The following is a 72089-nucleotide window of genomic DNA, read 5'->3' on the forward strand; positions in this document are numbered from 1 at the left end:
AAAAAAAACTTTCTTGTAGTCTCAGCAGAGCTCACCACCAAAAAAACTGCATTTGCTTCTCCTTTTCAGAACTAGCATACAGTAGTCATACATTCCACTGTAATAAAACACATCCACACCAATACAAATCAGAAGAAACATAGCACAACTTATTTTTTGACATCCACTCAATGCTGTTTTGTATTTAAAACAGTAATATAGTTTGCATTAGGATATCAGTTGGCAGTTGCTTAGCACATTGTCTAGTTACCAAAATATCTATAGAATATCGGCCTCTGAGGCCCAAATAAAGCATCTTCATTTTGATACTCTTCCTTCAAAAATGCTTTAAAATGGCTGGAAGCAGGCTGGCTGCTACTTTATATATAAAAATCCAAATATTCACATATTGCTAACATTTAATTGTAATGTATCTTGCACAATATCCATACAGAAAATTCCAGTAACCCAAAAACTCCATGTTAATCAGTTTTCAATAAGGGTCAAGTTAACTCAAATGAGGTTTTATTTGTTATTGCTAACGTTTAATAAGATCAAGGTCAACACAGCAAAATTCTCAACTTAACATCAAATGAATGACGAATATTTCTATGGCGCCCATGAGAGAATTAATCTCTGCGAAAACAATAAATTTTTTTCAGGATTCGCATTATTCTAAACTCTTTTAACTTGCTGTTGCCTTTTTACTGGTATATAAATCCATATATACCAGGATCACAGGATAAAGAACATGTAACCAGATTTAAATGAATGCAATTATTCATTAAGTAGGAAATCCTAGACCACAACGCCTTAAAATGTGAGCAATTTACTAACAATAAATTGAGTTTACCTTAATCTCCACATCCAAAGCTGCACCACAAATGTCAAATTTAATTGCTGAGGGTTCTTGTCCCTTTATATATATAAAACTTCATTTCAAATGCTGTAACTTCAGAAACATCAGGGAAATTAAATCTTAAAAATCCCTTGTAGGCATTCTTTATGCCTTCTTCTCCTTTTAATTGTGTGTCTGTTCATGACTCCAAAGACTAAATGCAGTTTTGAATGTCCTATGGCAGAGTTTGCACATATACTGTCTTTTGAAAGTGATCGCTGAAAGTGGTGGAGCGTGGTAAAAGAGTGTGTCCGATTCCTGAGGGACAAATAATTTCTCAGCTGAAGGAGTTTCTGACAACCCCGTAGGGCTATCGGGTTCCAAAGGTTGTATTTTGGGAAGGGGTGGGGGAGGAGGCAAGGGTGGGGGTGACGGAGAATTAGCTGGTGCGTAAATCTCAGGTTCCTTTCGCACAGGCTCCTCCGTGGCTTGTGCCATGTGGGACTGGAAGTGACTCCAGAGGCGGAAATTGGTGCGGAAGGCCTTGTTGCATACATGGCAAATGAAGGGCTTCACAGAACACAAAAGCTCCTGGTGGCGCTCTAGCTGCTTGTGTACTGTAAAGATTTTCCCACATTTTTCACAAGGCCACAAGCCAGTGTCTTTATTGGAGATGGTTTCCTTGTGTTCCTGGTTGCCTTCAGAGACCTCCTCTTCTAAATCATCTGCAGGCTCTTCTTTGATTTGGATTTTAAACTGCTTGGAGACACTCAGATCTTCGGGGAGGCATGAGGAATCTTCCGAGTCAAAATTAATCTGCTCGGAGGAGTCGCTGAACACGCTGTCGTCTTTGGCTGCAACGAAGCTGTTCGTCTTGTTCGGCTCCAGCTGAGAATGCAGCCTGGAAGTGCCACTCACTTCGCCGTTGTGTTCCAGGACCGGCAGAGACAGATTCTCTGTCGGAGCCATGGTATTTTGATTGTGAACCTCAACCTGGTGACGCCAAATACTGAAAGAGGATTTGAAAGTGCGCATGCATTCTAGGCAGGTGAGCTTCTTGTATTCGCATGCCATTTCGTGGTCATGCTTCAGGTTTAGAGAAGAAAAACGGAGGCTGCAGTATGGGCAGACGGTTGCATTCCGGCAGAGCCGCTCATGATTCCCCTGTTCAATAAGAGAGGGAAAATTAGCATGACAAAGGCGGCACTGGTAAACTTTTTTGTTTTCTACTGGGCTTTCGACGCGAGGTTCCTCTTTGGGCTTAAGTGGCTTATTTCCTCCAACTGGTTTTTCCCCTGGATGCATTTTTATATGCTGCTTGAACTGTGAGAGGAAGCGATATGCCTTCCCACAGTAGGTACATACATAGGCTCCTCTGGTTCTCGACCTCAGGTTTCTTTTGATGACTTGCTGTGCTTGTGAACCAGCCTGTCCCTGAAAACCTTGCTTGCCACGCCTTAGCTTGACAATCAGGGCCTTTTTAATCTCTCGCTCCCTCACTATATCAATTAATTTCCTTTGGAACTTTTCATCCAAGATAGCGTGGGAACTGGAAGCAGGTGAAGGGTTCTTCACGATTCCATGCTGTGTCTGGCAATGCGTCCAAACTTTGAAGTTTGTATGAAATCTCTTATCACAAATATCACAAGAATAGGGTTTTTCAGGGTTGTGGTACATATTGACATGACGATGAAGGCCTGCTGTTGACCTGAATATCTTAAGGCAATGTTTGCACTTAAACTTTTTGTTAGGCTTTGTTTCTTCCAGCTCACTATATTCATCTTTGCTAATGTCAGAATCTGGGAAATCAGCATCACGGGGTGTAGGATTTGAGTTTTCCTCAAAATTGTCCTCGGACCCAGGGGAAGCATGTTCATCCACTTTAATTTTTTTGAGTGGTAGCCTTCTGTCTGCTTGAAACCTCCTTTTAGCTGGGAGTCTACTGAGATCCTTATGATCATCTTCTGTTTTAAAAGCATTAATCTTATTGGGAGATGATGAAGCATCCCCAACAGTAATTCTTATTATTTCAGAAGGCTCTGAAAGTGGACTGCTAGGTTCTGTTTTAATCCGTATTTCTCTAAGAGGTGAAGCGACCTCCCTGTCTCCAGACTGGGAGGCACTAAAGGACCTAAGGCGATGGGGGTACATTACATGTGTCTTGTCACCAGGAGCTGCTTCTCCTGAAGAGTCTTTCACAGGTGGCTTTTGTGACATTACATTTAACATTCTCCCTTGTGCGTTGTTCACCACTGAAGGTCCTTGAGAAAACTTGAAGTCAACAGAAGGCGAATAAACAGGAACTTGACTATCCATGGACAATGACCTTCGAAGGAGACTTTTTACAAGTGGCCCACTCCTGTCAATACTTTGGTTCGCAGGACCAGATACCTTAGATGGGATCACTAATCCTAACTTTGAATAGTACAGCAAATTCCTGTCTTCCCCTGGACCAGCTCCTTTTCCTGTCTCTCTCAACAAAAATGTGGATTCAGAGCAGCTACGTAATGATAAGACTGGTGGACAAGGTCTTTTCAAAGGTACTTCTGCTGCCTTTCCTCTTAGGAACTGATCACTTCCTCCTGCTTCGTCTGCTCCCACTTCTTTCTCTACTGATGTTTTCTGTGACAATACTGCATTCCTTTTAGTTCTGCTTTGATCATCTGCTGTAGCCGAAGAATGTTCATGGGACTTGGAGTATCTTAAAGAACTGTCTTTCAGCCATCTCCTTTCATTTTGCGATAGGCTATGTAGAAACTCAGTTGGCTGTGTAGATTGTGGCCGCTTAGGTTTGACAGCAACTGGGGACAAGGACTTAGAATTATGGCTTACATCATGTGAGGTTTGACCAACATTTTTTCCCTGTGCTTCATTTTTGCTCTGACAAACTATGACACTTCTTTTCTGGGAACTGCTTTCATCATCCTCTTGGAAAAATATTTTTTTAATAGGACATGCAGGCAATGGAATTTGAGGACTTTTGGAAACAATGTTAGTAAGAAAGGAAATTCCAAGACTGTAGCCCACTTCTTGCACACCAGCAAGGCTACTTTTCTCAACAAACAAGGATGATGAGTAAATGTAGTTTAATACATTGTCGAAAGTATCCGGTTCACAAAAGTCAAGCTGAAACACTGACTGAGACTCATTTTCTTTTTTAGTGAACAGAGACTGAAAATATTCACTGCTGGCAGCCAGAACATTTTTATGAGCTCGAAATTTTTGGTCTCCCACTATCAGAACAACATCACAAAGTTGCCCTTTTAGTCGTTCCTCATTTAAAGCACTTAGGAGAGAAATAGCATGTGCTGGATTTATATAATGCAAGAGTCCCTCCATGATTTAGGTATACCTGAAAGACAAGAAAAAATAAAACCAATAGTGTTTAGGTACATTTACAAGAAAGAAAGAAAGAAAGAAAGAAAGAAAGAAAGAAAGAAAGAGAAAGAAAGAAAGCTGTAAAAGTAAGGGTTTCTTCTCCAGTAACAGACTGAAAAGTCAATATATAAATAGTAATCTGTTTTCCTTTGGAGACAGAGGGAAGATGATATGCCTAATACACCATGGGAGTTAAAACAACAATATATCGACCCTGATTCAACTAACCTGGTGTGTTAACAAAAGCCATCAGAAGGGCTCCTTTTAGTGCCGTGTGGGCATTTCTCTTCCCAAATCCACTCTGGAAAGCCAGGTAAACCCCCAGAACAACATGAGGAAGGAGGAGAGGGGGGATTTTCCATCTGGCAGCAATGCTTGCAAACACAGAATGAACAGAAGAGTGCAAGTTGAGTTCCTCCCACAGTAAGCCACTACAACAGGCCTAGCCTAGTGCACAGTAATTGATTTCATGTATTTGCTGCCATTTTAAACTGTTTTATATATAGCTATTTTTATATATGCAATTGTTTTAACTGTTTTATATTTGTTTTATTGTATTGCAAATCACTCCAGGATGCCTTATCAGTAGCAATTCATAAATGCAAACAACAACAACAACCAGATACGATTCTAGGCATGTGAAAGCTAACTTATCTTTATAAAAAGGCACCCCAATGTAGTGATTACTACATACAGTAGCTAGCAGAGTTCAAAAAATGTGTTTAGGTATTCCCTCCTGTTCTGTAACAAAAAAGAATCCAAAATATGAAAGCAAACTGCATGCAAATACTTAAAAGTCAGATTCTGGGGGGAAACCCCCCATGAATTTCTAACCAAATATTAAGGGCACAGTTCTAAATATACTTACTAAGGAGAAAGATATAGTCAACACAGCAGGACGTATTACTAAGTAAGCATGGACTGTGCTGTATAGTTTCAATCCCACTGTAGACATGTGAAGGCTGGCTTGGATTGATACTAAATTAGTCTGTTCAAATTGTAATCAATATGGCTTAAATCCCATTGCTTTCAATGGTAATCAAGCGCAACTAACCTAGTCTGGCTCCAGCCCAATGTTTGGGAAATTGAGCCTTTTGTATCTTACATGTATAGCTTAAGGCAAGTATTGTTCCAGTTCCATCCTTTTTTTTTTTACTGACAGTCTCATGAAACAACTGTCATAAGGATTACATGAACAAAATTATATAGGCAATCATATTATAATTTTGTTCCAGCCCAAGCAATAAAACCCAAGATGATTCATCTTAAAAAGAGAGAGAGAGAGAGAGTAAGAAGGTTACTGTTCAGTAAGATAGTGGACTTATAAGTCTCACTGAATTCAGAGGGAACTTTCCTCCAGATAAACAAGTATAGGATTGTGTGTTAGAGCAAGGCTGACTCAAGTGTACAAGGCTGTGTCAAGAGCAGGAGGGTTGAACACCTATATGTATCATGAGCTATGCAGCAGAAAAGAAGTGAAGAAAACTTTAGGAACAGTTCTTATTAATATAATTCAGCAGTGGAAACCTGTGTGGGACTACAACATCCATCAGCCCCAACCAGAATGGCCAATGGCTGTAAATGAAGAGATGTAGCCTAGCAACATAAACTGCAGGTTCCCTCTGCTCATTCATGTAAGGCTTAGCTATAGCCTTGCATCCAAAATGGGCTAGCTTTTCTCCAGCTAATTTTACTATTATCCTCCAATGCTATGTCCTTTGGGAAAGCATCTCAGGGGCGTTAAAGTGTTTCAGACCTCCCACTTCAAGGGTGGAGAGAGAGAGATTTGCCCCCAGAGGGGAAGGTCCAATCTTGGGTAGCACCTGCAGAGCCGTCTTTCCTATTGGGCTTACTGGCGCGTTGTCTCTCAGGGGCGCCCCAGAGAGTGGGGGAGCTGTGCGGCTTTGCCGGCGGCCTCCCCTTTCCCTGCACGCCTGCCAGCTGTGCCCCGTCAACCATATGTCTGGTGGGCATGCAGCTTCCTTCCCAAGCCTCCGCGGGAGGAGAGTAATCCCCGCAGAGGCTTGGGAAAAGGTTGACAACTCTGGGAAATGGGGGAGGGGTGCCGGAGGGATCTTTGCACCACAGCGCCGGATATGCTTAAGACGGCCCTGAGCACTCGCTTGACATGAAAACCTCCATGGTTCTTGCCTCATTGACAATGGACTTCCAACACGAGAAGAGTCACAAAAGGGGCGTGCTGGTGGCAGATCTGGTGAAGGCATGGATCTGAAAGACCCATAGTATCTCCAGCCCCCGGACACACTGCTCCCCAAACCAGGGAAAACATATGTTAGCCCTGGAGCTCACCTACGTGATTTTCCTTGGAAACAGTGGGAAGGAAACAGTTCCAAAATGGAGAGTGAAGGAAGGAGGGAATGCCCAGAAAAGACAGAACAGAAACTGTTCCTTCACCCTCATTTCTGCCTTGCAAGGTGTGTCTAGCAGGGCTCCCATTCCAGCAGTGTCCCACCAACAGGCATGCTCTCTAAACAAAATGAAATTTCTCAAAAAAGTATAATCTTAAAACAATTGTAATTTAAAAATAAAACATACCGTAAGACCTTCCTTCTCTCTTCTTGAATTTAGAACATGCTCAAAAACGGCAGAAAGATTCAGGATTGCATTTCTTCCTTAATTTGCAGTTACTTTCAGGTCTGCATCTCAGATGATCTGGGGGAGATAAAACAGCTTGCTTGAAAAAAAATTTTTATCAGTGTGTGAAAATTTCACATTTTCAGGTGCTTTGCTCCTCCTCCATTACTGCACTGCACAGGGGAAGAAACAATCCACCAACCAAAGCCTGACATGTCACAATGTGTCAACACATGGGCCTGTGGTTTGTTTCCTTCAAATGTCCACAAGTGGCCAGTCATAAACAAACTTTTGCTCCCACTCATTCTGCCCATGTTCTTATATTACAAGTCAGGTTTTGGCTTTGTTTTCTTTCCCGCTGCTTAGCAGTGTCAGGAGCGAGAAAGGAGGCCCCTGAGCAAGTTGTGCCCCTTAGTTTTATCTCAGACTTATCAAGCACTTGCCCAGGTGTACAGAGGTACTGGAAAAAAGATGATCACTGCAACACTGGCTGTATATTTTCACCACCACTTCTGTACAGCACAGGGCCATCCATTTGTTTAGTTTAGTTTAGGTCTCCTGGAGCTGGTGAGGCCCAGAATTTAGTTGACCATGCTGGGTACTGAAGCAAGACCTGTTTACCAATGTTGCTGTTCATCCTACAGTATGCGACATCCTGCATAAACACCTGCACTGGTTTCTTGTCCATTTGCGTAAAAACACCTCACCCTCACCTGTGAAGTGCAGTCCTCCATGGCTTTGAACCATGCTATCTGCACTACTGTATCTTGATATATCACTACCCATGGCCTTCATTCCACCCTGCCAGCTATTTAAAAGTTTCCTGCTCACTTAAACAACTGTGCTCTTTCTCCCTTCCACTCCTTATGTCAAGAATGCTCACTAAGAACACCTTCATGATGCAACTTCTCTCTTCCTTCAAAGGTTCTTAAAAACCCTCTTCTGTCAATATTTTTGGATTACCACTTTAGTTCTCATCTCCTACTAGCCCTAAAGCACATGTAATTAAGCCCAAAGCATACAACTGAACACTTTGTGAGGAAAAACCCACCCCACCCGCACTTCACATCTCTCAACTGCTTTCCCCAGCTCAAAACAAAATAAAAAATAGGAAATTCCTTCCAGTAGCACCTTAGAGACCAACTAAGTTTGTTCTTGGTATGAGCTTTCGTGTGCATGCACAATCCCCAGCTTAGTTCACTTCAAGTATTAGAGCAGAGCATGGAGAAAGCAGCCTGCATTACTCAAGCACAAGAGAGGCAAAGTGGGAGGGGGGGGATAATAGTCTTGTCATCAATCTTCATTTTAGCTTTTCACAACCCTGTCTTTGACACAAGCAGGACTTCAGAGGGAAACACTTGGTGGCCCTCACTTGAAGGTCTATTATAGCCACATTAGGTGATGTCTGACTTTGATGCCCAAGGATGCCTTCTACCTTCCTCACCTTGGGAGCACAGGATAGTCACTCTGAGTTGGGGATTCTCTTTCCTGTGGTGTGGCCAAGAAATTCACACCAAGGGCTTCTTCTCCATGACTGCCTTCCCAGTGAAATGGCAAAGCATGCTGGGAAAGGAACAACTGTACTCCACCAGCACTTTTGTTTCCCTAGAATTTTGGATTGTTTTAACTTTGTGCCCTTGTGTGACTAAAGTGAGAAGGGGGCAGAGCAGAAGTGGTCCATTTTTATTAACACATGCTTCTTCCCCTGTACTTGGCCCATTGTGAGCAAAAACTTCAGTGAATGCCCTCATTGCCTTGAAGTGTGGTGGCTGAGCATAAGTGGTAGGGCCTTTTCAGTTGTGGCACCTACATATAAAGCAACTTTATCCAGGAAAACCTTCCCATCTCATTTACTTGAATTTCATCATCTTGTTCAGACGATTTAAGGCAGGATATTGGCTGAAACTGATGGCATTGTTATTTTGTCACCTGCTCCTGCAATGAGCAGTAACCCTGTATTCCTCAGACTCTTTTGTGTTACTTTGTGTGTTAAGGGTTGTTTTATTTGTATACGCAATCAGTTTTCACTTAGATGACTAGATACCATTGTATCATATTGGGACATACATTTGCTAGAAGTATCACAAAACTCATGTTCTGCATGAAGCTGTTCTGGCACATCTGCTTGGGCCCACTGAAATTAAATCTAAACAGAATGCTTTATTTGTATGGGCTGGTTGCAGTTATTCAAAAGACGGCTGGGCAGCACAAAGGACATGGCCAGATACACTTTATTTTTGTGTATCCCAGGGCTGGCACCTTGTAATGAAAACAGTTCTGGGATTGAAGTTGCAGATTCTATAGCTGACCTAGCTGGATCTCAAGTTAGTTCTTGTTGGTCTGTGTGGCTGGATTTGGCATCAGTATGGTCAAGTTGATTTCAGCAGGCAATGGTATTGGATAGCACCACACTGTATTTCTTTATCACATTTATATCCTAACTTTAAACTACAAAAGTCCCCACCCCCTGCCCCAAGATACACACACACACACACACACACACCATAAAATCTTCTCCTCTTTGGTACCTGAAATCTGAAGTGAGACTAATTGATTTTGAAGCAACTGTAACTCTCCTAGCTCTTGCCAGAATTACATTGCAAAATACAGGAAGATCAAAGCATGTGTTCAGTTAAATGTCTGGTTAGAAAATAAATGACAAGTAATAACATGCATTAAAATGCACATCTAAGAAGAGAAGACATAGATCAACATGAGAATAAGTCCACAGAGCACTGGACTTTTTTCATAAGTCAATGGAATGAGAAAACTGAAGATAATATTTACCCATTATAACTCAATCACAGTGATTTGATAATTAAACAGCTCTTTCATTTGGAGACTCTCCATTTTAGATTTTCTGCTTTATTTTCGATTCTACGCACCATTTTTAAAGAATTTATTTCCATATATTCTTCCACTCTCTGTCAGCTATCCATTAATAACTTATCAATAATCTTAATAGATTATTTATCTGTACACATGCATTTGTGCTATGATTTCTCATTTCTCTCTCCTTTTATTTTTGACTATAAAGCAATGATGAGATAATGCTATTTTATCTGAATCAATCACATGACAATAAAGCAAATTTCTGATTTAAAAAATAATAATAATAAACCATCACAATATTACAGTAAGGCTTCAATTTCATACCAACTTACCTGGGAGTAAGCCCATTTGAGGTCTACAGGGCATACTTTAGAGCTGACATGCATAAAATACTTTAGAGCTGACATGCGTAAAATACAAAAATTGGGGAGTTAACAAAGCAGCAATAACCTAGACCAACAAGGACAAACCTAAATCACAGTTTTTCAGGTACCAGTGTAAGTTCAAGCCCATAACTATTTTCATTAAGGGGGGTCAGCCAAATGATAAAACGAAAGCAAAATCACATCTGGATATTATGACCAAAGCGCTCCCCAGAATCCTCCTGCATAACTAGAACCAACCCACGTGTATGTTGGTTTGGGGGAAAGTATGTCACAGGGTGCAGATTCTATTTGTGCTTGAACCTCCATCTCCAAATGCTAGCATCTCAAGAAGTGTAAAGCACTTATGAGAGGGCACATTAGCACCCTTTTCCTTCTGCAGAGAGCAATTCCCCCCTACTCCTTACCCAGAATGACATCATAAGGCTCAACAGCCCACCACACCCATTTTCCTGCGCACGCTCACAGAGCCCTCTTTCACCCCACCCACAGGGACTACCCCGAGCATAGCGGGTGTGCGGTCAACTGTGTCCGTATGGGCAACGCACAGGCGCAGTGACAAGAAGTAACTATGCACAGAGAGCGGGCAACAGACATGCGTATTAGACACCCAGCGGCATACAAGGGCATGCGTATTCCGTACCATGAACGAGGCTGCTAGGATCGACGCATGCGCCGCAAAGGGGTGGGAACCCGTTTTGTAACCGGCGCAGGCGCAAATGAGAGCTCAGAGCTCAAGGACCGCAGCCCTTACACGGTGGAGGGGGGGGGAACATACCTCAGAGTTACGTCAGGAAAAGACGCCTTTGTGCATGGGGAAACCCACGCCTTTGTGCAGGGTGGGGGGAGACCCGCCTTGAGCAGGCAGGAACTGGGGACCGCTACTCACCTTCTCCGCCGCTGGACAGGCTCCCCCCTTCCTTCCCCCCCACTCTCCGGCCGCCTCCTTTTACGATTCACCCGCGCGCGCTGCCGCCACCGCCGTGATTCCATCCATCTTGAATTTGACGTCATCCCACACCAGGGATGAGGTCATCGCAGTGAACGCTCGTCACGTGCGCAACATTCCGATTGGTCAACACCAGGCGGGGGGGGGGGGAGAGCGGCGGCGGCAGGGGAGTGTAAATTGCCCGAAATGGCGGTGGAGCGTGTTCGTGTTTAATGGGGTGTCATAGCAATCGCGGGCGGTGTTTCTCCTCCCCACAGTCAGTGAACGCTCCCTGCGTTGGCCGCCTAAGCCAAGTGGAGGAGCGGGCGGCGCTGGTCGTTGCTAAGGGCGGCGGGAACTCAGCAGGTCGCTGAGGAAGAGGAGGCCTGAGGGACACGAAGCCGACGCAAGTCCCCCCCCCCCTTTTAAAGAATGAGGAAGGGAGTCTTTCCTCTGTGGATTCCCCTTAGTAAGCACTTCCCGCTGCAGGATACGCGACACACACGCGCTCGCCTCTGTCAAATAAAAACTCCCGGGTGGAAACTTGCTGCCTGTGTGAGTTCTGAAGAAAGAAGGAAGGAAGGGGGGGGGGAATAAATATCTTTCCAGCAGTCTTCGTTCTCTTAATAAAATGCCGCTTGTGCCTTGGGAAAAGCCAATAATAAGTGGCATCTCTTTTCGTCCTCCTGGAGTCAAAGACTTCATGGTGCGAGCTGGTTCTTAAAAGTAGCCGGCGCCCCTGCTGAACGAACGCGTTTCAGTCTTGCAGCCCTGCTGCTGATCAAGGCGAGGTTCCCCTTCCCACCCGCAAATGCAGAGGGAAACGAGGCTGTCACTCAGCACCAAGTTAATTTTCAGGGAGTTTACACAGGCGAGGCCTTTCCGTGCCTCGTATCTAGTGCGAATCACAAGCCTGCTGAGCAGCTGGATTGCGCCTTTGAATTTTATTTGTTTATTGAAAAAAGCACACACAAGAAGTGAAAATAACCGGCACGGGACAAGCGCAAACATGCTTTAGCATGTGTGAGGAAGAATTCATGCTGCTCTCCCATTATTTGTGAGAACTGCAAAATGACTGAATACAACTTCGTTGAGTTGTGGTTTTCAGTTTCTGTAGCTGTCCTTGTTACCAGGGAATCTTGATTCGGTGCATTCTCTATAAGTTTTTTTATTCATTAAGTTTGTGTAAGTTATATTCATTAAGTTTGTCATCCAAAGCAACTTGCAACCAAACAAATAGACAATAAACCCCACATTGATACAGTAAGCCTACAACCTTACTGTAGAGCATTAGGCTCTTAATATGAAGGTTGGGCAAAAGATTCCTGCCTTGCAGGGGATTGACTAGATGACCCTCATGGTCCCTTCCAACTCTACAATTTTATGATACAATGATAACTTATGTGGGGGTTATGTTCTGGGGTGGGGTTGCCAAAGTCATTTTCTCCAGAATCCATAATCTGGGGAACCAGGTTTGTGTCTCCGCTCCTCCACATGTAGCTGCTGGGTGACCTTGGGCTAGTCACACTTCTCTGAAGTCTCTCAGCCTCACTCACCTCACAGAGTGTTTGTTGTGGGGGAGGAAGGGAAAGGAGAATGTTGGCCGCTTTGAGACTCCTTCGGGTAGTGATAAAGCAGGATATTAAATCCAAACTCTTCTTCTTTCCACGACCTATTTATTTATTTATTTATTTCCATTCTTTTAAAGGTAGATGTGCACAAATTAAATGTGCATAAATTGTGGGCTTGCTATATATTAAAACCAAGAGGAAAGAGAAATACATTAAAAGCATCCCACCCACTTCCAAAGGCTACACATTGTTAAACACCAATGTATAAAGTTTTTGTCTGGCGCCTGAAGACAAATGATGGCACCAGGCAGTCCTCGCTGGGGAGAGCATTCTGCAAACATGGCGTCACTGCAAAAAAAGGGCCATTCTTGTATTGGTGCCCTCTGGATCTTTTGTAGAGGAGGCACATGAAGAAGGGCCTCAGATGATGACCACCGAATCCAGGTCGGTTCATAGAGAGAAGTGGTCCTCGTGGTATTGCTGTCCTGAGCCATTTAAGACTTTATAGGTCAAAACCAGCACTTTGAACTGGCTCTGGAAACTACAGTAATTGGGAATCAGTGTGGTTGGGCCATGATTGACGTCATTTGCTCAAACTGTCTTGCCCCCCCCATGAGCAATTCTGCACCAGCTGAATTCTGAATTCTGTACCAGCCACTGAATTCTGCACCAGCTGAAGTTTCTGGACTATCTTTGGACATTCTCATATATGCATTGTGGTGATCTAACCTAGAGGTTAGATTTTCTGGTTCTCTCTCTCCCCACTTCTCTCACCACCCCGCCCTGTCAACAGACTATAACCAGGGCTTTTTTCAGCTGGAACTCGCTGAAACAGTTCCTGTACCTCTCCTGTGGGTGCCATTGCCAGTATAAGAGAAAAGGGGAGCATTCATGGGGAGTTCCAGCCCTTCTTTTTCTGTATGTTCTTTTGTTACCATGAAAATCTTTTCATAAAAACATTTTTTAAAAACCTTAACCACTTTTTCTCACTAGCCTAGCTACTGTACTGGAAGGCAGTTAACACACCACCTGGGAGGACACACTCTCTCTTTCTCTCTCTCTCTCACACACACACACACAAACACCACAAGCCAAAAGCACAATAATGTACTTACAGTTGTTTTCATATTGCATTTATTTTTTATTGTTTAGCTATTACAAAATACTATAAACAAATTGAGACTTAGAGACTGCCTTCCATCTGTAACACATTAACTAAGTGGACATCGGGGTAGATGTGCATAGAATTATGGCAAAGTATTTCAGAGATGGATGAAATCCAAAGAAAATTAGCTATGTTGCAATTTTATTGAAGTAAAATTGATCTGGACATATACAATCCTGTTGATTCAAATGGGATTTGCTGTACAATCTGAAAATGCTTAATACTGAATTCAGTGGAACTGCTTCTGAGTAAGGTCTACCAAACTTCCTTTGGTTTATGTCTATTTTTTTGTAATATACTGAACTATCTAAACCCTCCTGAGGTACAAATTCTAAAATTTCAAAGCAAAAATTCCATTAAAAAACAAACAAACCAATGTTCATACCATAAGTGTAGAGATGTCAAACACACACCCTGAAAAAAGTCAATGAAAATGGTAATTGTAAACATTTTTTCTTCATTAGTATAGTAGTTATGTGCAGCTGTTATTTTCCTGTTAACAAGGCTTTAGGGATTAGGTTTCTTGGCAGGACTTGCAGTAATGGAACACCATTTCTCTTGATTGTAGTGTTCAAAAGGTTTGTGCATATAACATTCACAAGGTTTTAAAGAGAAAACCTTGGGCTTATTTTGTGTGTGTCCTCAAAATGTAAAAAAAACCCGAAACCACTCCCTGCAAATAGAAAGATAGCATATCATGGATAAAGATTTTATTCTGGCATTCTCTCTGTTCATAGAAAGTTAAAACATTAGGAAGAAGGCTGAGCTAACAACCAAACTAGACGTGATGTGGGATATCTGTAGAAAGGTTTTCTCATGGTTGGTTGGTTGATTGTTAAATCAAAGTGGCAGGGGTGCAGGGGCGGGAATTGGGGCCTCAGCACAGGGGAGGAGTTTAACCTTTTCTTCTGTCATTTTTCTGATCTAAATTATCTCACCAAAATGCTATTTCTCTCATGGGGATTTAGCAGACTTTCTTTTTTCTTTTTTTTTGGGGGGGGGGAGAGGAGGGATATAATCAGGGCTGGCCTGAAACGTTTGGCTGTCTGAGGTGTCCTCCCTGTTCCACAAATGGATTGGTAGGTGATGATGAGACAGCATCTTCCACTGTGCCTGAGGGCAGCAGGCTAGTTTAGGGAGTGAAGAATAGCTTTTGTGTCACACACAACTCTGTCCTTCAACAACTCACCAAAATTTGCTGCCCGCTCCACCTGCCCCCTGCCACCTCAAATAATGCAGTGCAGTAGCTGCAATGCCAGCATGTGTTTCATGAGCACAGCAATGCATGCACGCGGGCAATACTTTCTGGAGTGCATGGCTTGGGTTGTTTGCCTCTCTGCTGACCTGGTTAAGTGCCTTTCCCAAAGGCACTGTTGGCAATACATTGCAGAAAAACAGCCCAGGTCAACGAGAAACAAGCACTTTTGCCTCTAGGGCACCCCAGCTCAGGAGGATGGGAATAGTGCAACTGGGGAACCCTCAGCGGAGGCTGCCACCTCTGCCTATTGGTAGGGCTGGTGCTGGGTTGCATAGTTTCAGTCAGGAAAATGGCAGCGGCAGCAAAGGACTGGATTAAACCTCCCCTTGCATTGCAGTCTCATTCTGATTCTCCTTAGCATGCATGTCTGTTTTGACCTTAAGAGCAAAAATATAAGATATTGATAAAGAGGACCTCCTGCATCAAACTTAGATTGACCCTAAAAACCCTTCCTCTGGCAGGTTTTCATGCACAATTTTTTTTTCTATACTGGGGAGATGTTAAATATATTATTTCCCTACTCCCCATGAACTACATTTTTGAAAGGTATATAGCACATAATATATTGACTCAGTCCTTAAAGTCTGTTTTGAAGTGGTTGTAGGCTTCCTCTAAGGACGTCCTTGGAGCTGTTCACAAACAGTTGAATCTTTTTTTCACTTTGTAGTTTCAGTTATGATGTGATGGCCTAAACATCTTTCAAGACCTGGTGGCTTTCATTGTAAAAAGCTTCTTTTAGCATGTTATTTAAGCCTGAAAGGGTGAGATGTCTGGCGAATAACAGTTATATAAATGAGCTGTCATCCAATTTGACAGAATCTGCTCTGTATCTGATGTGTTGCAGAGGTGAAAGAAATTTATTTATGTAGGTTTTTATCTTTATCATTCTTGACCACAGGTTGGGTTACAAACATATGCAAACATTGCATTTCACCAGAGGAGAAGATAAAACTAATGCTCCAATTAGTTAGATTTCTTAAAACCAATAGCTGCTATTAAATCACAGTATTAAAAGCACCGGGGGGCGGGGGAGAGACTTGGAGCCGATGGCAAAAAGATTAAACCATTACTGCAAACCCCACAAGTGCCCCTATTTTCCATGGACAGTCCCAGATTTACAGAAGCCATCCCGGTTTCTGATTTGATCAGGGAATGTCCTGCTTTTCCTAATTTCATCGGATAAATGTTGGAGGGTATGGAGTTATGTGACTCCCAAGCAAAGGAGATAAGTAACTAGATAACCTTTAGAAGGCATCTGAAGGCAGCCCTGTAGGTATAGGTAAGTTTTTAAATGTTTCATGTTTTATTATGTATGAAATGTATTTAAAAGGTATTTATTATGTATTTATTATTTATATATAAATAAATACATAAATAAATACATAAATAAATAAATACATAAATAAATAAATACATGGCTGGGGCAACATAGTCAGATGGGCAGGGTATAAATATTAACATTTATTATTATTATGATGGAGTAGGATGTCCCAATTTTCATCAGATAAACGTTGGTGGGTATGTTAGTGCCAGATAGACTTCTGAAAGGAGGACATACCACTTTCAAGCTGTCACCACTAAGAAAATCCATTCTCCTATCTATATATCTTAGCACTACAAAATTATGAATAGATTGGAAGGAAGCACATACTGTTAGATGCACCCTGGGGTGGATAAAGGCAACAACTTTCTTCTCCCTAAAGTTTGAGTGAATTTAAGTAAAAAAATCCAGGTATATTTAGATAATGGACGCTTTCCCCTTTCTTGTGTGGGTGTATAAAGCCTGTGTAGACCTCTGAAACAAAGGCTGTCAGTAGCTGAAAAAAAATGTTGAATTTTCTTAATCCCTTTTAGCAACTACAAAATCCTGTATTTCCTTATAGGGTAAATTTCCTTGAAGTAGCTGCTATTGGTGTTGACAGGAGAGCTTATCAGATTCAAGCTTAGCTTCTGGTGAATGCAAATTCACTGTCTTATACTTAACTATATTTGTAAACCTGTCAGTTTTGTGGCTTCTACTTTGCTTTATTCAGCAGTATTAGCAACTGAGCCAAAATAAATCATAATTTTAATAAAAGGACATGTAATGAACACAGGATATGAATTGCCTGCGGTATCTGCCCCTGATAGTTCACAAACTCTAATTTATCATTTAGCTCTTTGCAAGTGAATCAACCACTTGAGGGAAAAAAAACTATTCCAAATTCAGTTGTTGGTGTCACACTGCCTTTGGATATTTGCACATATAAAACAAAAACAAAAAATACTGGGTTGTGTTTTTTTACAGATATAAAAAAACCCCATAGTAAATGGACACTTTATAAATATACTAATTTGAAAGCACATATATGTTTGATTTTGTTTTTATAATCATTATGTAACATGTTTTACTTGAATGCAAAAGTATGGAAAGGATAAACAAGTTAATAAGGTGCTATGGGAGCTGTGCAGGTTATGGCTTGTTAAAGTCAGAACCTTCAGTTACATGCACAGAAGAATCTGCAAAGTCATTTAGAGAAGGTCATATCTTCTCAGTGTACTAATGGAGTGTCCAACATTACAGATGCTTCCATTAATTTACATTTCCCCTGCTTCTCACTATCTCTAGTTATCCATATCTCCCGCCCTTCCTGTCAAACACATGTACATCATAGGCCAGCAATTACCCGTATACTACAAACAAACTTTGGATATTGATCGTACTAGGAACTAGCAAATAAGAGAGTTTTGTTTAAAACAAGGCTTATAACTTATTAGGATGGGTGTAATAATTTTTTAGAAGTGAGGAGATATGCAGATAAATATCCTTAAGATGATAGCTGTGCTGTCTTTACACATACGCAAAATTATTTTCAGATCAGCTTAATGAACTTATGCAGTTATGGGCCATGTGTTAAGCATGCAGGCTAGATAACAAGCAGCTAGAGAGTGCAGGAACAGGCATTTGCTCTTCCAAAACAGACGGACTCATCCCTCTCCATCTAGGGATGTCCCATCTTCTTAAGACTGCTGGACAGTGGGCAGTGGTGGGGATATGCCTTAGAACCCAGCTACTGGCTTCCAGGAGGGAGGTTCTGTGATGGAGTGAGATGAGACAAGCAGGATACATGAAATGAGAATGAGTTTGCTGTATTGTTTTTGATCTGAGTGCAGATTCTGAATGGGTTGTCTATTAAGACTGCTCATTTCAGAGCATTCTTTTCTTTTACATTCTGTAGTCTCCTACAGCACAATAGAACAGGATGACGTACAGCAATTCAGTTCTTCAGCAGCTGATACCATTCAATTCAATTCAATTCAACACCTTTATTGGCATATATAAGACAATAGAATCATAAAAAGGCCATCCATATGCATTATATTTATATTAAATACAGTAAAAAGGGAACTTCCTGTTATTTTAGTATCGACATTTCAATTTTAGTACAACAAATCCACCTTACACCACCTTTCACTTCAAGAAGAAATAGTATTATTCCCTGCTACTCTGGGTACTTCCAAATGGCTTTTAATTTTTCCTTTTGTGGTGGGGGTAGGTGGGTATGTGTGCAGCCAGGGATCTGACACCTGCCAACCACATTGGGTCTGTCTTAATCCTCAGTAATTCCAATCAGGATGGTCTAGAGGAGATCAGAGTGGTGGGTTTGTCCAGAGAGTGCTGCAAATATAAAACAAAGCAACCAACGCTTACAACTTTGTATCTTCAAGTTTTGTTTTGTTTTTTTACAGTTAGTGTTACCAGCAAATAGAGGTCAGTAACAAACCACACAACCAATAAGCAGGAAGCTACTTTATGGATGAATTTCATTTTACTTTGTATTCAAATAAATGTACAAAAAGAAATGAGGCAGAGGGAAGAAAATAGAAATGGTTGGGACAATTGAATTTACGGAATGGAAGGAAAGGTTCAAATATTTTGGGTATCATGATAAGGAATCTGAGGTGTGAATTGAGCAGAATGTAACAGATTTTTAGAAAATTAAGACAAAAGTAAAAGACTACCAACCATATCCAAGAAGTAAAAAAATGCCCCAAAGGGTAGGAAAATCCCCCATCTGACAAATTATGCAAAAGGGTGTTGAAAATATTTTCTGTTGTCCAAAATGGCTGGCAAATCTATTTTGAGTCCTTCACTGAAAACCTCTTTTGACTTGTTTCCACGGCACTGAAAGATTCACTATAGTAACCGTAGCCAGGGGAGAATTGCATCCTCAGGGGATATGAAAGCTCCTCTTAAAGGTAAATGGAAACATTGCTTAATCAAATTCATTTAATCTTTTGAGTGATACCATTTGCAGCACAGAATTTGAACATGCATATAATGTTGCAAATAGGGCTAATCCTACAAGGAAAAGCAAAATACTTTGTTCCCAAGAAAACTCATGTGCACACTGTAGAAGTTGAAATGAAAGTTAGATAAGGCTAAGAAAACCAAACAGGGATTGGTGTTGCATCTGTGTCCAAAACAGGAGTTTTCATCTTATTGCCACACAACCTTCATGTCTTACCAGGTCTAACTTAAAACAGCTCTGCTAAAAGTCCTCTTTTCCATTTAATCACACACAGTGTGCTATTTTTGAACTGTAATTCAGTTGATACTGTTGAAATGATCTTTATTTTTGTGCTTTTATCCAGAGCAGATTAGAACAAAGGAAGTGGCACACAGAGAGACTAGGAGATTGAGAGACAGACAGAGAGAGAAGGGATTGGCTCTGACAACATGCACCCCCCAGAGATTACCTCCCTCCTAAAGGAGTGGGGCCCTCAACAGCACACAGGTTCCCCATGATGAAACATGATGGTGGTTTCACCCTCTGACTCTTAACTACTCCTGTTCTCCCCCAAGGAAGTCTCTTCCCTCTGCCCAGTTCAATCTAGACTACACCCCAGTTTCCATTGCTTCTTTCACAAGGGGTTGAAGCTACCCTCTAATCCTGCTGACTCCTGCCCCCCAAGCTATACTCATGCACTTGTTTTTAAGACCAGTCGACCCATGGAAGCTGGCTACAAATAAGTGTGGTTTAATCAGGGTGTTATTCTGCAAGCGACTACATCAGGTTGCTGAGGACCAGGATTAGTAATTGAGATGCAGGCATTCCATGGGGAAAGCGTTAATGAACCTCCACAGGCAAGGTACTGCCTAGATTCTCTCTTTGTTCTGAGGCCAATCACTTTACCTGTACACTAAGGAGAAAAACGAGGGCAATTCTGCTTTATTCCCTAAAATCTGGATGTAAAACCTACTGCTATTTTGTTCCCTGGGAACAATGATATTGCAAAAAATGATGAGGACCTTTAATTCAGTGGCTAGGATCCTTGCTGTGTCCATCTTCATTCTGTGTACCGCTACAGGGCAGAGAACAGTCAACACCTTTACAGGCAAGTAGCAAAACACTTTACTGATACCTACGTAGTTTCACATTTAATTTTAATTTGGACGTGGCACTGAACATTGCTCTTCAAAACTACTTTTACCTCGTGGACCATTTATTTTCAGGACAACTCTTGCGATTCATCCTAGCTCATTGGCGATTATGGATTTAAAATTCTCGGGAGTGCTTGGTGTCTTTTGGATATAGGATTCTGGGTGGCAAGTGAAGCAGCTTTTTATCATGATGTGCCTTTAAAAAGATGCGAACCAGGGTCATTATGCTATGTAAACTATAGACCAGAGAAACTGCCTCTGCAGAATTATCTTAGAAATTGTGGATGTGGAGGTTTTTCAGTTCTGTTTCTAGCTCTGGAATCCTGTGACCCCGTTCTCGATTGGGGCGGTGGTGAGTTTAGCTTAGTAAGCAAGACTGGCTAGATCAGTCGTGGAGAGGCTTTCAACAAGAGGTGATGAATGGGAGTGAAGGATGTTGTGCCTGCAAATGTGTGTGCTGACCTTTGTTTTTAAAACAGTTGGTTGATGGGTCAGAACCATGAAAGGACCCAGAATACGGTCCTCATGGGATCACCATGCTGTTTAGCCAAATCATGGACAGGAACAATAAGACTGTGTAGCTCTTCTATTACCACTTCATTCAGATCAATATTTCAACATTGGTTTAATTTCTTATTGACCCTTATCATCTAGGCTGGGATATGATTTCTGAATAATTAGAAATATTTGCTGTTCTAAAAGTGTATCCTTAAAAGTTGAAAGCATTTGCAGACAGCTGCATTCTGAATGAATTAAAACCAGTGAAAAAAAATAAAAAATTGGCCAGTAGCAGCTTAGAGACCAACTATGTTTGTTCTGGGTGTAAGCTTTCGTGTGCATGCACACTTCTTCAGATACCTTAAAAACTTAGTTGGTCTCTAAGGCGCTACTGGAGAATTTTTAATTTTTATTTATTTCGACTGCGTCAGACCAACATGGCTACCTACCTGAATCTAAAACCAGTATCTCATTATTCTTAATTTGTCCCAACATTAGAATGTGGAGGGGACCTTGAATCCTCAGCTAGAGTGCATAACTTTATTCCCAGACATTCTGCAGTAGTCTTCTAAATATTGAATTTTGCAGAAACATATTCACAACAGAATGACAAAGAAGAAAAGAAAAACAGGCGGATAGGTAAAAAAAAGGGTAAAAATGTGTTGGCATCACCCCAAAGGGGTGGACTTCTTTCACATGCCACATTTCCACTGGTTACCTGCCACAGTATATTTATCATGTGTTATTTAACCAATTATGTATACCGTACCATGTGTAATTTACTTTACCTGCTGTGTTCACACATTGTTAGCAGTTTTAGTCTACTGAACATATTTTTTTTACCCAAGAACAATATTGCAAGACTGTAAGACATTTGATTCACATAACCTTTGTCACAGTCTCCAATGGATGTAGTAAATCAATATTTCCAAGAATCATGATATATTCCTGTTACAAATAATCTGTGTTACAAACTTGCAAGTTTTCTGCTATTGCTAGTTGACAGGATAGCACATTAATTTTCAGAAATATGTTTGCTTGCACGGGTGAAAAAGTACCGCCGAGGTGATAATCAGTCTATAATAATAAACCTAGTAAACACCATCTTACAGTCATACTGGAAATTTCAGCTTGTTGCTGGTTAAAAGAATCCATCCAACAAAACACATTTTAATTAGTTTAGTGGCAGTCTAATCCTTGTAGTTTGGAAGCTATGGAGCAGTAAATGCTAATTTGTAAACCTTTTCTGAATTGTCCCTAGCAACCCTACACAGGGGAATTGTCCTTCTCTGAGTACTGAACTCTATGCTCTGAACTCTAGGCTGTAGGACGGGTGGGATAGATTTTGAATAAACATAACAACAACAACAACAACAACAACAACAACAACAACAACAACACTACAACATAACAATACATAATAATATAGGATTTTAGCAAATGTATAGGATTACTTATCAGACTTGGATTTCCTCCCAATCTTCCTGATTGATGTATACATAGTTGCAAAGAGAACCCGTTTTGCTATAGACTTGGCAATATAATAAAATAATAATAATAATAATGCAACAAAACATCAAACAATAAAAACTTCCCTAAGTTTCCCAGCTTAGAATTAGACATAGAATACCACTTCATTCAAGGAAAGCAAGTTGAAAGAAAATTTACTCTTCTTTCAAAAACATGTAAATAAAGCTTTTAAAATGTTTAAAGTTACTTTTATCTTTTCATTAATTCCTGCTCTTGTTGTTTATCGGCCTGGCTATCTTTCTTCTGGATCTCCAGATTACTAAAATCTTTTGAATTTTTTATTAGAGGACACGAAAAAATAGATTAGACTTAGACATACTCATTCTTACAGAAAATCAACTGAAATTCATTGGCTCTACTTTAAGCATGATGGGGAATCTGGATCTAACCTAATCTGTTTGAACACACACACACACACACACACACACACACACACACACACACACACACACAGAGTGAGTGGCTGGTCACCTGCAGTTGTTCCCAAGTACATTGATAGGTGAGTGCTTTTGAAAAATCACCTACTGTGTCACTAATTCCTATATCACTCTGTTTTTCTTTCTCTCTAGAGAAAGGTCTCTCCTTGCTCAGCTACCATTTATGCAATTATACTATAGACAAAAATGTGAACAAAATGGTTGCCTATCGAAAGTCGTATGAAAAGGAAACACTATGCGGAGGGTGGATTCCGTGGAGGACTTGCACCAAAACCTATTACAATGAAGAATATCACCCTGTCACAGTCCCAGAGAGTATGAATCTGACAGATTGCTGCAATGGGTATGAGCAAGTTGGTCTCTACTGTGCCTTATGTAAGTATTCAATGAAAAATCAAAATTAGAAGAACTGCAAAAGTACAACACTAGAATACCTGCAGATGCAGCTTTGAGTCAACCCACTCCAACCTGGGTATGTGGGCTTTCAACACAGTGGGACATAAGACAAGTTAGCTTTGTACACACCTGACCTATACCAGAACTGTGACTTTCGCATATAGGCTCTCTTTATGCCACTGTGTGTCAGCCACAGTAATCATTACAGTTTATATGTGTCCTTAGGGAGGCTGTTGGAGCCCAAAGCTTGCTCTTGGGTGAACTATCAGCGCATAGGTAATCTTCATGCTTGGACTGCGTATGAACAAGTCTCAACGAAACCTGTGAGTTTCAGCTGTTTTAAGGGGGAAGTGTTCACAGGTCAAATCAATTATTAAATTATTACTGCTCTGGCAGCTGAGGTTCAAATAGATCTGTATAAAACAGCACCCCATTTGTATCTAAACTCTGTTTTGAGTTGAAAAGGCTTAGTAAAGATAACCTGCTTTCAGATTAGGCTGCGGACATTTTGTTGTTACCTACTTGATGATCATATCCAAAATATGTGTTGCATTTTGTATGTCTTGCATTACACTCACTTCTGTTATCACTGAGTTTATATTAACTCGAAGATCTTTTTAAAAAGTATCATCATCATCATCATTAATGGTTTTTATTTAGTTTTAAATGGGGTGGCTTTTTTTTGGTACTTAACAAAAATGCACACCTAAGCAGCAACACAAACCAGAACATATTCTGTAGGAACAAAATTTCCATTAGCCTGAACAAGGAAGTGCTGTCTCTCAATCTGCCCTCCCATCAAAATAATCTATCAAGGAAAAGGAAATAGAATATTTTATATGAAAGATTAGCACATCCCTGCCTTAGCATCTATGAAGGCAAAATAAATTAAAAGAACCATTCTGAGGCCTGCCTTTAAAATAGTAACGGGTAAACTCCCATGCTCAGTTTAGACTGGTCTTGGTGATTCCAAGTTTTCTTGAAAAGTGATCTTGGGGGGGGGGGAGAAGAAGAAGGGGGAAGGAGAGAAGCGATATGGGAAAAATTCCTTTATTTTGCAGGAGTCTCATCTCCATTTGTAACACTGGTGCAGGCACTCTTGTGTTTCTGCAAACATATATGTGTATTGTCATATCGCTCCCTGGGAACGGAAGTTTCCAGCACTTGTGATGGTGGACAGCTGCTTGGAAATTGAACTGCTTCCCCCTCAAACAATTGCACTTGGGAACATGAGAATGTTGTGGACAATAAAACATTATCTTGTTTGATAGAAACAGATTGATCCAAATAAAGAAAATGCTTATCAAACAAATGGAAGCTTAGTAAGGTGGTCTAGTCACATAATTTACAGCAGTTGGCCAGTGAGGGGGATGCGGGTGGCGCTGTGGTGTAAACCACTGAGCCTAGGGCTTGCCGATCGGAAGGTCAGCGGTTCGAATCCCCGCGATGGGGTGAGCTCCCATTGTTCAGTCGCAGCTCCTGCCCACCTAGCAGTTTGAAAGCACGTCAAAGTGCAAGTAGATAAATAGGTACTGCTCCGGCAGGAAGGTAAACAGCGTTTCCGTGCGCTGCTTTGGTTCACCAGAAGCGGCTTAGTCATGCTGGCCACATGACCTGGAAACTGTCTGCTGACAAACACCGGCTCCCTCGGCCTATAGAGCGAGATGAGCACCGCAACCCCAGAGTTGTCCGCGACTGGACCTAACAGTCAGGGGTACCTTTACCTTTACCTTTAAGGTGGTCTGGTCACATAATTTGCAGCAGTTGGCCAGTGATATTAGGGGCTTGACAATAAAAATAAAATGTGTTTTGTGAATCTGCCTACAAAGAATATGTCGTTATTGTTAATGTCATTTCATAGTAGGCAAAAGAGCTGCAGTCATACGCAGCAATAACTATTGCAAAGGTACCTACAAAGCAGCTGGGCTTGTGTGGTCCATTGAATGCAGACTCTTTTCTAGCTGGAGAAGAGCATCTGAGAGAAATGCTGGGTGAGTCATAATATAGCTCAGCATTACAAGCTTATCAAAATTATATTCTGAGTCACAGAATTGTAGCGTTGGAAAGGACCCCAAGGGTCATCTAGTCCAACCCCCCAATCAGACAATTAAGAACTTCAGTGACATGAGTTTCTACTCTAAATGTGGGCAGGCACCTAGACAGAAGTTGCCCTAGGGTCCTGGTGGAGCAGAAGCTCTTCTTGAAGTTAGGTTAAAGAAGCTTTCTAAATTCTGAATTTCTTACTCATTGGGGCTGTCCCATTAAGCTTCAGCAGCGTGTGTTTCATTTGTCTCCTTCAGAACATTCTTTCTAGACCTCAGAGCCTCAGTCACAGCTTCTGTGAATGGTAATGCACTGTCTAGACATGGTCTTAAATAAATGATGAGAAGAGGAAGTTGACAACTAGTGAGATGAATTAACAGCATGTCACTAAACTACGGTTAATGTTTTCTCTTATGTTAGAACCCAGACAAAGCTAGTTTGACTAAGTGATTGGAGCTCAGAGTTCTGTGGGGCTCTTCGTTGAGAATTTTCCCTTGATACATTTTCTCCAATCCCACTGGAAACCATAATTTACTTCTGCTTGGATGGCAGACCAAGGACCAATTCACACTTTATGTAGCAGATAAGTTTCCTGTTTGTCCGCTCTGCGCTTCCACACACACACATTCTAATGTCAGAATAGGGAATAATTATTATTATTATTATTATTATTATTATTATTATTATTATTATTATTATTATTATTATTTGTATACCGCCTTTCTATCTTACGATACTCAAGGCGGTTTACAAGCAGAAGAAACAATTTTTTTTACATCTTATAACAATCTAATGCGATATAAAAATGTGATAATAAAACAAAACTTTAAAATAAGCAACCTACATCAAAAAGTAACATTCAACAATTATTAGAGTAATATAAAATAATATCAACATATAAAAGTTAAACAGAAATCCACTCAACATTTACAATAAACAATTTCTAAACTAATCAATAAAACAACGGCAAGCCACAGTACATAAAATAATACAATACAAATTGAGAAGCAAAGACTAGAGGGTGGAGCAAGGCAGGTGGAAGAAGGCCTTGCCTGATGGAGTCTCTCCCCACATATGCTTTGCTTAAACTGTAAACTTGTAGGCAAGGCTGTGTTATCTTTTATCTGTGTACAGTGTCTCATTCTCATGGGCTATTGGTACATAAATACTATACTAGTGCTACAAGTCCTGCTAAATTAATTAACACATAGGGAGAGTGAATGCTTAACAAGGAAGCTGTGGATTTCTGGTGCATATCCACTGCATAGACAGGGTTCTCCTTGACATGGTTCACCTATAACAATATTATAGGTGATTTTCAGTGGACATGTAACAAATATATCAGCCTCAAAAAATATGGACCAGCAAGTGGCGACTCTCTCTCTCTCTCTCTCTCTCTCTCTCTCTCTCTCTCTCTCTCTCTCTCTCTCGTATATATAGGGAATCTGATCAGATATTTATGAATATTCACTCCGTCTTTCTTCATCAAAAACAATAACATTAACCCTGATAGTCTAAAGTTTTTCAAGGCAGTTTACAGATTTAAGATAGTTCTAAAAATAAATAATAAAGAACAATAAATATTACAAACGCTTTGTCATTCCATTCTACTTATATTAGTTATGATGGAGCTTTCATGCATGTATAACGTATACATTTTTGCCACCCTTGTGAGTAAATCAGGAAGGCTTCTACTCACTGAAGGAACATGTCAACTGATTTCCACCTTTTAAGCAGTTGCTTGACAGATGGCTCGCTCTGGGAGTTGCTCGTATAACAATTATAGCTTGATAGACTTTGACAGGGACATGTTGGATGTCTGTCTTTGTGTTTGGCTCATGTAAAAATGAAGACCTTGACATTTCAGGTTAATGCTTTCTATGGCTCTGAGCCAGAATTGGTACACAACCCGGTTCCTTGCACTGATTCTTCAGGGTACTTTTGTGGCTGTGACTTGTTAAATGTTTGTGCCATCATTTGCAGATTACGTAGGCCAGATCTGCAGGCATGTTTATTTAGCTTGGACACCTGCTGTTTCCTCTTAGCCATACCATACATTTACAGCACATGACTTTGCTCAGAGGTGGTTTTAGGGTGGCATGACTGGTGTGGTCGCACTGGGCACCCCGCTGCAGTGGGCACCAAAACAATGCTTTAGAGCGGTGTGAGGAGGCAGGGTGCCAAATTTTAGTGTTTCACAGGGCGCCGCTGAAATTTGAGAGCCCGAAGTCCACCACTGCTTCCCCCAAAGAATCATGGAAAGTGTAGTTTGTTAAGGGTGCCAAGAATTGTACATCCACAAGGTGTGAACTACCGGAACATTTCCTAGGATTCTTTGGGAGAAAGCTATGTGTGTGAAATGTGCTGTAAATGTATAATGTTGTTCCCAAAGGAGCAGCTGTCCAAGCTGTATCCAGTGTTGTTATGAGGAAGATGTGTGCTGAATAGAATAGCTTTAATGAAAACAAATGCTGGCTAAGATCCAAAGCACTCAGTGAGTTTCTTGATTAATAGTCCTCCTCCCCAGTCTTCAAAGAAAGACATTCAATAGCATCTTGAGGTATGGCATGGTGGGATTAGCAGTACATGTGTACGTGTGGTGGGAAGAGAGGAATAAAAAAATCCTGCTAAGCCATAATCAAGCTCTTGGTCATGCCTAAAGTAGAACTTTGAATCCTTGACAATAGATGCAATTTTTTGTTGTTAAATGTCTTGTTCTGTAGCCCTAAACAGTTCCAGTGCATTTGCCTCAAGACCTGGTGCCTGTCCAACAAAGGAAGCGGAAGTGTTAAATATTTCGTGCACATTGGATTTGGATTGTCCAGAACATAAAAAATGCTGCGAGACATCAAAAGGCACTGGCTGTTCCGAACCTGTATCAGAAGGTACAGTACTGACAAACATTTGCCACCTTCTAACAGGTCTGTGATCAGAAATGTTGTGGTGAGGCGTGCCTTAGAGTGCACACAGTGGAGGATGCTACTAACTAGAACATCAATTCAGGGCAGTCAGAGCCTAGATGTAGGTAGACTAATATCCTTAACATTATTCATTTGTATTTGTATTAATAATAGGCATTGTAATTTTATGCAAGGCTAGTGCTTGTCTGTCATCCCAATGCCTTTGCATACATTGGTCAGAACACTGGAAAGGGAAGACAGGCTTTCTTCTTAGTAAACAGTTAGGTAGGTTGTCAACCCTTATACTTTCACAAGGAAATTTCTAGAAGTGACCTGAAATATTCATGTGTCTGTGGCCTTTCCCTCCAGCAAAAGCAGCCCTTTATCTACTGAAAGTTGCAGTTTTATGTAAACACTTACCTGGGTCTTCTGAGTACTCATGCATGGGATAGTTTTGTATGGTGGTGGAAGGAAAAGACCAGATCATATTGTCTGTAGAAACACAAAGTCTAATTCCTAATTTATTTAACAGGGAAACAAATTTGCCTTAACTGGGTGAGTAAAAGATTATGCTTCTCAGATAGCCTTCCTTCTAGCTTTTTACCTTTTAAAAGAGTGTCACTGATCTGAACACTTGAAAGGCTGAAAGGCTGATAGATCAATTGTATGCATATCTACTTAGAAATAAGTCCCATTCAAGTCAATGGGACATTTCCACAGGACATAGAATTCCAGGCTGAATGTATGTTTAGGTGGAACTTTGAAAAGCCAATAAAAAAATTAAAAAATTAAAAATTAAAAAAATGATGTATTTGCTAAGCAGATTAAATATGGCTGTTGTAAATGAAAAGTCCACTGTGATAACTGAAAACCTTTCCATTAATATAATGTTCAAGCTCCATATAAATGGTTTCCTCTCTTCAATTCCAGAGCAAACAGTGCCAAGATACTGGTATGATGTGTCAGTCCTGGTGAAAATGGATTTTGATGAGTTAAAAAGAGTGGATCCAAAACTTCTGAATCATTCACGGCTTCTGCACTCTATGGTATGATACAGTAGTCTTCATTCTACTACATACCGGTACACTTCTGTTGATTCTGTTGTAATGGTGCAACAGAACCTAAATAGGTTCTATGACTACCACCTACTGGAGAAGGCACAAATCATCAGAAAAGTCATCTGTACTTCCTCCTTAACACACATGCACTCACCACATTAAAAGGCCTAGGCTCCTATAAGCATATGCATGCAATCTTCTTTTCATTCTACTCAAGATACACCTGAAGAGGCACATAAGGCTTCCCCTTAAATATATAAGCTTGCAAATACCCTTATTCTCTCTCCGACCTCTTGCTCTCACTGCACAGAGCCAGACTTTTAACCTGCATGAATCTTGATCAAAAGCAGGGTTTGCTTGTGAGTATTTTCACAACCAACTATGCAGCAAACGCTTGGTGTGCAGAATGTAATTAGCAAAAACTTGGCGGTGTTACGTTATAAATCTGGCTTCTAAGATCCCAGAGCTTCAGTAGCAGGTTCAAATTAACCCCTTACATGTTTAAAGCATGAATAAGAAAGTTGCAGGACCATGCCAGCTAGCCCACCCCTTGCTGCCATGCTACCACTGGCCACGTTCATTGAGCAAAGTGGCTCTAGGCGCACACTTTGATGCCCATGCAAGGGTGATTTGGGGGTCAAGCTCGTGGGTTTATTTATTGACTAATTTTGATTGTACTATTTCCTCCATGTGTGTTTAACACGAAAGGATTAATTGCATGACTTAAGTTTCACACAATTATGTAATATATAAAAAGAGTTTCTTCCTTTTACAGATTACTGGCGCACTATGGCCCTTGGATGCCTCAGTGTATCATATTCATACCGCACAGGCAGAACCCTATACAGAGACATTGGTTTCTCGGGTTCTGATTGGACTGCAAGAACTGGTTCCACTGGCAAACGTTTCTTCTTTGTTGAAGGACATTGTGATGCGAGTGTATGAAGTTATCGACATAGTTGTCCAAGGTTGTAACATTTTAAATATATCTGTCATTTGCATAGTTTTGATGAAAGAGTTACATAAAGCTTTATGAACTTAACTTACAAATGAGAAATAGGACCCTCTGTAAGGTACTTTGTAAACATGAGAAACTGGGATCCTTAGGCCGAAGAGGAAATTGTGTGGATCCCATGTATAATTTGCAATGTGTGAGTGACAACGACAAACCTCTCTTTCGCACTGTGAGACTTTCCAGAAGCCCTTTTTGTTTTGGCTTCCAGCTGTACAAAATCCTCTCGAGATTCTGCTCAAGGATTTATATCAACTGCTAAGTAGTCTCAAAGTTAGCTCAGATTTATATAGCAATTTTGGGATTTGGCCTAGCATGTTATTTTACAGTATCTGTGGGGTTGTTGTTGTTTTTTGTGTGTGTGTCAAAACCAAGAAGTTTGTAAAGCCTCTCTTTTAAATTTAATTTCAGCAAAAGGAAATAAATGTTCTTAAGCAGAATTCAATGCAGACAAGAAATTTGTATTAACCCAGGAGTTCTCATAAGCATACTTCTGAGAATGAATACAAATGGATACACATTTTAAGCAGTCTACCAAAGTATACAGTAATGTGGTAGGAAATTTTGGTCTATAAAATTAAAATGAGTGGCATAGAATAAAAAGAAAATTAAACAAGCAGACCATTCTATTGCACCAAAAGCCGGAGGCGGGGTGGGGGAATGCTTTTTTTTTTTTTAATGGTTGTGAAAGAATAGCCTCACTCAGAACCACGGAAGATGGTACTGAGGCTGGCTAACCCTGATATAACGGCCCACACTTTCCCAGCTATCAATCACCTGAAATTAGGAGGAGGCCAGGTGACACATTTTCCTTTGCTCACAGTGGTTTGAATTTAAGCTATGTAGACAAAGGAAGAGGGGTTTGCAGGCACCACTGATCAGTTTGCCTCTGTAAACCCCTCTTCCTTTGCCCAGTCACTTTGAAATCAGATTGTGTGGCAAGCACATGGGGTTGTAGCTATGACTTCACCAACCCAACACAAAATATCGCACATAAGAGGGTGGGGAAAGCAGCCTTGTAGGCCCCGTGGGTATAAGTTGTACAGCATCTGAAATGAAGGCATATAGAAGAATGCAGGGGCTGATTCCATTATTATTAAAAATGCAAGATACTGTGTTTTCTAAACACAAAAACTGCTGCTACAGTCTTCTTTGTGCTTCCCCTTCTCACAACATAGTTGTTGTGGTGGTGGTGGTAGATGGGTTTTTTTTAATAAAAAAATCTAAAGTCTGCATCAGCTTTAAGAAACAAATATAACAAGGCAGAGCTACCACTGAAAAGACCCTGCTCTTCATCTTCATCAGCCTTCCTTTCAAAGATTGGGGCATTTAATCAGGGACTGTCCTGAGTACATGAGCTTATGGAAGGGTACATAAAGACAAGATTAAACCAAGTCAAGCTAAATACATATGTTACATAGCTGCCCCCTGCATCTGAACATTCTTTGAAGTAAAATGAACAGCATTACAACTTCCCATCTATAGGCTAAATGTTAAACTGAAAATAGCTAAATGTTAAACAAAGACAGGTGTAAATGGACAAATGCAAAAGCACACATTATAGCTAGCAGAGACAGTGATCAGGGATGATGGGTGCCTTAGTTCAACAACACCACATTGGCTACTCCTGATACATGCAGATACCGATTTGAGCCTTCCCTTGCTCACACTTACATAGCCAAAACTACCAACAACACACAGGAGTGGGCATGGATGAAAAGAAAAACGCCACAGTTTTTGTTGCAGGTTCCATTTGTTCAATGAATAGTTAAATCGAGCACTTCTGAGGAGGGGAGTTCTGGGAATTGCTTTGTAAGTCTGTCTGCTTTATTATTATTTTAGATGCCACAGACTCTGGTCCAGATTCACTCAATATTCTATTTAAAATAAGAAATTATTCTATTTCAGCTACAAATTCAACATCTGCATCACAAGAACTCAGCAGACCAGTGGATTCGAAATGCTGTAAGTTACATTTTCTTTTTTAAAATATTAAATTTTGCACCCACTTTGTCTAAGGGAAATAGTGCATGGCCACCTTTTGGCTCGTTTTTTTTAGAAGGGTATTTTACTGTATTTCTCTCCTGAAGACTGCCTGAGTTCTGATATCTACAGTGACATCTGGTGGCCTGTATGAAGAAATCGGCCATCCATTCCATTACAGATTTCTTTTTTTCACAGACTCGTTTAATCCCCTTTTCACTGTGAAGGAAACTAATTTAATGTGTATGTGCATTACTTGTTTTCTCATCACATGACTGCTCAATACAGCTGAATGTGCAAACTGTAGAATGTGTTTCAATAGGTAGGAGAGGTTATATTTATTGCAATTTATCCCACCAGGTGCCCACGCATGTGGGTTGAACAGAGTTTAAAGTCCCATACTTAACAGCAGGATGGAAGTATACAGAAATAGGCTGTGAGCAGAGCCGAATTTAGATGAAGAGAAGCCCTAGGCTACTCCACTTGTGAGGCCCATCCCCATCCCCCACCCTCACAACTAGAAGAAAATGGAAAAGTGTTATAAACAAAATTGAGAGAAGCCAAGGATGATGACGGGTCTCTTCTAATCTCTGGGGTCCTAGATCCAGCAATGGTTCAAATGTAATGGAGGTCAGGCAAGTGTGTGTGTGTGTGTGTGAATGGTCCTAAGGACCATTGTTGATATAACGAAAGAAGTTGCTCAGTGCCCAGGGGCAATTGGATAGGCCCCCTCCCTCACCTGTCTGGTAGTGAGAAAGACAAAAGCCAGCGTGTGTGAGAGCTGGAGGCTGGTTGCAGGCAGAAGCTGGGGTCAGAGCCATGCTTGACTTCTGCTGGAATCTAGCTCTAACTATGGGAAGTTAGAGTTAGAAGTTATGTGAGCTAGAAGCTAGATGCAAAAATGCTGCAGGCTGGAAAGACACAGAGAGAGAGATGGCTGATGCCTACTTGAACTCAAGGCTGCACCTATGGGAGAAACAAGACCTTCTTGGGATGTTAATAATGTGATCCCCTCCATCATAGGCTGAGGCTGTATAGGCCCTACATGTGTAAATAAACCATATATCATAAAGACACCACAGTCTCTGCTATGGCTTATTCCAAGGAAACCAGAGCCTGGGTATAACCACCTTGAACCCCTCACTACTCAGAGTCCCGGGAAGCGTGCAGCAATACTTTTGGTCCGTAAATATACTTGGCCATTTTGAGGCCTCAGACTGGTACACAGAGGCTTCCTTGATAAAGTTTTCTGTATTGAAAACTTGGTTTCTTGCAGCAAAATAGCATTTTTTCTTTCCTACATACGGTAGTTGGTTTCTGCCTGGAGAATTTTAATGGCTTGCATAATTGCTTATTTTGCTGTAGATTTAGCCACTTCTTTAAGCTAATTGAATCAAGAAACTTACATTTGCATGAATGAATAAACATGACGCTGTTGAATATTTAACTCCTGTCAAGACATGGCATGTGGTTTCCACAGTCCTGCATACCACTACTATTTATGTAACAGAACTCCTGTGAATTTGCCTTTTAGTACAGCGCTGAATAATGTTTCAATTGCAGAATTCAGAATGCATTTATTAAAGAAGTCCCCCTCAAAATAATATAATATAAATCTTCAACATCTGAAGCAAATCAGTTTACCCTGCTGCATGGCAGGACTGTCATTGGTAGCCAAATACTTTGGATGTGAGAAATAGAATGGTGTTCAGCTTAAGGACTTTTTTTTTTACTACTTTTGTATGACACAGGAATGCTGCCACAAGTCAACCCCGTATTAATTTTTGTAAAAAATAAATAAAATTGACATGCAGTTTCTCGATCTCATTATAGTGATATCCTTTCCAGATGTTGTAATGCATTTCTTCACATTCTCTTATTCCCTGAGTAGTTCAGAGATTAAGATCAGCTTTATAAGACCTCTTTCCTTTGGAGGAAAGAGCCCTGGACACCTCTTGTAGTTTGCAGCATCTGTCTATTATATATATATATATATATATATATATATATATATATATATATATATATATATATATATATATATATATATATATATATAAAAAAGTTGGGCAGGTAACAAGCTCCTAGAATATTTTAGACAGAAACCAAAATAATTAATTCTGAGCCCCCTATTTCCCATTTCATCACTGTGCCCCTAACAATCTGGAGGGTCAGCTATTACTCTGACCATCCAACCCTTGGGGCCAAAAGTAAACAGTCCCACAAGTCCTCCATATACATGGAAGCAATCCTGGATCATTAGGGGCATGGGATACATTTTATATTGACTATGTATTTTGCTGACTTCAGCTGAGTTTGAACATTTCTATTGAAGTGGATGAAGCATTTTTATCTCCAAATCTCAAAGAAATGAATGTAAGGCTCTATACTTAGGCAATAAGGTAAGAATTCACGTATAGCAGTGATAATGGTATAGCTCAGATTTTTGCTGGTAACTGTATTTTCCTCACTTACAGAACTATAGACAAGTGGACAATGAAGGAGGAAAAAAGAAAATAATAGATGTGTAGCAGATATTTTCTTTTTGTTTAATTCTGTAGTGCAGAGGTTTTCAACCTTTTTGGGTCCACGGCTCCCTTGAACAACTACATTCTTTCTGGGGCACCCCTGTGAGGCTCAGGAGACCAGTTATGTCACCCCTTGTCTGCAGAGCTGGCAGCCCCTCAACCTTTTTCAAACACCCTCCCTTGTGGAGCGTTCCCTCAGCCTCCTCTCCCCTCTCCTTGGGAGTCCTTTGGGCAGTCGCAGCTGCTGCCCTAGTCTCTGAGCTGCTCCCCCCCTGCCCCAAAGAGAGGTGCCTCCTCACACTGCCCCACAGGGGCCTGGGACTTGTCTGTCCATTCCCAACAGCAAGGCTGGCTGGACTCCCTCCATTGCTCCCTCCCTCGCTTGCTTACTTCAAGGCCACCAGCTCCTGGCAACCAGCACCCCATGGCCAGCCCCAGAGGCACCATTCGCCTGGGGAGCTTGTAGCCAGGGCTGCTGCAACAAACAGCTGTGCAAGCTTTGGGAGGCAAAGATGCTAGAGGGCATCAGAGGGAAGGAAAGAGAGATAGAGGCCAGTATTGCCCATGGCACCCATGACCATCATTCAAGGCACCCCAAGGTGCCATGGCACACTGGTCGAAAAACACTACTGTAGTGTATAACATTTTAGTTTTTATTTTGTGTGTTTATCTTACAGTAAACTAATCAGAGTCTTTGAGATTGTGCATGCCACAAATCAACTGAATGATTAAAGTAGGATTAGGATTATAAATGGTCAATCTAGCATTTTAATTTAATGTCAGGAGGCAATTTTATATAAATGCACAGTGAATTTGTATTCCTATTATTACTTAAGGGCTGCAAGTGTATGCATATTTACCTTTGAATAAAGCTCATGGATTATAACGGGAATTACTTCTTTGAGTAAGATTACATAGTAAACATGCAACTGTGGTAACTCTCTCATAATTGCTATTGCAGATGCTCCAGCTATTAGAAACCACAGGATCTTCAGTGTTACTAGCAGCAGTTTTGAAGTGGCTTGGAGTGTGAATTCGACACGGAACCATTCGTTCAATATAGAAATATACAAAGGCAAAGAACTTGTGCAACAAATGGAAACCAATGATACCAAACTAGATGTGTTCAATCTGGAAGCAGGCATAATGTACACAGTGAACGTCAGTGCTGAAGATTGTGGCAAAAAGACTGTCTCAAGTAGAAAAGTAAAGACAGGTAACAACCATTTTAGAATTTGGTTTTCCTAGTATAAATCTGGACTGTGCAAGATACTGTGTTTATATTTCAGGTCAGACCTTCAGCTGCATTTCATCATCTCTACTCAGCCCACTTGAACGAGTCAATGCAGATTTATAGCTAATCTTCATTGCCTAGATGAATTGCTGTCACATCACAATTAGTAGTTCGGTCATACAGTTTTGAAATGTGTTTTGATAGATCTGTCTGTTCTCAAATGAATATCACACCCCACCACCCATATTACTCACTTAATATTTTGTCTTTTAGATGCCTTAGTATTTGGTTTAACAATAAGGATCTTGAATTATAACTTCACGGATCAGCTCCTCAACACTAGCAGTATCGAATATCAGGCATTTTCTAGCATTTTGATGACTGAGGTAATACTAAAAATATATACTCCTTTTTAAAAAAAACAAAAAACGGGATATTTTATTCACAATAAGTACTATATTTTATAGCAGAGTGTCCTAGCAAAAGATATAGGATTATAACTGCACCAAGAACAACTTCTATTTTAAGTGTTAAGCTGATAATGCTACCATATCCCTTTACCAATGCAACAAATCTGCCTTCATAACATGCATAAATTCCAACATTGTTTCTCAAGGGGTTAGCTGTTTCCCCACCAACACCATTCCTGTAGAGTAGTGACAAATAATCATAAGGAAAGAGGCACATTATGAGTTGGAACACTTTAATTGGATACTATAGGTACAGGGCCTTAATTTATATGCTATCCCAACAAAACTGCTACATCTTTTTTTTACCATTGTGGAGCAAGTGAATGACAACTGTGTAGAACCATCTGAATTAATGGAAATTTCAGGTAGCCTACTAAATTACCACTTTTTTTGTGGGCGCACCATGGAGCATAGGTTTTTCTACAAATTCTGAATACAGACATGATAGTGTTATGGAAAACAAAATTCAGTGTATATAGTTTTATATTAAAATAGCAATAGTTCTCTTATCTGTTTTCAGATCAGAAAGTCACTTCCTTCAAATATGTCTGCATTATACCAGATGGGAAAGCTGAAAGTGCAAATAGACTCTCTTAGAGCTGGTAGCATTGTCGTGAAACTTAAAATCATAGTCGAAGACTCATTATTTCCAAAAGACTTGTCTGCATTTGAGCCAATGATTTCATCACTGTTCAACAGTCCTGCATTCCTTGTTGACCAAAATAGCTCTCGAGTAGAAGGTAGGCTATCTAATTTAATGTCAAACTTGCATAGCTGCTCAGTTATAGTACAGAGGAAACTAGTATTAGGTCTGTAGATCTCCTAGGCCTTGGAGAAATTACTGCATTATTTCTCATTCTAGTCCCAGTTAACCTAACCAAAGTTGCTTTGCTAATTGAATTTTGGTTTTTGAATTACAGACTGGAATGAATGTGCATCCCGGGCAGAGAATGATTGTTGCATGTATGCAGAATGTATCAATATATTGGGCTCATATATGTGCAGATGCAAGACAACCACAGATGCCAATCCATCCCGACCTGGGAGAAACTGTGAGGGTAAGATTCAGACTTATTCTTCTGTGGAGGCTTTTTCTTTCTTTCCATGGATTGAAAAGGATTCTACTATGCCCCCCCCCTGCATTAGTTTACATGAAGGGGTTTGGACCAATTAAAGGAATGGCATGGCCATGCAGGTGGAGCCACCCTCAGCATTTCAACTGCTCACCCAAATCTACCTTCACACATGGAGGGAAGACCTGCAGGAGGAGCCACTCATACTTGTTTAGGCTACTCCATGCAAGGAGGTGCCTCGTGTGAATGGGGAAGGGCTGTAGTTCAATTGTCGAGCAACTGCTTTGCATGCAGAGGGTCTCAGGTTCAATCCCTGGAGAGAGAACCTTGTCTAGACTCTGGGAAGCCACTGCCAGTCAGTGTAGCAAGTACTGAGCCATATAGATAACTGTTCTGACTCAGTGTTAGTCAGCAGCTGCCTTTATTCCTCTGTACCGTCAGGACATCAGGAGATGGGCAAGTGCAATGTCAGAGGTGAGTCTAGTAAAATGGAGGTCTTTCTCATGGAATAAGACATAAGGGATACTAGTGTTTCATATTTATTATTAATTGATTTATACTAGTACAGTCGTTTCATGTATAGTTGTTTACCAAGGAAATGCCACTCATAGTGTACACTATGGTTTGTGTCAAATGCGTAAATGTTGCATTCCAGGTGATATTGTAGATCCGGTTACAGAAATGGTGCCTGCATTTGAAGCAAATGCTACAGAAGGACTGCCTGGGACAGGTTCCACTCCTCTGGCAATGTCTGAAGTAAGGGCAGTGACTTCATTCACGTCTAAGTCCACTGAGACAATAATATTGCCCTCAAATGGGACCCAAGAGTCAAGCACTCTTCCGCCAGACAAAACCCTGTCAGCATCTCAGAGAATGACCACTTCAGGGTATGTGAGGAACAATTACAGCCAGAGTACTTCAGAAACTCCTGCTCCAGTAACAAAAAAGTGGAATAATGTAACGACCACCGGGTATGTCAAGAATAATAACACCCTGAATACTTCAGAAACTCCTGCTCCAGTAACAAAAATGTGGAACAATGTAACTACCACAGGGTATGTCAGGAATAATAATACCCTGAGTACTTCAGAAACTCCTGCTCCAGTAACAAAAAAGTGGAACAATGTAACTACCACAGGGTATGTCAAGAATAATAACACCCTGAGTACTTCAGAAACTCCTGCTCCAGTAACAAAAAAGTGGAACAATATAACTACCACCGGGTATGTCAAGAATAATAACACCCTGAGTACTTCAGAAGCTCCTGCTCTGGTGACAAAAAAGTGGGACAATGTAACTTCACCAAATGAAAACTTAGTTGAAGAGAGATCAACAACACAAGAAAGGCATAACTCTTCAATGTCCATGTTTCCTGGCGTTTCAAATATTACAGTTTATCCATTTGTGAGAAATGGCTCTGAAGTAGAGACAAGTACACCTAGCCTCATAACTGAGAGAAGTTCTCAGCAAAATGCAACTTCAGCTCTGAATGTAACACAACACCCCACATTTTATGTTCTAAATCATACCCTTGACAAAGAGATGGGGAAAGATAACAGATCTTGGGCTGAGAAAAATCCACCCACAACATTACCATCTTTGTCTGGGGGCTACACAGTTGTCACCCCTGCCCCAGATTGTGGTGGTGAGTCTGCCTTTATACAAAAACTTTCCTTAAAATCAATTTGTTAGTATGTAGAAAAAGACATTGAGGGTTAGTGTGTGTAGAAAATGCAAGAGAATGGCTAAAGGCCAGTCAAACACTTAAATTCCTTTGAGATTTAAGCACACACCTTTCTCTTAATTTCACTCAATTACATCTCCTGTTTGCAGAGTGGATGTCCAAAGTACAGAAGAACTGTCTAAATTTGGTGCTGAATGCAAGCTGCACTGTTAGTAATGGGTCCATTTGGGTGCTCTGATTAGGAGTTCCCAACTGGGTCTGATGCCAGTCAAAAGCAGTGCAACTTGTATTTAGAGTCAAATTTAAATGGTGCTGAATACAAGCTGTGCTTGCCAAGGGACAGTTCAGAGAGCACTTGAGATTACCTAGTCAGAGCTCCCAAATTCATCCGATCCTGGTGGTTTAAATTTTGTGCTGCATGCCAGTAGGTGGCCCCACTGGTCATATGAGTCCTGCAAAGCGTTGGCTACAATGTCATCTGGCCTTTCTACGCCTGGTGTAAAAGAACCTTTGCATCAGAGGAGGCATGCTTTCTCCAAACCTGATTTCCACCTCTCCCTAGTAGGATTCTTCTGGTGAGCATTGAGGGCAATTCCTCACTGACAGGGGGTACTTCCCCTCTTTCAAAGAGGTATCCTTTAAACATAACAGAAGGGTAAGAGAAGCCTTGTCAAATTCTATTTTGACTGGTAACATGTATGTTCCAGTATTATTCTAAGAGAGTGCACTTTCATTATCATTGATTATTTGTAAAAGCACCTAAAATACAGTATGTGTTTAATATCCATAAAAGTCAACTAGCTCATAGTCTTGCTTTTTTGAAATTAAAAGTTTCATGTAGCTTTCTCTTACTGAAATTAGATATATTAATTTTGCCTTAGGTGCCAAATATCCAAACACTGTTGTTGTTGTTTTTTGAACATAGTTTAAAGTTACCTCAACTTTCCTGCCACCTTTAATTGCCACTAGTCTATAGTTTATTTGGAGATCAAATTTGTTCCAAAATGTGGCTGGTGTGGGAAGGGGATTCTTTCTACTGTAAAATCTGTAAAACTTTTCATTAAACTTTACATTTAAAATGTGGCAAATGGAATAGATGTTTCTTAGATAATTCTTCCCCCCTTCCTTCAAAGATTTAATTGCCATCTCTTTTCTTCTTAGTGCGCTTTCCAGCTTCAAATATCATTTTTTCCAATGTAACCAGTACCAGCTTTCAAGTAACTTGGACCACAAAAGTTACACTAAATGCTTCTTTCCACTTTCTGTTGCTTAATGGAAAGGAGCTTATACAAGTGCTGAAGACCCAGAGCCCCAACCTGACTATTTCCGGACTAGAACCTGGGATTTTGTACACTGTTGAAATTGGGACAGAAGTTTGTGGAAATAAAAGCAAACCAGTACAGCATAAAGTAAAGACAGGTAATGGACACTTGCCCCTTCCTCCGCGTGGGCGGTTGTTGTGGATCCTTGTGCTCGTTCGCCATCCCTGGGCAGCCAGAATGCACATGGCCAGGTGTCTGTTGGGGAATTCCCCTGGCCACCTGGGTAGTTGGCTGGAGTTTCTGGCAGCTCCTGCATTTTAAGTTGGCCAATGAGAGACCTGCTCTTGGGGGGGGGAGGTGCCTCGCAGGCTGAAAGGGCATTGGTTGCCACCTGCCTGGGCAGCCAATGAGGCATAAAAAGCTGGCGCTACTTCCCTCCCTCAGCGCAGCCAGTGGAAGAGCAAAATGTATAAAGCATAAAGTAAAGTATACAACATAAAGTAAAGGCAGGTAAAATATTCTTAGAAGTTTTTTTTTTATATATAATCTGGTGACCACAAGTCTGTAAGAGAAATGTCAGCCCTTTATACTTATAGGGGAATGCTAAATATGAGGAGGAGGAGGAGGAGGAGGAGAAGAAGAAGAAGAAGAAGAAGAAGAAGAAGAAGAAGAAGAAGAAAGTACTATTCACAAAAAAATGACCATTTAGTTCGTCAATGAGTTGGGTCACATCCATGCCATACATTTAAAGCATTCTTATACTGCTTCAACCATCATGGCTTTCCCCCAAAGAATCATGAGAACTGTTGTTTGTTAAGGGCCCTGGGAATTGTAGCTATGTGAGGGGATTGCTCAAGAACATTCAGCACCCTCAACAAACTAAAGTTTCTTGGATTCCTTGGGTGGAACCATGAATGTTAAAGTGATTTAAGAGCACTTTAAATGGTGTGAATGTGACCTCTCACATTTCCTGCTCATAAGAGGGAATGGAAATTTTGAAGCCAATCATGTCTTACGAATACTTGCTTCTCCATTCAGAAATCCAGAACAGCCCAATAGTGAAGAAAAACTCACTGCATCTAAAAGCAACATTCGTTATTTTCCTCCAGTTCTTTTAGTTATTTTTATTCAGATTTGCTATTTGAGTTTAGAAAAAGAGCTAGCATGAGTTATCTGAAATTTCCTAGAGGCCTAGAAATTGTATTCTGAATACTACACTTATTACTGTGTATGTTTACATTTTCCCCTCCAATCCCACAGCTGCCCAGATACTTAGTGGAACCGTCAGGATATCAAATCTCAACTATAGCTCAGGGTTCAACAACACAAGTAGTGAAGAGTATCAAAATTTTACACAGTTGTTTCTCACTGAGGTAAGTAAATTTGATAAGAGTGGGAAAACTCAATATGGTATAAAATGGGTATAATTATGTATTTAATGGGTTGTACTGTTGTCCTTCACTGGAGCTTCTCACTTTTCTCCTTTCTCCTGAAGCCTCCACCCCCTCAAAACCTGCTCCAGAGTGTTGGAAGACCCTCATGAACAGATTATTTTGGGGCGGGGGCAGAAGAGCACAGCAAGAGGAATGAGATACACAACCATTGTCTCTCATGTGATCTTGAATCTTGGGCCTCAATTAGGGCTTTATAATGTGTTAATCTGGTAGTCCTGTGGCAAGAACCTCATGTGTGTTCATCACTTGAAGATTGCAACATCATGTTGTCTCACAAGTATGAAGCAGTGATAAGAGCCATGTTCTCACCTTCACATCCACACTGCCACTACCCAACCTGAAGCTCCATGTATCCCTTGGCTCCCACATGGTCAGCCAAAGTCGAGGGCAGGCTCTATGCATGTGCAGTAGGATGCATTCATCAAATGCATGAGCTTAGGTCTATGGTTTTTGCCACTTCACATCCCTGTTCCCCCCCCATAAAGTTCACACATTCAACTGAGAGTTATCAAATGATGAAAAACCGAGTTGTCTTATGGTGATGGTTGTTAACTTTATTTATATAACACCGCACAATAACACTGTTCTCTAGGCAGCTTAAAAATGTAAAATGTTAAGATCACAACTAAAACAAGACAACCCTAAAATAACAATTTGCAAAAAAACAACATAAAAGCTAGGTACCTGCTTATAGGAAACAGTCTTCTGTTCATACCTGTCTATAATGCGGGTTTCTCGTTTATAATAAAAAGGGTAAAACTATGCTGGTCCAACCAGTTCAAAGGGTAGTAAGAAAGAATTGTGCATTATTGGTTCAGTTTCCTAACACAGGACTACCCCATCTTCTGAATATTCTCTAATCTTGGGTCCAAACAGTTCCCAGTGCCTGATATGTTGAGTTGTCTGTAAAACTTCCTGCACACAAAATCCAAGTCATTCTCAGTGCACTTTTTTTATCCAGTACATTCATTCTGTTTTGACAATAGGTCCATACGTCTCTGCCCCTTAATATTCTTCCGAAAATGGATGCTGGCTTGATTAAAATGTTGATAACAAGTGTGACTAATGGAAGTGTGGTGGTGAGCTTCAACCTCCTGATTCCTGAAGACATGGATGCAAACAACGTTTCCAGTTCTTTCCTTGAGGCCTTTCACCACAGCCGCCATTTCATGATTGATAACAGCAGTCTCTCCATACATGGTAAGCAATAGTTTATTGTTGTAATTTCTCAAACCCTGAAAAATGGTAAGTGCTGGACTTCAGACTTCAATTCTAAAAGTAGGTCACAAATGAAAGTGACAAATCAAAAGCTGTTATGGGACCTTTAGTGTTTGTACTGACTCACGAAATAAAATCTCACAAAATAAAATGTATGATTCATCATTTCCAAGCTAAAACAGCATGTTCGGTCACAAATGTAGAACCATTCTTGACATTGCATTTTATTTGTTTATTTTGCTTAATTTATATGCCACTGTTCCTTTGAGGAGCTCAAGGCACATGGTGCAGCCACCTCCATATTATCCTCAAACAATCCTGTGAAGTAGGTGAAGCTGAGAGAGTGTGACTGTCTATAGTCACCCAGTGGGCATTGTGGCCAAGGGAGGGTTTGAAACCATGTATTTGCTTCCCAGTCTAATCACCTCCTTTAGTAACAGTAGAAAAGCAGCATCTCCAAAATGGCATCCAAAACACACACACACACACACACACACACACACACACACACACACACTTCATGTAGCACAATCCTATGCAGGTTTATTCATGAGTAAATCTAAAAGGATTGCAGTCTTGGAATGATTGCTATGAAATGGCACCTCACCTCAGTCAAAATGAAATCTCCTCTAAAAAACCTACATGCATTGCCCACCCTTGACATCATGTGGGGGGGGGGGCTAACCCCTCTTCAGGAGTATGGAGCTGGTGGCATTAGGACCCAGGGCTGTCATCTTTTGAAGAAAGCTGATGTTCATGCTGTGGGGAGAATCAAAGTCCTTCCAGCTGGGGTTGGTACTTAAAGGTGGGGAAAAAAACTTCTCGATAGCCTGTGAGAATGCTGGCTTATAACACTGCCATTACTATAACTGCAAGTGCAGCTAAATAATAATCACTCATGAATTGTCACTATTATTATTATTATTATTATTATTATTATTATTTTAAAAAACAGATTATGATGAGTGTGAGAGGGAAGAAACAGATTGTTCTTCTGATGCATCTTGCTCTAATACTTATGGATCTTATGAATGCAGCTGCAAAGAAGGATTTGTCAACGCGAATGCTGAGAGACCTGGGAGAAACTGTGAAGGCAATGTTTCAATATTTACTTTCCTTCCATTCCATGAATATAAGATCAGAGCATATCTAGCAAATTCACCATAGGTGGTGGGATTACAATACAATCTATAGTCGAAACAAAATAAAAAATTCTTTCCAGTAGCACCTTAGAGACCAACTGAGTTTGTTCTTGGTATGAGCTTTCGTGTGCATGCACGAAAGAAAGAAAGAAGTGCATGCACGAAAGAAGTATCTGAAGAAGTGTGCATGCACACGAAAGCTCATACCAAGAACAAACTCAATTGGTCTCTAAGGTGCAACTGGAAAGAATTATTTATTTTTTTCCGACTATGGCAGACCAACACGGCTACCCACCTGTAACTAATACAATCTATAAACATATTGTAGCAGATGTTCACACAATATAATCCTGAAATAAGGTGCTGCTGGGTCAACTGATGTATGTATAAATTCATTTGAGAAGGGCAGTAGAGGGGCACTTACATTATATTGCTCACTGGAGCCCAATGTTTTGTAATGCAGGAGGGGGGCTCATTTCTATGAACATTTTTAGCAGAACTGAAAAGCTCTCCCCACCCCTTCACCTCTTTTGGTGATTGTTTGGGAAAGGCTAGAAAATGTTCACCTATTCAGGAAGCATTTCACTTGCTGAATTAATTTTGTCCTCAGTGGCATCAGCACATAGTCAATTCCAATGGCCTACATAGCATTGTGACATCAGCTCACTAAATGGCAGTCATTTAAATGATTTCTATGCAAATTTACCAAGCAAAATTAAATTATATTAATTTAGCCCAAAGATATTTTGAATTCCCAAGCCATGGTACAACCTTTTAGCACCTTTCAGTTTTGGAAATGAAAATTGAAAAATTCAACAAGCCCTATTGTTACAATTTAAGCTTTTTAAAAGGGAATGTTTCAGCCCTCCTGAAAGCACTCCTTTTGATGAGAAAATTAAAATGGAACAACATCCCCACTTTAAACCCGTATTAATAATGTGTTCTGGTCGACTCCCTGTAAGAAAATTAATTGAATAATGCAAGTTGCCATACCTTTCCCTTCCACTCTATAGCACTTTCCCCCAACCCTGATGCAGGAGGTACCCAGACAAAAGACCTGAGCAGCACAGTTTTACCTTTGACACATCCATATACTTCAAACCATGTGCCATCACCTGCTGGAGAGGATTCTTCTGTCCCCCAAACCAGAAGTTTGGAAAATGCAACTACCAGCACTATATTTAGCAATGCATCTACAGAACTAATGCTGAATGTTCAAGTCTCACCCTTACCACCCAGTAAGCCTCCCCAGGGGTTTTTAATTAAGAAAGCAGTCAGAGTGCTTTGCGAGATTGAAAAAATTGTCATCACCATTCAGAAGGACTTTTTGAAGCAAGAATCTATCCCAGAATCTTCCCTGTACCTGGGAAGGCCCCACTGCAATGTAAGCTCCAGCAATTCCAGTCATGTCATACTTCGGACTGGGTGGAACGAATGTGGAACTGAAGTACAAACCGTAAGTCACTTCAATCTCGGAAGAGAACGTTAAGTGATATTTACTGACATATATTAATAATGAGATCATTGAGATAACAAAGTAAGCACCAAAGGTCACTGAAACAATAGAGTTCAGACTTGCACCCTCCAAAACTACTAGGGAACTTGCTTAAGAACAGAGAAGGTTGGAGAATTATTACCCACAATCCCTAAAGGAAACTGCTTACATATGAAAATAGGATAGTGAATGAGATATAGGCTTTTGGTTTGGTGAGCAGTTTGGATATAAACCATTGCTATAATTAATAATAATAATAATTTGATATTCTTACCTTCCATTTCCTTTCCTTGCTGTTGTGCAGAAACAGCACTGTGGATTCCATCACTGAGGCCTAACCTGCTAATTGTTTTCAGTCAGGATGAAGAGAAGAAACACCTGCCTCTATTCAATCTGTAGAATATAGCTGCAGTTGCTTTATGGCCCTTTATAGAGATTTGGGGTTTATTTGTACAAAATAATCAATATGTCTGATCTGTGGCCTGATACAGGAATAACTACATTTTTATTTTGTCACTTGCATTAATATGTCTAAAGCTCATTCCTGTGCATAATGGTGGCTACATGCAATTGGTTAGCTATGGAGACATGACGGTGTGACATTTCCTGTTAGCCATCATGAACTGAGGGTTGTGTGAATTAGTGGACATGTGCCAGTTCTAGAACATCCCCATCCACTCCTTATTTTATTGTATTAATTATTTTATAAATATTTATATACTACCCTTCAACCAAATGCCCATATTTTCACTCTTATATCATATTTTCACTAGTGCTTTTCTAAGATGACTAAACTTAATTGTTTTAATCATTCCTCATATGGAAAAGGTTCCATGCCCGATTGTTCTGTTTTATTTGCTGAAGCCAGTATGTCCTCTTAAGTTATCCTTAAAATGTAACAAACAAACCTTGATTTTTTCTTCCGTTGCATTTGGTTTTTTTCCCCCAGAACACAACACACACCATAGTAAAATCAGTTCTTCGAAATGATCTGCTTTCTTCAAGGGTCATCCGCCACCTGAAGGTTGTCAGTCCAATTCTTTGTGTGTTTCAAAATGACCTCTTGACTTCATCTGGATATACTCCAGAAGGGTAAGTGGGAATGGTTCAAATCCAAATGGTTCAGTGTACCTTCATTTTATTATACACTAAGGCAGAATTTTCCAACCTTTTTGGGTCCACGGCTCCCTTAACCAACTACATTCTTTCAGCAGCACCCTCGTGGGGCTCAGGAGCCCAGTTATGTCACCCCTTGCCTGCAGAGCTGGCAGCCCCTCACCCCTTTTTTTCTTTTTTATTAAATTTTTATTCACTTTTCTTTTTCTATCATTACATACATCTCATATCAATAACATTTATATTACATCACCTCTTCCCTTCCCTCCCGGGCACCCCCCAGCTTCCACTTCTGGTTTGTTTCCCCCTTATTACATACTGCTATTTCTTAAAAATCCACTATATCATGTCTTTGTCGTTTTAAACTGTCTATAAAATGATAAAACGACCCCTTTTTGAACACCCTCCCTTGGGGAGTGTTCCCTCAGTCTCCTCTCCAATCTCCTTGGGAGTCATCTGGGGAGTCACAGCTGCCACCCCTGTTCTCTGAGCTGCCCCCCCCGCCCCAAAGAGAGGTGCCTCCTCACACTGCCCCACAGGGACCTGGGAAGCATCCTCTGACCAGCCCCATAGGCACCATTTGCCTGTGGAGCTTGTAGCCAGGGCTGCTGCAACAAACAGTTGTGCAAGCCATTGGGAGGCAGAGACATGAGATGGCATCAGAGGAAGGGAGGGAAGGAAAGAGGGACAGAAGCCAGTGTTGCCCGTGGCACCCCTGACTATCATTCGAGGCACCCCAGGGTGCCACGGCACACTGGATGAAAACCACTGCACTAAGGAATTTTAGTAAAGACCCCTCCCTCCAAGAGACTCTGGGGGACACTAACACTCAGATAACAGCCTATTAAAAATGGATACACTCTCTACAACCTCCATAAAAGAGGAGAGGGAGAGGATAGGGTGTAGTTTTGTGACAGGCAGCTGTAGCTTACAACCAGAGAATAATTTTACCGGGGCTCTTTCCAATCACAGTGGTTTTGGCGAGAGGTAATTGTCAGAACTGTGTCATGGTTTTCCATTCCTCTTCATAGTACACTTTTTTAGGAGAAGGAACACTGGAAAAGTTTTTGGTGGAGTGTTATAGATTTTGTTTATGCTTAGTTTCCAGCTTAAGGGATCTAATCCCTTCCTAATACCAGTCCATACCAATGCTTTTCTGAAGCCTTTCTTTAAAAAAACCCCCAGTTCTGCACATTGTAATTTTTAAATTAGTTTATGTTGTAGTTTGTGTCTGTTCTGCTGAGTGTTAGTTGTTATTAGGGGAGTCACTTACCACCATCAGCCCTCCCCTATTCTGGTCCTAGCTGTAGTTTCACCAGCTTTTTAGGATAGAATATAGCACTGTCTAGCTCTGTGGTTTTTGTTGTATATTTGTTTCTGACTCTGTTTTAATGTGTGTGTGTGCACACACAGAGTGCTGTACACAGAATCTAGAAAGAATGCTGGTATTCTGCACATATGGGACAGAGGAACAGAGCCCATAAAAAAACAAGCTCTCCATGAATTTTAACAACTGATTATCTTGCAGGGTTTATACCATTTTTGAGGATTTACATGGATCAGGACGCTTCTTAACAGAAATGCAGCTCTTCATTGGAAATGCTCCAATTCCCAAAAATTTCACCATCTCTGCTAGTGACGACCTAATGATTGAAGTGGGAATACAGAGACATGATAGCAACCTCAAGGTGGTTGTCAGCGAATGTTGGGCAACTCCAACTAATAACTCAAAGGACCCTCTGTCATTTCCTTTTATAGATGGCAGGTATGGTACACGCAATATATTCAGGGTATCATACAAAAACCATGTACCAGGTAGTGCTATCTGAAAAATTAAAATACAGCGTTTAAGCGGATCATTTTGAGTTGTCAAGTCTGTGATTACTTTATATTTAGTTTCATTATTCTTTAGATTCCATCTTATTACTCGGAGTTACACAATCCATTATTTCTCAGTCTCTGCCCCGTCTGTAATGTTGGGATGATTTTTATTGAACCACTGTGAATGGTGGTTGTAAATATTACTAAGTTAATGAATATGAAGCGGCTTGAATCCTCCCAAGCAATATATATATAAATGCTGAACACCCAAGTTGACTGCAGCTACAGTGGGCTTTCACAAGAACAGAAAAACAAAACTTACCCTTGATCATGGATTGATTATAGAAAGGAACGTGGTATTTCTTCCTGGATTAAATTAATTAGGGGGGGGGCTAAGCAAAAAGGTAGCATTGAAAAGTTGGGTTTATTTTTGATCAAGTACAATATAACGCACACCCATATATGCCTTGTTTAAATTATTATAATGTATGAATACTCTTAGGAAACAAAATGAAAATTGCTAGGCATTGCTACTGCAGTTGTTGTTATAAGCTATTCCATAGTTGCCAAGTGAAGTGTGTCTGCCTCACTTTCTCTCTCTGGACGGCTACCATCAATTTTTGAAGGAAGCTCAAAAAGGGAAATACAAGTTAGCATGGGCAGTGTTGAATTATATTCTGTTCTCTTTTCAGTTGTCCAGTTCCAAATGCACACACCACTATGATTTCAAATGGGATATCCAACAAAGCCCAATTTAAACTGAAAATATTTTCCTTTGTCAATGACTCAGTGGTTTATCTACATTGCAAAATCCATGTTTGTCTGGAAATTCCGAGGAGTACTTGCAAGACGGTAAGGCATCTCCTTGCCAGCTTTTATTATTTTCTACTTGAAAACCTTGTTGGAAAACAAGATGAAAGGGGTATATATTTCTCCTGTATTCCCCAACTACAACAATAAAAAACCCAAGAACATATAAGGCAGAATCCAATGTTGTGTGAGCAGATGTCTGCTTGTCCCAGTAGACTTCACTTTCCTCCCCCCCCCCCCGCAGGTCCCAGTACACCCTCAAATTGTGAAACACAACCAGCATCCAAAATGTGCACATCTCTGAATTTTGCAGTGCAGTTCTTCAGTCAAGCAATGTACACAGAAATGCATTTATTAATGAAGATATTAGTGAAGATTATATAAAAAGACGTTATACTAGGCAAAATGTGTATAGTCAGATAAGTTTGCTGATAATTTTTCATGACGACTCTTCTAAAAAAATCAAAATTGGAAATTTATATGGAGAAATGAGCTTCAGATAGGAAAAGTTAGAAAATGAGAGAAACCAAAATTCTCCCATCCCTAGTTGCTGACCCTTCTTAGACGACCTTTTGAAATCTATTAGTAAATTACTACTTTGAGTGTTACAGATTGAAGTCAATACTTAGCAGTAGCTTTGAAGGTCCAGGAAAAGTATTTCTCTACCGCCATATCATTAAATGTCTAGGTGGTGTACAAATAGTTCTCAAACTAGCAGCTTGAAAAATCTGTTAAGATGGTCTGCAGAATGGTAGGCAACTAAACATTTCACACTGGAAAAAAGAGAAGGCCACCAATTCATGTTTCTTCATTTTTATTCTTCCAGAACTGCAATGGTTTCCGTTTGATGAGGACTGGTGAAACTATTGCAATGCCCAATGCATCATGGGGGCCTCTGCGCAAATCCAGTGGTAAGCAATCAGTCACCAGGCTGGCAAAGATTAATACTGAGAGACAGCTAGGAGTAAAAATGATAAGAATGGTCATAAATGGGTTGGGGCTGCTGTGAACTAAGCAACAGAACTGTGCTGTGGAACCACACCCCCCCTGTCAAAACCAACCAGAGCAGCCACTTGGCTCCAGGAGAAGGCCTTGGGCTAGGATGCAGCCAGACATCTGGCCCACCTCAGAGCATCACCCAGCCATGCTGGGCAATCACACTCACTCAGTGGCAGATTGTAGGCTCTCAAATTTCAGAGGCACCCTGTGAGACACTAAAATATGTCCCCCCTCCCCACCTCTCGCACTCCATTCTGGTCATACTACCCCAAAACTGCCTCTGACTCTCCTTTCTCCCTCAATTTTTAAAAATATAATTTTTATTGCTTTATTTTTTTAACACAATAATTCAACATACCAATAACAAAACAAACAAATTCTTTGCTCTACTGAGCTTGTGACTTCCCTCCATCCGGTTTTTAATTTTCAAATCTTTGTGTCACACTTTATATCCTCTACCTCCTTTCTCCCTCCTTATAGGGCCACACAGCAAGCACTGAAGTGTTTCAAGATGATAACACAGCAGACTAATTATTGTTTGTTAATGCTGTACTGGCACTATTCCAATCTCATGACTGTTGTACTTTACCCAGTCCCCACATGTTAATAAAAAGAAGTTCATTGGTGGTTGTCTGAAAGTTCTCCACCGGCTGTATGTGGAGGGAGAGGGCAGCCTGGCCACTGCTGATCTGCTTAGCTCACAAGATCCTGTCATCTCTCTCTGTCTGGCTCCACCCCTTTCCTCCCTGAGCAGGAGGTTGCAGTTTGTTGATTTGTGATAGTGAGAAGATGGAATTATCTATGCAGACATTAAGGCTGCAATCCTATACAGATTTAGGAATCATCCACTCTTCCACTTGCCTATGCATAGAAAGCACAGGTCCAATAGGGGTTTGTTTTTTCCTTGTGCCATGCTTTCTAGACTTGGGTCTGAGTAGTTTGCCATTTGCCCTGCCACTTAATCTGGGAAAACACGCTTTCCACCCCTGAATTGTAGGCAAACTTCAATCTGCGGAAAACCCAGTTGACGTTTGCTCCAATTCAGCAGTAAAGAGTGGATTTTCCTGGGAAAAAGTGGTGGGGTAAACAGAATTGTGGATGATATCTTGAAGGCAAGCCCTACTGAATACAACTGGAGTTACTTCCAAGAAAACATGAATAGGATTGCACTTTTGAAATCTGGTAACGTTTTACCTTGTTTGCCCTTATGTTTTATAAGCCCATTTAAAGCACCTAGTCACCCAAGGAATTCTGGGAAATGTAGTTTGTTAAGGGTGATGGGAATTGTAGCTCTGTATTGGGTAATCTACGGTTCCCAGACTTCTGTTTTGGAAAAGGATATACTTTAAATGCATTGTGTGTATGCAAGCCAATATATCATCACATCTAATATTTTTATTTCCTTTATTTCAGATGAAGAAAAGCGTGGCTTAGGAGCAGGTTACACAGTCCTCATTGTCATTGGTGTATTTGCCTTTATATTGGCAATAACAGGTCTTTTAGTTTTCCGACACCAACACAAGGCTGGGGCATACAATTTCAAAATCAAGTCTGACAATTTTAACTACCAAGTGTTCTATGACTGAACATTTCAGTTTTCCAAATGTAAGTTCTACCTTTCACTGAACTATTGTTCAAAGGGCTAGCTTGTGTGGTCCCTGGGAAATCTTTTAAAACAAGTTTTCCCTAGTGCAAATATATGGACTGGAGACTAATTAGGGTTTTGCTGCTCCTTTCTGCTGTGTCTGTGTGTGTGTGTGTGTGTGTGTGTGTGGCCATCTACATGTAAAATCTAGTTTTCCCTACAAAATTTGTCCTTTATACACCCAGTATCCACAATCAATTAGTACAATATGGTGAACAAACCACTAGGAAGCAAGCTAGGAAGATGGGAAGTTAAACTCCTGCTCAGTACTAAAGCTCATTGGGCAGCTTTAGCCACCTCACCTTGGGCTTGTTTGCCAACATTTGAGCATTCCCACCCAGATTAGACCACACCTGCATGCCTTTGAATTTGTATACTGTATAAGAAGCAACTAGTTTCCCCCCATGTACATACCAGTAGGCATTTCCATTAGTGTTTGTCCCTGCCTTCTAATTTGTTGAGTTGATTATGCTGCTTAAGTTGTGGCAGGGCACATGTGTTGATAGCTGAATGAACACCTTAAAAAACAACCACCCAGGAAGTGTGCAAAAAGCACATGGTCAGACAACTGTAAATTCTTAGCACACATTTTTCTGACTGCTGTGCAGTATCTTGTGTAGATATTTGTAATGTGGTTTGTTTGCACAGCTTTCTGGTTTTGTGCAAAACCTGAGGGATCAAATGCAGGTGGGGAATAAGGCTATGCTCTGTCTGGAGCACGTTGGAAATAGTACAAGCACAGTCGGAAGAGAAATGAAAGCATTAAGGGAATAGTGCATGTGGACAGGAGAAAGAAGATGATTGATCTACCCACCCCAAGACACCAAAACAAATAATCTGTGATCCTGAGTAGAGTAGTTTGGAGACTCATTATCTTCAGTTTATCTGATTATCTAGATATTGAGTGAGCTTGAAGTTACAGGGGGAAAGCATCAAGACTGGTGTTGTTTGAGGGTAACAGTTAGTGGACTACACAAATTAAATGGGATTGGAAAAAGCTGCAAACCCACAGTAAACACCAGTGTGGACAAGCCTTCCCTGCTTGCCTAATTGGCTTGTGAAGATAAAATAGAATCACCCCTGTGGATGAAACGAAGCTTCATGGAAGAAGGGTGTGATAGAAATGTGATGAATAGGAAGACAGCCAGTGTCATGCCACTAATCAAGTGTCCCCCCCCCTTGGTGTTCTAGCTGGAAACATTCTGTGAATATGATGCTGCTCCATAGGATGTTGGACCTGATGCACCTCACCAAACTTAACCACAAATAGCCAATGCTCAGCTGTATCTCCTGGTCTTGACATAAGTCCTCTAAGAACTTACTAGTTTCTGTTGCTATTTTGAAGCACTTTGCAGTTCTTGCATCCTTTCAAGAGGAAAAAAAAATGATAATCACTTTAAAAACAAAAAACAAAAACCCCTCTCTCACTCCCCTCATAGTGCTATCATTGTTGATATCACCCACTCAAGAAAGGCAGAACATTTACTCAGTTACAGAGCATTTTGATTTTCCATTCAGGCACTTAATTAAAGGACTGTAGTATTGCCGCCTTGATGCAAAAGTCTGGCTCCTAGAATGCATTGTGAGATCTGCATTATCACGAAGAAAAGCATGTTTGAAGCTGTTGTTTAAAACCAATCCAATGCTGTTATATATAAACTTTGTAAAACCAGTTCAACATGTGGTTAAAAGCAACCAAGAGAAGGAACCACTTCAGCAACTGGTCTGGTCATCCACCCCCCCCCAAAAAACAATATTCGCCAGTCAAGAATATTCATCATTAAAGCACTTCCCTAATACTGTAAGTTTTTGCACTGCAAAACTAGGTGAATTTAAACATCTCCATGAACTTGCATAAATTCCAAACTGATAGGAATGACAATGGCAATAACATGAGACATGCTAAAGAAAAGGATGATAGTCAGACACAACCTTACTTACCAGAGCAAACTGTGCTTTAGTTGACTGGCAACTCCACATCTAGAGGAGTGAGAGATGGGTTATTCCAATGTACAAAGCAGCAATCATGTCCCTGCTGGGGCCATTCTATGTTGCCTCTATTTATTGTTCACTTCAGTGGCAATAAATTGCAATTATTCAACGTTTCTCACCATGCCATTGTATGCATGGACTAGGCTTGTCAACAAATATCCAATTTCCACTTGACATTAGGCTGTTGTACATCTACTTGTGGGGAAAGCCTTATTTGCTGAGTTTCAAATGTTGAAAGCACAGGATCCCTCAAAAGGGGTGGGGGAAAGAGCTGACAAATTTAGCATTGACCCATGGGCATGTAATCACATGTGGATTGTACTTACCGACTTTAGATATTCCCACAGCCATACAAAGGTAATTAAAAGATTCTAAAAGGTAGGCACTTCTTTCTTCCAATCCTTATTTTACATCGCAGTGCTAGTTAAATCTTAACATGAAGGTAATGATTTGGTAAAATGTCTGCTGTACAAATAAAATTGTTGAGATAGCCTGAGAGACATGGCAAACCTTTTTTTTAAAGGAGTCTATATTTTTGGTACATTTATTGTACGTTTCCGCAATTTAATTGGCTTTTGTGCATATATGAAAAGAGGAACTATTTTTATAGGTTGCAATTTATGTGTTTCTATGCTGTAATGATATTGATAGTTTTGACATGGTCACCCATGAGCTACTTAAGCATAGTTAGTATGGCTGAAGAACCCTTCAAATGTTACACCCCCTGCATGGAAACCTCCCAAAATTACTTCCACATAGTGGCGTTCAGTGCTGGAGCTGGAGGTGTAAAAGTGGCCCTAACTGGGTTATCTTAAGTAACCCAGCTAACTTATGAAAGGGGCTAGCTAAAATCCTGGAAGCTATTAGAATAGTGGAAAACAAAATGGGGCAAATTCCAATTGATTTATGCTGAATAAAACCCTAGTGCTGAATTAGATACAAAGTAATATTATTAGCTTATTATTGGCTGTTTCAATAAATGCATTTTAAAGCTTATTTTGTTTTAACACCCTTTGAAGTCCACCCTATGATTGTAGCTTGAAAAGTTTTTAATTCAGTGCTAAATTCAAGGCATGCTTACCTATGAATAAGCCCCACTTGCTCGGGAAGCCCTGTTGGGAAATGGTTTGCACTAGGTTTACAATAGATTAATTTCATGATATGAGATTGTAGGTCTTAGTGTACAAACAGATATACATAAAGCATAATTTACAGCAAACAAGTGTCACCTTTTCACCTCCGTCTCAACCGATACTTGGCTTCCTGCATGCTCAGTATGAAATGCTTCACTTGAAGAGCACTTTTGACCCATGAATACCGTATTTTTCGGTCCATAAGGCGCTCCGGACCACAAGACGCACTTGTTTTTTAAAGGGGAAAAACCAGGAAAAAATATTTTCCTGGTTTTCCTCCTCTAAAAAACACGGAGGGGAGTGCTGGAGGGGAAGCCCCTTCTCCCTTCACAGCGGCTCATCCCCGCTTCCTTAAAGGGACATGGGGACGAGGGGAGAAGGTTTCTCCCCTCCTCCCCATGTCCCTTTAAAGCAACAGGGGATAAGCCTGCTTTTGGCGTCGGGGCCAGGGTGGTGGAGAAAGCAGCAGCATCCCCGCTGTTTCCTCCACCATCCCATGCCTTGCACCGATCCCAAAAGCCTGCTTTTGGGATTGGCGGGCAGCGCGTGGGGTGGTGGAGGAAATCCTCTACCAACCTCCCTGCCGCCCACCGATCCCAAAAGCAGGCATCGCAGCTGCCTCCCCCACCTCCCGCCGAATACGGCGGGGGATGGGGGGAGGCAGCAGAGATGTTGGTGGTTCGTGCTAGCAGCTCCGTGAACGGAGCTGCTGGCACGATCCACCAACATCCCCTTTGCTCCCCGCCGCCTCCCCCCATCCCCCGTCGCGTTCGGCGGGACGTGGGGGGAGGCGGCGGAGGTGTTGGTGGATCGTGCTAGCAGCTCCGTGAACGGAGCTGCTGGCACGATCCACCAACATCCCCTTTGCTCCCCGCCGCCTCCCCACATCCCCCGTCGCGTTCGGCGGGACGTGGGGGGAGGCGGCGGAGGTGTTGGTGGATCGTGCTAGCAGCTCCGTGAACGGAGCTGCTGGCACGATCCACCAAATCCCTTTCGCTTTCCGCCGCCTCCCCCATCCCCCGTCGCATTCGGCGGGACGTGGGGGGAGGCGGCGGAGGTGTTGGTGGATCGTGCTAGCAGCTCCGTGAACGGAGCTGCTGGCACGATCCACCAACATCCCCTTTGCTCCCCGCCGCCTCCCCCCATCCCCCGTCGCGTTCGGCGGGACGTGGGGGGAGGCGGCGGAGGTGTTGGTGGATCGTGCTAGCAGCTCCGTGAACGGAGCTGCTGGTACGACCCACCAACATCCCCTTCGCTTCCCGCCGCCTCCCCCCATCCCCCGTCGCGTTCGGCGGGACGTGGGGGGAGGCGGCGGAGGTGTTGGTGGATCGTGCTAGCAGCTCCGTGAACGGAGCTGCTGGCACGATCCACCAACATCCCTTTCGCTTCCCGCCGCCTCCCCCCACCCCCTGTCGTATTCGGCGGGAGGTCGGGGGAAGCAGCGGAGATGTTGCTGGATCGTGCTAGCAGCTCCGCTCGCTGAAAGAAGCTTCTTTCGGTGAACGGAGGTGCTGGCATGATCCAGCAACATCGCTGCTGCCTCCCCCCACCTTCCGCCGAACGCGACGGGGAATGGGGGGAGGCAGTGGGAGTGAAGCCTTCGCTCCATAAGACGCACAGCGATTTCCCCTTCCATTTCAGGAGGGAAAAAGTGCGTCTTATGGAGCGTAACATACGGTACATCCGTCATGCTAAGGTTCTCAAGTTTCTTGAGGAAGTTTTATTTTTTAAAAAACAACAACAACGAAGTACCTTTTATTATGAGCCAAGTTTTTCAGAGAAGAAACCCAAAATGAAACTTTCTGTGTTATTTTGGGAAAGTGGTTTCATCCATAATATCATTATTGCAAAGTTTTGGAACCACTATTACTTGAAACACTGTTCTTAGTAGTTTACTGAAGTTTCCAGAATATAAGGTTGCCATATTTAAAAAAAGTAAAAACCAGGACGCAATTTTTCGATTGACTTGCCTAAGATCTAGGACAAAGTGCCACATTTACAAAATTCCCCCCTGGATGTCAATTCCGTCTTTGAAAATCCAGACATATGGCAGCCCTACCGGACTATAATTGCAGACACATGCATTGCTTGAGACAGCGGTTGGTGTCATTTACATCTGTTAAGGAAATTCACCCATGAATAATGTGTAGGGATTGTACTAGAGACATTCAATATCATGTGGGATCCCAGAAATCCATTGGTGGCAGCATTGCTGGATCAGACCAAGATTATGGGCCAAGTCATGCTGAAATCCAGTCTAGCAGTGTGCACTGAAAGAACGAGAGAGGACTGTGTGGCTCCTGATGACATGTGCTGAACTCAGTACAGATAGCCTTTTAGTATGCTACCACAACTGGAAATAATTGGGCTAATGCAGTGGCACAAGAAGATAAAACCTATCTGTACTGAGTGGCAGCGATGTCCACTTCTCAATATGCAGATCCCAAGACCCACAACATGGGACCATACTTGAAGAATGCAGAGTTGGTGGGACAAATGAGATGATATTTTTATCAAGCTTATTTCTGCTCATCAGCAACACCCAAGGTATTCAACTATATAGGAACATTGTTGTTGTTCAGTCATTCAGTCGTGTCCGACTCTTCGTGACCCCATGGACCAGAGCATGCCAGGCACACCTATCCTTCACTGCCTTTCGCAGTTTGGCCAAACTCATGTTAGTAGCTTCGAGAACACTGTCCAACCATCTCATCCTCTGTCGTCCCCTTCTCCTTGTGCCCTCCATCTTTCCCAACATCAGGGTCTTTTCTAGGGAGTCTTCTCTTCTCATGAGGTGGCCAAAGTACTGGAGCCTCAACTTCAGGATCTGTCCTTCTAGTGAGCACTCAGGGCTGATTTCTTTGAGAATGTAAGAGGTGACATGCCCATTCTAGCCAGGCTTTCTTTCTTGCCATTGCAGCACCTTATCTGATTTCCAAGAATGTGTCTGCCATAGTCTGCACACCTTAATGATATAAAATCTGAGTAATATATGGGCAGTAAGTTATAGGTAAAAAGAGCATGCATTCAGGCTTGAAACTGATCAATATCTGGAAAGAGACATCTGTTGGCTTCAGTATTTGTTTCCATATGAGTTGTCTAATTAAATGTGTATATTATCTGGATAATTTTAGTATTATTAGACAAAAGTGAACATTATTAGTATTAGTATTATTAGACAAAAGTGAAACATACAATATAGCAACTAAGTAAAAGCAATAAATCAATAAAACCAACCCAGCAACAATAAAACTATGCAAACAAAAGACAGTAATATAATCCACATAGACAAACACATATCAAAACTTCAGCAAGAAATCGAGCAGAATTCACACCAGCTATGAAAGCTAAAAAGAGCAAGCAGTTGCAGCTTACAAGTTAATGTTGTGCACACACCTTGTAATTCACTGTTAACCAAAGAATGATACAACTCTATGGATTTACCATATAATTATGGGGAAAGTTTGAAATTAGTAAATAACTGGTCAATCTGACCGGTCAACAAAACAAGAGCCAAATGGTTGTCATTTGTTCCCGGAAGGTGAATAGCCGTTGAGGTATTTTAGAGATTAAGTTGAGTGATTAAGCCGTTAATTGCGGTTCCTGGCACTCGTACACTGGTAGCTGTTTTGTCTCACTGCTGGCAATAATAATACTGTACATCAAGGAAGAAACTGGACTGTTTTATCTAACTATCTAGCCCATCCCTGACCCTGGATAGATGGCACTATCACCCTGACCAGCTCTGACAACCAGATGGGTTGGGGAATGACACAATAATGGGGTTAACCTCTGGAGATCATGTAAATAATGGCAGGAGGGAGTGATTCTGGGGAGTCACCCACTGGTGGTGCTCTGGACTGGTTTGCTGAGTCAGAAGAAGTAGAAGAGGAGGAGGAGGAGGAGGAGGAGGAGTTTTGGATTTGATATCCCGCTTTATCACTACCTGAAGAAGTCTCAAAGCGGCTAACATTCTCCTTTCCCTTCCTCCCCCACAACAACATTCTGAGAGGTGAGTGGGGCTGAGAGACTTCAAAGAAGTGTGACTGGCCCAAGGTCACCCAGAAGCTGCATGTGGAGGAGTGGAGACATGAACCCAGCTCACCAGATTATGAGTCTACCGCTTTTATACCACTACACCACACAGTCACTAAAGAGGTGAAATTGCCTAATCAGGCCAGCCAGCAGGAGCCAGCTTCTCTCCCAGTGTGGAAATGGAAGAGAATGTATAGCATGCCTGCATTTTTTGTGGGATGAGCTCAGCAAATATTCAGGAAAGAAGGGTACCCTACAGCAGGGGTAGCCAATGTGATGCTACTCCATGTGTTGTTGGACTACAACTCCTATCATACCTTTAAGCAGCAGAGCAGGGTCTAGCAGGGCTGGTGCAGGGATCCAGTCCAAAGAGAAACTGTAGTTCAAATATTCTTTGAGAACTTATGCATTAAGGCATAGACCCGACCAGCCCCCCAGCATGATTTTGATTAAAACACTAGAGTGCTAAATCAGCTTGTGCAGCTGGCTGGTCCCTTGACATGATCCATTTTGATTAACCTGAAGACTACCATTCCCAGTCTCATTTTCAAACTGGTGCAATTATTTCCGTCAGCAAAGCAGGAAATCCTCAGTTTGAAGATCTGATAGTCAGTCTACATAGACTCATAGACAGAATCATAGAATTAGAAGGGACCACGTACATGTCCAGACAGTTACCACTACAGACAGCAGTTGGGAAATTACCGTACATAACGTGATGTGATTCCATGCCCTGATTTAAACTTTTAATGTGGTTTTCATTGTATGGTCTTATGTACAATGGTTGTAAACCACTCTTATTTTTTATGAAATATTATATATATACATACTTTAATTAATAAATAAGACAAATAAAACTGCTTAACATGCTAGTTTTCTTTCCCCCTGATATGCTAGATCTCCAGTTCAGGGACTTTTTTCCATGGCAAAGATTCAAGCATACCATATCCTACCTACAGTCTGAAGTGGGTACCCCATAGTCGCCTTTGACTGGACTTAACTGTCCAGGGTCCTTTACCTTTACCTTTACAGTCTAGGTAAGGCTAGGGACAGGGACACGGGTGGTGCTGTGGGTTAAACCACAGAGCCTAGGGCTTCTGATCAGAAGGTCGGCGGCCGTTCAAAGTCCCTGCAATGGGGTGAGCTCCCGTTCCTCGGTCCCTGCTCCTGCCAACCTAGCAGTTCGAAAACATGTCAAAGTGCAAGTAGATAAATAGGTACTGCTCTGGCAGGAAGGTAAATGGCATTTCCGTGCACTGCTGGCCACATGACCCGGAAGCTGTATGCCGGCCCCCTCAGGCAATAAAGCGAGATGAGCACCACAACCCCAGAGTCATCCGTGACTGGACCTAATGGTCAGGGGTCCCTTTACCTTTACCTTTAAGGCTGCACCACAGGCTATTTCTTGCCTAGAAAAAAATGGTGAACACAGCCTCAACTAACACACAAGTTTTAAATACAGCTGTGCAAATGCAGGTATGGAAACAACTTCCCCACCTGTATTTTTAAAATCATTTCTTGTAGGGTGTGATTTTGTTCTTCTGTGTTTAACACAGACAGTTTGTGTTGTGGGCAGATGACTCAGGTTGATCTTGTATACTGGAAATACTTTTCTTCTCTGTAAAACTCTCATTGTGCAACAACAGGAATTATTTCAAAGGCTGTATACACAGCAGCAGGTAAAGTAACTTCCACTGTCCCCAGGGCAATTATTAAATACAGGTAATAAAGAGATGCCAAGTTTTTGATGGCTATTTCTTCGTGGCTTGTCCATTTCTCATAACACTGTTTTCATTTTGCAAGGCATATTTGCAATCCTCAGTTTTAACTGAGTAACTAACTCCTCATTATAGGGATGCATAGGCTGTGATCATATATGCAGGCTTATTTGGAAGTCTGTCCCACTGAGTTTCATAGAATTGATTCCCAGGAAGACACACACAACTTAGCTGCATGTAATCCTATACATGTTGCTGGCAAGTAAGTCCAGTTGAAGTCAATGGCTGCATTCAACAGCATCACCACACAAGTAAAACTGACTTGCTCTCCCCACAAAACACTTCCACTTCCTCTCAGCACCCCCCCCCCCAAAACACCCCTCCAAGTCTGGTCCGGGGTGAGGTTGGTACAATAGCACTGTCAGGAGGAAGGGGGAAAGTGACGTCCTTCTGCACAGTGGAAACTTGTGCTTAATTGGCTATCTCCCAATGGGATTTACTTCTGAGTTTTGCTATTAAGGTCTCTCTGAGAAATCATCAATAGTGGTTGGATCACATCACGTCACACATACAACTGGGGAGTATTCTAGTGAAGCAATTTGACAGTGTGTGATGTAGTGAGATTCAGGGAAATTTTATCTTCACTCCCAAAAGGGGAAACCACCAAGCAGTCCCCCAGGAGAGCACACATTTGCACTATAAAACAAACACAAGCATTTTATGTTATTCATAGTAAACAGAAACTGAAGGTGCTAATCTTTTGTTTGATTTCCTATAAGTATGCTGCATTAAGCTTTGGTTGTGCTACTGTTGCTAGGTTGGCTAACTAGTACTCAGCCATACGTTAAAGCATTGATGTCATAAAAAACACAATTGTTGATGTAGGTTTATTTGATTGAGTTAGCCATATTTTGTCCCACACATCTTGTTCTATTATTATCACAATATCTAATTTCCAGATTAAACAATATGGATACTACTACCCTTTTCCTTTTCTGTTATTGATTTATAACAGTTGCAAAAAGTAGACCAAGTCAAAACAACAAGGGCAGAGCAGAAATCATCAGTTCATTTAAGCAGAAAGTAAACTGTCCAATATCCAAATTTCACAATACACCATGGGCTGAGTCCTGTGCACCTGATTCTGGAGAATAAGAACTTAAGTCCCACCAAGTGGGATAGAATTGTTCTAGATTTTGTTTACCTTTAGAAACACGTGTATCACAAGCTGTTTGAAAGTCTAAGGATACACTGGATCATCCTTATCCAAGTGCTTATTGACACTCCTTGTTTGGTTTTAGTTTATTGTACCTCAACCAACCTATTACTGAGCTCAAACACATTTAAGGAACTTGTTGCTGAACCAATATTTAGAATTGGGTGTAGTCAGCCTAACTCCTAGGGACAATATTTTAAACATTATATAAAGATATCACAAGGTAGAGGAGACAAGATGAAGACTGTACTACCCTACATGCTACATTCCTTAGAACAGAGGAAAAGTTACCCAATGCTGCTTTCAGATTTTGCCCCCAAATGGAACTACTATCATGTAGTGCCCCAGCTACAAACCATTCCAAGCAGTTCAAATGTTTTTGATTGGTTTGTTGACACAAAAGGCATGGAGAGATCCAGAATAATGAGTACAGCAGTCTTCTCCGTTTCAAGATCCTGGCTGTCCATCTGAGCCCTTAAAGCAGTTCATGTCCTGAACTTTGACTTGCACTTATTAAAATGGGTCTAAAAAAGAGTCTAGATTATTGGTTTCATCCAAGAATCCCTGGACCTGGACCACTATAGCTCACTTGACCGCCATACTAAGAAATGACAGGTTTGAAATCAGTGTTCAGGTGTTAAGTCTGCTGGGTCCGGTTTCTTTTTTGACCTAACCCTGTCCCCTTCCCATACAGAGTATAAAAAAATGTTTCTTCTGAAGGAAGAAATTCCTCCCTCCAATTCCTCTTCATCAAATCCAAGATGGGGAACTTGAGCCCTTCAAATGCTGCTGAACTACAGCTCTCATAATCTCTGATAATAGACCATGCTGGCTGGGGCAGATGGGAGTTGGAGTCCAATGACAACATTAATGCTTTGCAATGAGACAGAGAGCTCGCCTGTTAGAATTAGTTGGTCATGACAAAAAGGCACTGAGAAGGCACTCAGAGGGAATCAGAACACTTATTGTTTCAGGCAACATCGGTTGAAGGTTATGCATAGAAATCTGCCAAACAGACACTATGGATACCTTCACTTCAACTCAATAAACTGTAGGCAGAAGTGCTTGTGAGCAATTTTATCCACAAAGTTTATTGCAAACTGGATGTAGTGGTCAGTCTTTATGTGACAACATTTTCACATAAGAATCAAAGGTTTACAAGTATTTTCTTCCAACGCATGGAAGAGCTATTGTTAACTATGTGTGTCAAGCAACAGGTCCGTACAAACTGATTTTAAAACTTAAATAAACATGCCAGAACAAATTCTGACTGAGTCACAGTTTAAGCTCTTCACAAGCTGTACTATTTTCATCAGAACCTTCTCAACGCACTTTGACGTAAAGACGTCAAAAATAGAGGAACACACCAAGCAAATAACTAAAAGCATTCAAGGGTTTGCTTGCTTAAAAAAAAGCAGTTAACAATTCAGCAGTCAAAAGCATACATTGCAATGTCATTAACCTGGAATTTATTTTAAGCTTCTTGCTGAATTAAGGAGAAAAAGGTTTTGTAGAAGAAAAGGGATGAAAGTTGTTTGACTTTTGCAAAACTGCAATGAAGTCGACTGCACAAAGGTGATAAGAGCCAGTGTGGTGCAGTGGTTGGAGTGTCAGGCTAGGATCTGGGAGACCAGGGTTCAAATCCCCACTCAGCCTTGAAGCACACTGAGTGATCTCCAGTCATTCACTGCCTCTCAGCCTTACCTACGTCATAGAGTTGTTGTGAGGATAAAATGGAGAGGGGAAGAACCAGCTTTGCTACTTGGGATAGCAATGTAATAAACTCAAAATAAATTCATTACTCTGCCCATTTTTGCTTCTGGCAATGACTTTCACTAGCAGGTGGCCCCTGAAAAGTTTTCCACAAGGGCATGGACTTTAGAAGATTCCCTATCCTTGTACTGCAGGTTGCAAAGGCTGTCTATCTTCCAGAGGCATCATTCCTCCACCTCCTCTATTTATTCCCCACTCCCCAAACAGGAAACCACCAATGGGTTAGGGTGACATTTGTCAAAACTGAGGTCATAATAAAATGAGTTTTTAGTAGTAAAAACACTTGTGGCTTCTTATAGCTTCTGTTATCTTTGCTGCCAATTTAATTGACGATATGAGTCACTGGCAAGCAAATATCCTGATGTTAATTCCAAAGAGGGCGTTATTTTCTTTTATTTGGTGCATGTGTTAAAATATAACATATTCAAATTGTTAGCTTTCACACGCTCAAGCTTTTGTCTACATGGGCATGGCCAGTGCAATGTTTCCTCTTTCCACGAATAATAGAGACTTCCATCATATCTCAAACAGCTATTTAAAGTTCGAACTCTGTTGAATTTCCAAAGCGGTCTGCTGTGCAATATAAGGGGATGGGGGCAAATGCACATCTAAAGCCCTACTGAACACTCTCTCTCTCTCTCTCTCTCTCACACACACAGAGAGGAGAGAGAGAGAGAGAGAGAGGAAAGAGAGAGAGACGCCCATACTGTATAGTTCTCTGAGTAGTAGTCTGTGACCGTGTACACACCATGAATTTAAAACACATTTAAGCTACATGGCTTCCCCCAATTAATCCTGGGAATTGCCACAAGGGGTAAGTTACATTTCCTAGGATTCCTTGGGGGAAGCTATGTGCATTCAATGTGCTTTCAATGTGTTTAATGGGTGGTGTGTCTTCAGTTGCCTGCATCTAAAGCTGATTCTAATCTATTACTAATTTAACATATCCAATTCCTCATTTACTTGCTTCGTATATAACATGGGTTTTCAAGGCTTTACTTTTTTATGCTCAAGTGTTTGCAGTGCAAACCCACCTCAAAGACTGTGAAAAGCCTGCATAAAAAGACAAGCTGAATAAGTCAGGTTTGAAGTACATTGAAGAGATGTGCCAAAAGAAAAGTGCTGGGAACATTGCTTAAAAGTCAATTAGAGGGCAGGTTTTAAAAGCCCTGCATGACTCTATGTTGCTTGATTTAGACTTGATAGGATACTAGTCGTATCCTCTGTTGGTCACCCTACCACCTAATCACACCAAACATATATATCCAGCAGCTCTGTCTTAAAGGATAACAGAATCCTTAAAATGGTTTGTAGTAGGGCTGTGTATATCAACAACCTCAGATATGCTGATGATACTACCTTGATGGCAGAAAGTGAGGAAGAATTAAAGAACCTTTTAATGAGGGTGAAAGAAGAGAGCGCAAAATATGGTCTGAAGCTCAACATCAAAAAAACTAAGATCATGGCCACTGGTCCCATCACCTCCTGGCAAATAGAAGGGGAAGAAATGGAGGCAGTGAGAGATTTCAATTTCTTGGGTTCCATGATCACTGCAGAGGGTGACAGCAGTCACGAAATTAGAAGACGCCTGCTTCTTGGGAGAAAAGCAATGACAAACCTAGACAGCATCTTAAGAAGCAAAGACATCACCTTGCCGACAAAGGTCCGTATAGTTAAAGCTATGGTTTTCCCAGTAGTAATGTACGGAAGTGAGAGCTGGACCATAAAGAAGGCTGATCGCCGTAGAATTGATGCTTTTGAATTATGGTGCTGGAGGAGACTCTTGAGAGTCCCATGGACTGCAAGAAGATCAAACCTATCCATTCTCAAAGAAATCAGCCCTGACTGCTCACTAGAAGGACAGATCCTGAAGTTGAGGCTCCAGTACTTTGGCCACCTTATGAGAAGAGAAGACTCCCTAGAAAAGACCCTGATGCTGGGAAAGATGGAGGGCACAAGGAGAAGGGGACGACAGAGGATGAGATGGTTGGACAGTGTTCTTGAAGCTACTAACATGAGTTTGGCCAAACTGCGAGAGGCAGTGGAGGATAGGCGTGCCTGGCGTGCTCTGGTCCATGGGGTCACGAAGAGTCGGACACGACTGAACGACTGAACAACAACAGGGCTGTGTACCCCAGGATCCTTCAGAAGCTCCTAAAATCTGAAGCAATCTGGGGTGATTTAAAAACCCATGCAAACAGACATGTTAGCCTTTAGCAGCAAAAACAGCAAAGAATCTTGTGGCACCTTAAAGTCTAACACACGATGCTGATTTTATAGATGTCTTTCTTATCAGTCCAATCCACTCTTCAAGTTAGAAATACTACTGTGGCAGACGGCTTATGGATAGCCCTTAAAATTCAAAAACATTTTGCCAATTGATAAGGACCAAACAACAAAACATATGGGGGCGGGGTCTATATTAACAGAGGCTACAACAGGGGGTCTGATTCTGAACACAGACCTAGAATTTCACATCCTTATGCTATAGCTCTGGGGTGGGACTGAAGGCTGCATTGCATGGTGGAGAACCAACCAGGGTTTGCATGATAGAGGTGGGTTGGACCAGAGGCAAAAGTGGGCAGAGTAAAGGCTGGGATTCTCAGATTTCTACAGTACTGACACATACAACTAAGGGGTTTCTGCACATATTGGAACAACCCTTTATCCTCCAACCAGGCAAGCAAATGCTGTTCTTACCATTCAACAACACATTCTAGCCAGCAAAGTCCCTTGATGAAAGAGTGCAGCAGGTCTGATGAGGTGGATAGCCTGTCATGGACCAAGAGTCAGCTTCACCTGCTGAACAGCAGCCTAAAGGGGGAGAAGGCGGAGTGACTCCACCTGCAGCTAGCTGACCAGCCTTCAAGCACTCGGAGGAGAAGGCACTGATAAGAACCAACTAACTCCAGCCTTCTTAAGCAGAGCTTCCAGCAGCAGTCAGATGCTGGTAACAGCGCTTGTAATTCCAGGCCCTACCTTGCTGCTTCCTGCTCATCTTGACCCTTGACCCCTTATTTAATGATCATCAAATTCACTGACCCTGGACTGTCTGGCCATGCGGATTGCTGTTCATGTGACCCTAGGACCGGACCAGACTTCGAATGCTGACTCTGCCTCGGGCAAGTCAACCTCATGGCCTCCCATGTCACTGATTTCTGCACATTGTTGCTCAGCAATGAGACTACGACATAGCCTGGTTAAAGGGGCATTCCCTAGGAGAGTCCCAAGGGCCAGATAGTGAGGCATGGAGGGCCACATTTGGTGCCCTGGATCCCCCACCCCTCCTTTAGCTTGATAACATGCATATTGACTCAGAAGCAAACCCCACTTTGATCAGTGGGACTTGTTCCAAGTAAGCATTGAGAGGATTGCAGCTCTTGACTAAAATTACTCAGGAAGCCACGCATGAGTGTCTGGCCATTTATTGTGTGTCTGAGTCATTCACATGCACAATAAAGTATTAAATTACTAAAGTAGAACTTAAATTCCCATTTCTGTTTAGCTGATTATTAACTCTGTAAAACCTTATACAAAGCTACGATGGAAAGATGTCAAAAAGAATGCTATGATTCTTTTAAATGTTCAGTCTCATCCACTTGAATTATTTTACAAAGGGAAGCAGGTGAGTAAGGTAAACTGAAATGATTCTGTGTGATAACATTGAGTTTAACCACAGAACTCTTGCTAGAAGGAAGAATATCCTTATTTTCATTATTTCATTTCTTCTTTTTTTTAGCAAATTGAAATTCTTTTTGTGTTCCAGTTTTGTTTGAGTTAGTCTGCATATGCGGCTCAAAGAGAGACACTGGTCAAGATGATTACAACAGCAACAACAACAACGAGGATGCAATGGTGGCTGGTGCCTATTGGAACTAGTAGGGTAGAAAGGTGAGAGGCCAAGAGAAAGCATAGCCAGAACAAAGGACAGCAGGAGAAAACTAATTTTAGTTTTGTCCCCATTCCCTGCTGCTGAGTTCTACAGGGTCAAAACTGGGACTAAGAAGAAGGAACAAATTGGAACAAAAAAAAAAATTCCTTCCAGTAGCACCTTAGAGACCAACTAAGTTTGTTATTGGTATGAGCTTTCGTGTGCATGCACACTTCAAGTTAGGTGAGGACTGGTTGAGGGCAGACTGAGGTTGGTAGGATAGTGCCCCAATTGCCCTAATTAAGCAGCCTCCACTGTTATAATAATTAAGTTGAATGGAAAAATGTTTCCAAGTAACTACTTATTGCAGGATGGGTGCAACTCATGCATGCAAGTTTTTTGCAGGCTCCACAGACGTTGGCATCAAAATGTCAGCCTGTGATTTCCCCCTCCCATCCCCACAATTTAAAATCAAGATTTACCCTTTCCCTGGGAAGTTAAAAAAAAAGTTGCCAATGACCTATATATAATTTATTTATTTAATTTATTTACCAGTCTTCATCCAAGGATCACAGAGTGGTTTACAATAGAAAAACACAAAATACATGCCATAGTAACACCCACCCACCCACAACCCAGTTTAAAAGGTCATAGATTATTTAATTGGCTAAAGGCCTGGGAGAAGAGGGATGTTTTTGCCTGCCACATTGAAAGAAAATCACTGGAGACTGTAGTATAAATAAATAGTGTTATTTATACAAATATACAGGCAGAGCAGAATGTGGAATCACAACAGTAATACTTGTAACACAGGGTTGGGGAACCTTTTTGGCTCTATGGCCCATATCCTCAACAGGACTGGCCAATTTTTATAGGTATGTGGGGCCATCCATCTGTTTATCATATGACGTCATTAATACATCACCTGATTGGTGGGTGGGCTGCCCCTCCCACATGTCAAAAGCACTTGTGCAGGCTTCCCAAGCACCCAGCAACCAGCTGGCTGGCGGGTGCTTGGGAACAGCAGCACAAGCCCTATGCTTTGAGAAGTGCCAGCCTTAGTGCTTCTTTCTCGCCTCCCTTTAGAACTATGTTAGAACTATATTTTTTCTGCTGAACTGCAACAAGATACTGACTGAGTCATTTCACTTAACAACAGATCAGTTTACCAGGAATAATCTGGTATTTGTTTTATATTATTCTATTTTATTTATCTTGCCCTTCTTCCAAAAGGAGCCCATGGCAGCAAACAATCAAACAGTAAAACAATGCAATTAGAATATTATAAAAACTTAGTATTCTTTTAATGTAAAAACATTCTTAAAAACAGTCACATACCCTCTCAGCTAATCATATCAAGGTTGCCAGGAACAGTTTTCCCCCCCTCCAGACACCAAATACCTGGGTGAACAGGAATATTTTTAACTTTCCCTTGAATGCTGCAAGACTTTGGTTTTTTCTGCGAAAGACTAACCCCTGTGGAAATACAACAAATGAGGGAAACAGACACACCTCACTCTGTGTGTGTGTGTGTGTGTGTGTGTGTGCATTCCACAAATGAGGAACCACCACTGAAAAGACCCTTTCATGGGTAACTGCCAACTGGGCAGCACTACCAATGGGGCCTCTGCTGTCGATTGTAGGGCCTGAGGTAGTTAATATTGGGGAAGGTGCTATTTAGTACTTTCTACAGTAGTGCCAGCACATTGCATTGAGCCCTGTAGCTCACTGGCAGCCAGTGCAGTGTTTTCAGAACTGGTGACAAATTGGACCACCCCACTCACCTACCTGGCAGGCATAGAACTTCCATTATCTGAATCTCAGTTACCCAAAATTCCAAAATCAAGTAAATATAGTATCTATTAAACTTCCATTGATGGATGTCGCTATATGATTCACTGTTACATAAAAAAATAATCTCAATAGTTTAGGTGTGGGGCTGGCCCAAGACATTTTGCTGCCTGAGGCAAGATGGTGACTCCCCCTGTCCCATGTATGAAAGCTGACCAGACAGGCAATTGCATTTTAATTTGACATTGGCAATGGAATTGCTTCCTTCACTGCACCTGAGAGCAGCAGGCTACTTTAGGAGGCACCGGACAGAACCTGTGGTGCACATAGCTTCTTCCATCCCCTGCACCTCAGCACTTGTCACCTGAGATGGCTGCCTCACTCTGCCTTGTGGAGGGCCAGACCTGTTCAGGTGCTTGTAGCAGCAACAGTATTTATGGGATATGTTTGACTGCAAGTTAGAAGGGGCTGCTTAGGCTGCTGGTGGCAATGGTGGCTTTTACCTGTGTAGCAGGGCTTCTCTGCCAGCAATATCTTGATGCTGCTCACAACGTCAGCAAGTTGTGATGCTGTGTGGCGCAGCATTAATAGTACATAAACACTGGATTGCAAGACGATTCACGGGGAAAGTGAATTTTGCTACTCTGCTTTAGATTGAAGTCACAGCTTGGCAATAAAAAAAAACAACCACCAAGAACACCCCCTAGTGTGTCATTTTAAAATTTACAGCCATTCTGTGCAAGTATGTGTGAAGTATGCGTGTGTGTTGGAACAGTAAAGTAACTTTTGTTCCTGATGGCATGAGGAATTGCTTCAGGTGGAAACGTGACAATACAGCCTCACCCTTCTTATAACACAGACAGCGCCGGTGCAAAGTGGCAGTCTCACAAATGGAACGGGTACTGAAAGGAACCCCGAAGGAACCATGGAGCCTTGGAGATATGTATGGAATTTCGTTCTTTACATTTTGCTTGGTAAGTTGAGACCTTCTTGAGTGACAAAACCTTTTTGTGTGTTTTTCTTATGCAATTGTCCACAAAGTGTCCCAAACAAGTGATTTGAAAGAGCTAGAAGCAGCCTTGTCTACGTGTATCATTTCAGGTGTCCTCCCCTCCATACTACTTAATCTGTAAAGTCCATTCTGTGTTTATTGTATGTAAAGACTGTTGACAAGCAGATTTCTTTTTTTAAAAAAAAAGATGCACAGGTATAGCAAGCTTTCAAGGTAATAGCAAAATACTTTGGTTCTGGCTCGAAATGTGCCAAGGGTTTGTGTTTCGTTTTGGCTCCTCTAAACCTTGAGGCTTTTTCTGCCTTCTTTCTGGAGCAATAGGATTAGGAAACAATTCTACTGAGCCATTTCTATTCCCTCTGAAAGAAAACTTTTTTTTCAAGTGGAATTAATATACTTATTCACTTTTCCCTGTTGTTGCTGATGTTATCCGTGTACAAATAAGGCACCCACATGCATAGCAGCAAGAAAGCATTTGGAAATGCACAAATCTGTTTATCTAGGCCCCAGCTGGAGAGAAGTATTCCTAATGAATTCATACTACGTACCTCTCTGGCAAGGTTTGCTAGGATACTAAATTCTTGAATTTGAAGTTGATGTACTACTATATGGGTATTCGACTGCAGGTGATGGAAGATGTTTTCAGACAATTGCCAACTCCCAAAGCAGGTCAGATCAATTAAGAGAGACAGAGAGAGATCCAAACTAAAAAGACAGGACACATTATGGAAAGGGAGTGGAAGGAAAGGTAGAGGCGGGAAATAAGTCCTTCTGAGCCACTGTGAAGTGGTTGGCTGCAAGCGTATACATCAGTTTCCCACTAGGCTGATCTTCCTTTGCTTGAATAGCAACAAGTGACTCCTGTTCTTTTGACGTAAGGATGGGGCCAGAGTGTCCTCTCCCCTTGTTTCCGAAGTCCCAGTGAACAAGCGGTTGGAACAGAGTGTTCTTTCTGGGAGGTAAAGGGGAAGCAGGCTGCATGGAGCTGTTCCTTCTTTGGCCAGTGGATGGAGCCAGTTAGATCACCCTTGCTGTGATGTTCTTCCTGGGGCGAAGCCTCCCCTATGGGCCTAAGACCCTTGACTGATGGCAGAAGCCAAAGGATGTTTCTCTTCAGCATTGCAGCCCTTTGAAGAAATGCTGGCAGAGAGAGATTTAGGGAAACGTGACTGGTTCAGTTGCACACGGCGCAGAGCCTTGGGGGCTCTGCTGGGGTCCCCTTTCTGTTCTGGAGACCTCCCTCATTTTACCTGGTTAACATTTAATATATGTTGTGTGATGCATTTACGTATCGCATGATACGCTTCTTCACAATAATGGCATTCACTTCAAGAGGTACATTTTTAAAGGCTAGTTACAGGTAGGTAGCCGTGTTGGTCTGCCATAGT

The 72089-nt window shown here is 41.4% G+C and overlaps 2 protein-coding genes across 2 annotated transcripts; one reads left to right on the forward strand and one right to left on the reverse strand.

Moving 5' to 3' along the window:
- Nucleotides 1-476: 476 nt before the first annotated feature.
- On the reverse strand, nucleotides 477-10013 carry ZBTB21 (zinc finger and BTB domain containing 21). The gene is made up of 3 exons (XM_033147072.1): nucleotides 9955-10013; nucleotides 6752-6868; nucleotides 477-4169 (listed from the first exon to the last, which is right to left on the reverse strand). Exon 3 carries the CDS (start codon nucleotides 4154-4156, stop codon nucleotides 1001-1003), a length of 3156 nt encoding a protein of 1051 aa, XP_033002963.1. The 5' UTR covers nucleotides 4157-4169; nucleotides 6752-6868; nucleotides 9955-10013; the 3' UTR covers nucleotides 477-1000.
- Nucleotides 10014-11343: 1330 nt separating this feature from the next.
- UMODL1 (uromodulin like 1) lies at nucleotides 11344-52224 on the forward strand. Its single transcript, XM_033146373.1, has 21 exons — nucleotides 11344-11402; nucleotides 22950-23192; nucleotides 27980-28141; nucleotides 29087-29202; nucleotides 29990-30182; nucleotides 32069-32191; nucleotides 35684-35953; nucleotides 36245-36357; nucleotides 36962-37181; nucleotides 37362-37499; nucleotides 38170-39159; nucleotides 40360-40617; nucleotides 41721-41833; nucleotides 42901-43114; nucleotides 44088-44225; nucleotides 45288-45730; nucleotides 46719-46861; nucleotides 48414-48650; nucleotides 49399-49558; nucleotides 50343-50427; nucleotides 51929-52224. Exons 1-21 carry the CDS (start codon nucleotides 11366-11368, stop codon nucleotides 52099-52101), a joined length of 4569 nt encoding a protein of 1522 aa, XP_033002264.1. The 5' UTR covers nucleotides 11344-11365; the 3' UTR covers nucleotides 52102-52224.
- The last annotated feature ends 19865 nt before the right edge of the window (nucleotides 52225-72089 follow it).

Source organism: Lacerta agilis, chromosome 4 (genome assembly GCF_009819535.1).
Source record: "Lacerta agilis isolate rLacAgi1 chromosome 4, rLacAgi1.pri, whole genome shotgun sequence".
NCBI lineage: Eukaryota > Metazoa > Chordata > Lepidosauria > Squamata > Lacertidae > Lacerta > Lacerta agilis.

What these genes read in the sequence shown, in the direction of transcription:
- ZBTB21 (XM_033147072.1), bottom strand. Translation starts at nt 4,156, where the DNA reads ATGGAGGGACTCTTGCATTATATAAATCCAGCACATGCTATTTCTCTC.
- UMODL1 (XM_033146373.1), top strand. Translation starts at nt 11,366, where the DNA reads ATGAGGAAGGGAGTCTTTCCTCTGTGGATTCCCCTTA. An exon ending in TTCCGAACCTGTATCAGAAG is followed by an intron (nt 28,142 to 29,086) that starts GTACAGTACTGA and finishes CTTCAATTCCAG; the next exon opens with AGCAAACAGTGCCAAGATAC. An exon ending in GCCTCTGCGCAAATCCAGTG is followed by an intron (nt 50,428 to 51,928) that starts GTAAGCAATCAG and finishes CCTTTATTTCAG; the next exon opens with ATGAAGAAAAGCGTGGCTTA.